The 72,089-nt window shown below is 37.8% G+C and overlaps 3 protein-coding genes across 10 annotated transcripts; 1 reads left to right on the plus strand and 2 right to left on the minus strand.

Moving 5' to 3' along the window:
* Positions 1-6,431: 6,431 nt before the first annotated feature.
* Positions 6,432-16,411, minus strand: LOC107761502 (E3 ubiquitin ligase PARAQUAT TOLERANCE 3). 8 transcript variants are annotated; one of them, XM_075247112.1, is made up of 17 exons: positions 15,958-16,411; positions 14,508-14,619; positions 13,898-13,979; positions 13,631-13,797; positions 13,327-13,415; positions 12,772-12,837; positions 12,503-12,659; positions 12,277-12,425; positions 11,929-12,093; positions 11,517-11,825; positions 11,339-11,380; positions 10,942-11,209; positions 10,594-10,716; positions 10,087-10,162; positions 8,376-9,079; positions 6,977-7,042; positions 6,432-6,737 (listed from the first exon to the last, which is right to left on the minus strand). In XM_075247112.1, the coding sequence occupies exons 2-16, from the start codon at positions 14,543-14,545 to the stop codon at positions 7,033-7,035; spliced, it is 2,445 nt and encodes an 814-aa protein (XP_075103213.1). In that variant the 5' UTR covers positions 14,546-14,619; positions 15,958-16,411; the 3' UTR covers positions 6,432-6,737; positions 6,977-7,032. The 8 variants fall into 8 exon arrangements, with proteins under 8 accessions (XP_075103213.1, XP_075103211.1, XP_075103212.1 ...); XM_075247110.1 differs by having other exon boundaries at positions 8,280-9,079; XM_075247111.1 differs by having other exon boundaries at positions 10,087-10,165.
* Positions 16,412-41,403: 24,992 nt separating this feature from the next.
* LOC107761504 (uncharacterized) lies at positions 41,404-52,224 on the plus strand. Its single transcript, XM_016579727.2, has 8 exons — positions 41,404-41,611; positions 41,704-41,806; positions 41,894-41,998; positions 44,382-44,467; positions 47,346-47,587; positions 49,161-49,341; positions 50,369-50,552; positions 51,642-52,224. The coding sequence occupies exons 1-8, from the start codon at positions 41,559-41,561 to the stop codon at positions 51,945-51,947; spliced, it is 1,260 nt and encodes a 419-aa protein (XP_016435213.2). The 5' UTR covers positions 41,404-41,558; the 3' UTR covers positions 51,948-52,224.
* A 929-nt stretch (positions 52,225-53,153) lies between these two features.
* On the minus strand, positions 53,154-53,594 carry LOC107761505 (small ribosomal subunit protein eS17-like). The gene has a single exon (XM_016579728.2). The coding sequence runs from the start codon at positions 53,592-53,594 to the stop codon at positions 53,154-53,156; it is 441 nt and encodes a 146-aa protein (XP_016435214.2).
* Positions 53,595-72,089: the final 18,495 nt, after the last annotated feature.

Consider the following 72,089-nt stretch of genomic DNA (forward strand, 5'->3'; position numbering starts at 1 on the left):
TGTGAAGTTAATAGGAATAAAGAACCTAGGGATGATGACTTAAAAGAGATCAAGGATATGTTAAAGTGCCTTGTGGGACAAAATAGTAAAAGACAGTTGCAGATAGAAAGGCAAGAGGCAACTATTCGCAACTTAGAGGCTCAAGTGAGTCAAGTGGTTGAAGTTTTTAATGCTCAGCAAGCAAATTTTGGGGATAGTAGCCAAGAAGAGTATGAATTAGATGCTGAAATTGAGGTGTAAATGGAGGAGGTCAGAGTAGAAAACCAACAATCTAACCAAATAGAATTTGAAGATGTCGATGTTGAAAAAGTAATACTAGAGTCAACCAGGAGCGTGGAGGGTACATATTTAGTTGACTTTAGTGTCATTGGTGTCGAGGATGTTGACAGTCCCAAAGTTTATGTAGTTGAGCGCATTGGTCCATACTCCAAGTATTTTTCCACATTGTGTTTGGATGATGATATAGAGATAGAGTCATCCGAGCCACTTGAGGAGTCAAGGAATGAGGAACAAGGTGCCTACATTCTGGAATTCTTCTTGCCAGAAAGTCGGGATTACACACCTCATCTAAAGGCCAAGAAGTGCAGAATACTACATTGTTTAATTGGGCCAGTCAGATTCGTTTCATCACCCCAGGAGCATGATCATAGAGCAGAATCAAAACTTGGGGTCCAATTCATAAGTTCAAAGTGGAGGCAGAAAGTGATTCGCGTCGTGCCGCGACGTTAAATCAAGCGCTTGTTGGGAGGCAACCCAACTTTACTGCTTTCTTTTATTTTTTTTTATTTTTTTAATTGTATTATGTTTGTAGTGTCGTTTTTTGATTTTCTAGGAGCATGGAAAGTAAAGCTATTGGAAGGATGCAACAGCAAACCAGATGGTTGGAACTAAGTGTAAGGTACCCGCACGAAAGACCAGGCTTGGGAGAAGTCTGAGTACCCCATGAGCTGCTAGTGTTTCGGCCTTTGGCCTACCAGGGAGTTTCTTTTAACCTCTTATTAATATGGTGTGCATTGCGGACAAGGCACAATTTTAAGTGTGGGGTGAGGAGATTGTCTAGGTGACTTTCTACGCTATTTTAGCGGTGTTAGTTTAATTGGATAATATTTTTTTTTTAGAAAAATGAAAAAAAAAAAGTGGACTTTTTCCGACGATGGATATCCTAGACAATTTTCTTGAGGGATTAAAGTCTAAACAAAAATCCAAAAATATGTCTTTTAGTTTTCTTTAGGTAGTAATAACCCCCCGTGGTTTTTCTTTGTGCCTCAATTCTTTGCCATGGGATGTAGTTTGAATCGGGTCATAGTTTTTTTATTTTTAGAGTAGAATAGGATTGAGAGAATAAAAGAAGGAAGATGAAATTTCTAGTCGCTTTTTGACTTGTTTGATAGTAGCATATTTAGACTCTAGCATATGTATTATCTTCCCTATAGTTTGAAATTGCTTATGATGCCTTATTGAGTCAGATAGCATGTCTATTGACGCCTATGTCTCATTTTCTTGGCTCGTGTTCACTTTGTGCTTAATGCTTAATATTTTGTGGCTCCGTGAATACTTGAAACTATTTGAGAATCGGAATGGAACCGTCCTTAGTGAGTCATGTGCCATGTGTGGTGAGAAATTATGTAGTCCGTGTTTTTGTGATTGAGTCTAGAACTTGTCCCGGTATGTGAGTTGAAGCGAAATTTTAGGTGATGCTCGATTTGAAAAATAATTTTAGGCTTTCTTTGATCTTGTTGAACTTATTATTTACCATAAATAAAATTTATCCCTAGTTAACCCTTTTGAACCTATAGACTTTTATTTGGCACCCACATTACAAGCCTATACCCTTTTTGTTCTTAATTGATATTGTTTTGATCCTTTTATCTCGTAAAGCACTTTAATTATGAAATAAGAGCTAGAAGAAGTAAGGATTAAGTGTGGGGTGGCTTTTGAGTGGAACCAATGAAAGGAAGAAAGGTGCACTTATTTTATAAAGTAATACACCACTAGCGGAAACTGCAAAGGGAAAATCCATAGTAGAAAAAACAAATAAGAAAAAATAGAGATGAATAAATTATTATATTGTCCTTGCTAGTAGGTATGAATTAAAGTAGTGCTTAAAGAAGAAGGGAATATTTTTTTGGGTGCTATTGTTTGTAAAATTAAAGTGGTATTGAAGAAAATACGCTTAAAGTAATTGTGTGATGTGTTAAAGTGCTTAGGAGGGTGAGTCACTATTCCTAAAATATATCCTACCCGTCCCTTAGCCCACATTACAACCATGAAAAAGTCCTAATTGATTTTAGATCGAGCGAGCTTACAGTAGTAGATATTTACATTAAGGGCAAGCCTATGGTGCCAATTGCATGCATGTGACTTCTGTTGTGAGAGTGGGATATTTTCTTTGATATATATATGAGTCCTTAAAGTATATTTGAGCATTTGATTTAAGTGTGTGGATTCAACTTACTCTTTTGTTCTTGTTGTGAGGGCACATGATTTCATGAGGGATAGGTAACGTTATTAGACTTCTCTAGGATGTTGGTGTTCAATCCATGAGTGCATTGTAAATTTTTGAGTCGGTTTTTGAGGCTACGATTGTTACGAGCATGTTGTAGTTGTTGTGAATGTTTTGAAGCATAGCATCAGAAAAGGGAAGTGTATGAGATTTCATATGCTAAAGTTCAATTGCTGCTATCAACCATAGTAATTGGTGTAGTGTGCTTCAAAAGTGTTAAATATGTTAAATGCTCAAAGATAGTGTAAAGTGTTGGTTGACTCGAGGACAAGCAACGTTTAAATGTGGGGTATTGATGTGTGGCTATAATTCCATAGTTTCGTATATTATTTGCCTTGCATTTTATATATTTTAATGATAAATTACACTTTATTTGCGCGTAATGGAGTCTATTTTATGTGTAGGTGAATTGGAGATGAAAGTAGAGCAAAATGGATAATTAAACATTGAAAGCGTGCTCGAGAACAGTGAAAAGGAGAAAGTTGGCAAAGCCAGGCCTATAGCAGGATTTATACCTGGCGAAGCCAGGCTTTATACTTGGCGATGCCAGGCCTTTAGCTCGCGTAGGAGCTGGCGAGGCGAGGCAGAGGCAAGCTCAAGCATGTTGTATACTTGGCGACGCCAGGCCTGGGGCGAGGTCCACCAAGCGTTATGCCTCGTGAGGCCAGGTCTGGGCGTGCACATTCCGAGTTTTGAAGACTTATTCCATCTCCTGGTTTGACTAGGACTTGGCATACACGTTTAGGTATTTTCCTACACATATAAATAGACCTAAAAATGCCACTTTTGAGGGGGGTTGGACAGAGGAGACCGGGGATTCGACCTAAGGATCCAAGAACACACTAGGAGCAATGCGGAGAATTCTTCTACGAGTTTTTCACTTTCTTCTTCCTATTTCTATTATTGGTTATGAATTCTAGTATTGTAGTTATGCATACTATTATGAATAGCTAATTTGTTATCTAGGGTTTTGATGGAACCTATTGGAGGATGATTTTCCTGTTACGTTAATATAGATTTGCCGTAGTATTTTCTCTACTTGTTCAACTACGTTATTATTGTGGTTGGTTGAAAAGCTCTCAATCGACTGTGCTTATTTAGTGTATATTACTCGGGAGATAGTGCATATTTAGGTAATTGTTGAACAACATCACTCCTAACGTATATGAGGGATCAATACGGAGGGTTTAAAGGTGGGATTAGGGATAACGAAACCTTGGTGCGATCCGAGTGAGCCGTACTTAATGCCAACTAGCGTAATTCAGGAAAATATGTCTAGTAAATTGTGGTAGTTATTCGGGAAAGAATTACGCCACTCAGAGCGCTCATGATCGGTAGAGAATACTTAGGCGAAATTATAGAAGGCGTAGCGGGAAGGATTCCGACAATTGGAGAAATCATAACTCTAGACCTCCTTAATCTTGTCTCCAATCTTTATCCTTGTTAATTGATAGTTTTACTGCTTTCTAGTATTTGTTAGTTAATTAGATAAAAATAAATATTATAATCTTTACAATTAGGAAATTGTTTGGACTTGTGTTTCTTAGCGATATTGAACAACTGTAGTTAAGCCTTAGTTCTCTGTGGGATTCGACTCCAGACTTGTAAACCGGATTATATTTGCAACGACCGCTTAGTCCTTTTTATGAGGCATAGTTGGGCGTGATCAATTGACTTCGTTTAGTCATTAGCACCGAAATTTAATTCAGTAGCAATATATATGCATGTGATACATTGAATTATAAATATATGCAATTATCCATCAAGGTGCTGTTTAATTTCCCATATTCAGAATTATTAGAGCAAAGTACTAATGTATTTCTTGTTGTATTTCACTTTTTGAATGTACAATTCGTTGAAGTTTGATGAATTATATACATTTAGTACATCTAAAAATAAATTAATCGTTAGATACAATTAGAATTCTGAATTTCCTTAGAGAATTTAAGCAGGTAACAGTGCCATGAATGAGTTATCTGACACTAGAAAGTAGTATTTTAAACTCTGAATCTGGGAGTGACTTGTTTTCATAGTTTCAGATACCATTGATTATCCATTAATTTCACCTTCGTATTTTAGTTTTTTTATATATATAAATATAATTTCCTATAAGAAACTATAACGTAATTATGACTCTGCCTCTATGATTTATTATTTCTTGATTTGGCTTCTGCACCCACTTTTAATTACAAAGTTAATGTTCTGCGATTAGTAATTAAATGTTGAGGTGTCAATGTACAACAACAGGTCTTTAATTAACAATAAATAAATATCGGTCACTGGACCTCCCCCTCCTTTTAATAGCGAACAGATATGTCTTGTAATTGATAAGTTGCGTACTTTCATGAATAAACTTTGACTTTTATTTACAATAAATGAAATATGATGCTGAATTTCTGCGAAAGATACACGAAAGGTTTACGTGTTCTCTCTTTGATCAAGACCAGAAAAATCAATTGTTTACGTTCATATTAATTTAAAAATGGATAATAAGTTTATACATAATGCTTCCTTTCATTTCTTTTTATTTTTCATTTAAAATTGGCACCTTCATTAAAATGATACTAATTTAATAGCACTATGAAAGGGGTTTGACCAAAATGACTCTTTTATCTTTTCCTAAAAGAGCGTTAGTAAAGGGGTGTAAATGAATATTTGAAAACTGACTAAATTGATCGAACCGTATCGCACCGAACTGATTTTTAGATTTCTTTTAAAGAAACCGTAGGTTTTTTTATAAATCTATAACTGCACCGATAATTAGGGTAGGTTTTTTATTTTATGAAAATAAACCGAAAAAATACTGAACCGTACCGAATAAATTTTACATGTGAAAAATATATTTATATAGTAAGTTTAAAAATAATAATGCATTGAATTTTTCTTTCGGCCTTAGAATTATGAAAACTGTTACAAGCGAACAAGTAATTAAACTCAAAATACTAATTCCTAAAACTTATTATGCTACTTGTACTTAAACTAAGTTATTTCAAGTATCTTCATTAGTAAGACACAAAGTATTCTAGCAATTATGAGTAGGAAACTACTACTACTACAACAACAACAACAACAACAACCCAGTATAATTTCACTAGTGGGGTCTGGGGAGGGTAGTGTGTACACAGACCTTACCCCTACCATGAGGTAGAGAGGTTGTTTCCAATAGACCCTCGGCATCCTTCCCTCCAAGAACTCCCCACCTTGATCTTCAGGTGACTCGAACTCACAACATCTTGGTTGAAAGTGGAGGTTGTTTACCATCAGAGCAACGCCTCTTGTAGCAAACTACAATGTATTGAATATGTTTCCTTTCATATAATTTAGATTTATCTTTTTGAATATTTAATCTTCTATAGACTTTATTCTTGAGTCTCAGTTTGGTTAATATCTTTCCACTCGTGTGATTTATATTTTTTTTTTTTGCCTTTGCTTGATTTCTTTTATGGTGTTGTAAAATAGTTGATAGATCTATACTCTATCCATCTTTCATTTTTTTTTTATTCATCACCCTTTAAACAATAAAAATGTATAGAGTTTTGCTAAGTAATATAAAAGAACATATGTTATTACATTCTACATCTACTGGTGAATTTTACATGATATTTAAGAAAATACCGAAAATTAACCGAACCGTACCGATACCGAAGAGAAACCGACATAATTGGGACGGTTTCGAAAAGTCTAATTTTGGTAATACATAATAGAATAACCGAAAAATTAATATGATACAAATTTAATAAAATAACCGGCCGAACCGAACCATTGACACCCCTGATTAACCTATCGGAAATAAACATGTATTTTATCCAACCAACCAACTTTGAATTAGTGAAGGAAACATAAGATTGTAATGCAAATATTGTCCAAACAAATAAAAGAAGCCAGAACCAGCAATATTAAAATATATCAAAATTGCAATGCCACATAATGCTCAAACAATCTATAAAAATTGCAAAATAAGGGAGCCCGCGATCTTATTTTGAAATGTTTGCGTTTGCAGTTCACAATTATATGGAATCATTATATGATACAAATTTTGGATAAGAATCTACAAATGCTCTAGAACATTCATGTTCATCCTTTGAGCGGGCGAATTCAGTAATCATTGCACCGTGCCATCCCATTGAGCATCGAACAAAAAGTTGTATCAGTTTTGCACTGAGAAGTTTGTGAAGCAGATGGTATCACTCAGAAGAGGAGATCCAGATTTAGATGTTCCCTGCACCTTCTGAATCTGCACCAATAAAATAAAATGCACCTCAGATGAAAGATTGTGAATACAAACATCCTGATGACCAGATACAATGAGTTTCACAAATTCTCTTCAAACACAAGAAAATGATTCTGTTTTCATTGCACTGTCGAGAATTTATGATGAGAAACAGAAACACACAAGACAATGCGTGTGAAGTCAAATTACTTGCATTTCCTAACAGAGCAATCCGAGCAGCAAACATATAAATAATTCTCTACCTGTATTTGTATTCCATGCAAGAGTCATTCCAATTCAAGCTCTTCCTTGTCATATACTATCTCAATCTGCATTAAGAACCAATGAATTAAGACATTTGTCGAGAAAGGATCCATGAGATTATTGTGATGGTACAGCGAGAATGGCAAAAGGATATATATACTCAATGAAGATGCTACATTGGAACACCAAAAGGAAAGTCCGCAGGCAGTTCAAATGAAAATGCCATAGAAAGATTTGAAAAAACAGAACAAAAGAATAAAAGTCGAGCATCAAAATTGATTTCTAAATGCAGCATACAAAATGAGAACGTTTGCATCAATTTTCTAAGTGATATTCTCATGATACTTCTGTAAGAGTTTTGGGACTGGCCTACAGCTGAAACTGAAAGGATGCAAGTGAATTCTCTTATAGGTCACCATTGCTGCCAAGCTAAAACAACCAATTTTCTAATTAACACCATAAGGGGGAGGGTGTGGTGCCAACGACAGAGGTTAGGTTTCCAGTGCTCACAACTAAAAAAATTGTTTCTGTATCCATATGACAAACAAGATTCTTAGTAACTATCCCTAAAACATCACCAACACACCCACCAGAAGAAGCTAAAAGGGCACATACTCCACTTTACTCATGCCCCACCAGTCAGACAAGTGATGTGTATCGCTGCTCACAGATACGCCATGAAAGAGAGATCTATCTTGTGTACATGAACATTGAAAAATCAATTTGTCTTTCCTGAATGTCTCACTAAGTGACAATATCTAATCATGAGCTAGCGAGCAAACACTAATATGGAATTATGGCTGTTTTATAGTGCCACACCAAGTAAAACGAAAGAAGGATTCTCTACATGTGTGTGATATATAGCACTGAATTCCAAATGAAATTAGTAAGGAAAAACATGCCATCATCATGCACGCTATTTATCTCCACTTTCTGCACAACTAAATGATTTTGCTTTTTATTCTCTTTGAGTTATCTAAATAGTTAAACCATCTGTTCTAGATAAACGAATCTAGAAAAGTAAAGCCGCAGACAGTAAATAACACATCTTTGAGTCAAGTAAGACAGTAACACATAATGCACAAATGAACAATCAACTCCACTACAGGACATGGCAAAAAAATGAGAAACAAAAAAAGCAATCAATGTAATGTTGCCACCTAGATTAAATTCTAAATATTGCATATCAGATACTGGAAAGAACTCAAGAAACTGGCTAATTGAAATATAAGATATGTGAAAAATGCAAAGAATTGACATATCAGAGAAGTGCAAAATGCAATAAACTACTATCCAGTTTACCCTCTTTCCCTTGACCCCTTGCTATGCCTAGGAGGAGGCCCCTCCTGCTTCTCTTCCTCCCACTGTACAGAAGCCGGTGGTGGAGATGGCTCGTACCTTGAAGGCCTTCTTTTGAAGTGCCGATCATCGTCACTACTCTCATAATCCATACTTGCAGCAGCACTCTTCCTTGATCCAGTAGCTGCTTTGTACTCTTCGTGATACCCATTTGATGTAGTACCCCGGTGGCTCGCCGAGGAACTCACTGGCACTTCACTGGAGGATGACACCTTTCGCTTCTTTGAAGCTGCTGGTGCATCTTCAGCTGGGAAACTGATGCGAGAAAAAACACTGGCCTTCTTCTTATCCATGGATTTGAGTGGCGCCACCACTGGTGGCTCGGATGGGCCAGTGGAGGATGGTTTGACGCTAGCTGAAGATTCTGAACGGTGGTGGCTACTGCTACTGCGATGGGCATACTCACGGTGGTGGCGGTCCTCATGGTGGTCGCGGCGATGGCGGTCCTCATGATGGTGATCATCATAATCTTCATACTTTCTCTTGGACAAAGGGCGAGGAAGTTCAGGATCTCGCGATCGACGGTCTGGAGATGGCCTCTCAGGCCGACGGTGATAGTCAAGGTCAGGTGAGGGCCTCTCAGGTCGGCGGCGGTGGTCAAGCTCCGGCGAAGGCCTCTCAGGTCGGCGGTGGTGGTCAAGGTCTGGCGATGGCCTCTCAGGTCGGCGGTGGTGGTCAAGGTCCGGTGATGGCCTCTCAGGTCGGCGGGGACGGCCGGAGCTCGATTGAGGAGGAATAGCTTTCTGTGCAATCATCAATGAATATATTAATATCAAAAAATTGCAAAGAAGAAAAAATGTTCTAAAATATCAAAATGCAGATCTAAAGCCGTAAAAAACATCATGCACTACAAAAGGAGAGGATTTTACACCTCTTTAAAATAGACTCTTTTTTCCTACTGGCCTAGCAAATACTCAAAATAAATACACCATAGTACATTCCAGGAAAAATGATTTAACCTCACCCAATCCCCCACTACACTTCAATGATTCTACAACAGAAGATTAGTCTAGAACACTTTTGGAGTCCTATCCACTTCCATCATTTTTCCATGTTCTTAATAGCTTACTGTAAAAATTTTCGTCAAAATAGGCAAACAGTTTCGTCACAAAAGGAGTAGAACTCCAGGCTTGTTTCCATTAGGAAAAGGTTTAAAAAATTGGGGAAAAAAACAGAAAAGAAAATGAGGGAACAAAATCACTTAATGGCCATTGTCCAACACATCCAACATACAGGAACCGGAACAGACTAATAACTAGCAAAAGAAATGTAAATCAACATCTTAATGCGCACTGTCCTGATTGAGCTCCAGTCAACTGCCCATTTTACTGAGGGCAACCAAAAACTGTGACGATATTTTTCGCCATCAGGCAACATCATCATTCAAAAGGAGCACCAACTAGGGTTAGGAAGTCGTATATACCCTTCCAGCAGAATGGGCAAACTTTAATCTTAATTCTCCAGAACCCCATATTAAGGTAGTCCAGACTCCAGTGTGTCCTGTACTTAATATTAGAAAAAAATGCTAGAAATTCAGTCTCTGAGACTCTTTTTTTTTTTTTTGGTGGTGGTTTGGGGGGGGGGGGAGGGACTGCAGAAGCGGGCTGTTTCTGAAGTATGAAAGATGAAACTGGAAATAAACTGCTTCTTGGCTAAACAGGTTGTTAGCCAAATTTTCTCGTAACGCATACCCATCTACTAAAATATAGGGATAAAATAGACTGGAATATTTGGCAAGCAAGATACATACAGATTTGGATTTCACTGGAGGACCATCAGCACCGCTCCCAACTTCCCTTGCATGTTCCCTGTCTTTAGGAAACTCCCTGCTGGATATAACACGAGACATTGCCAATATCAAAAATCCATTGAAAGTGCGTTAAAAAGCAGAAGCATAATAGAAAATGACTCTTGACAATAAAAACAAACCAAAGAGGACAAAATATGAGGATATAATTAATCGTGCTTGAATTCAGCATGCCTTCAAGTAGAGAAAACTAAGTTGTACGGAGGCACTTATAGCACACGCATACTGCAAAAACCTCAAGATTCAATACTCAAGCATTTAAGAAATTCTTGATATCACACCAAAATAGCACCATAATGTGATGCCGTGAAATTACGGAATGAGCATTCTTTGGAAAACCTCAACACGCAGTGCTCAGATCATTTAATGTGATTTTAACATCACCAACGGAAATAGCACCATATTGTGCAATGAATTAACAGGAACAGAAAACCAGGTAGGTTAAATTACCTCTCTCCCCGTATCTCGATCTCACGCTTCCTTTTCAGATCAGCCTTTCTAGCCTCGAACTCTTCTCTGCTCATGATTGGTGGGCCAGCATTAAATCCCATCCCAAACTCTGCTGCAAGATCCCTAAAATTTGGTGGTCATTTTTAAACCAGTCAGGTGATCCAAATCTCGCAGGAGCTGACACATATAGATACATGAACATGAAAGTAATTAAACTACAACATCAGAACCAGACTGAATATCCATTTCCAAAAACTGCGAGAAGGGGTTAGGACCCCCAAAACATGTGTAAACGCTTGATCAGAGATTAAGAGAGAAATTCAGGATAAAAGGCAACACAAATTATACCTCTGCATTGGAGGACCAAAAGGCAACATAAAACCTTGTCCGCCAAATGGATCTTGTGGTAATACAGGAGGGACAAATGGAACATCTAGAGGACCAAACCCATAAGGATTGTACGGCATGGCACCATGATAAGGGGCTGCAAACCCATCTAGTCCAGGTTGCATGCCTGTCCAATAAGGATTATACGCAGAAGGACCCATGGACATCATATAATTCTCAGCAGCAAGATGATCTTGAGCAGCTCTCCACTGCATCTCCGCAGCAGCAGCTGCAAGGGCATCAAGTAAATCAGGAAACAGATCCATCAAGATTGCAGACATAATAATCGAAGCTCTATTCCAAAAAATAACTAACAGATTTATCAACTCGTGCACAAGAGGAAGGGAAATGTGCATACGGTTCAATGGCAGGCGTGCTTTCTTCTTCTTCTTTTTCTTTGCTGAAAAAATAAAAAATAGAAATAGATGAGAACTAATCCAAGGGATATAAGAAACCAAGAATCTCCTCTAAGCTGCTCGGTAAGATACAACCAAAGACTTACGAAGCCAAAAATGTGAACAACAGAGCATCATTACCTGCCTCCGCAGCTACATGCTTTTGTTGAACTTCTTCATCAGCCAATGGAGCACTTCCCTGGGATGCAGGTTCTTTAACACTAACTGACTCATGTGTGGCTTCAGAAACATCTGCAACCTTAGAAATCCTGCCTCTCTCCACCATTTGCTGTGGTGCACTGCCATTTTTACCCTCCTCAGCAATCTCCTGGACTTTAGAAGAAGTTTCCTCCTTATGAGGAGGAGGTGGTGGTAACAGCTCTCCCCTTGAAGCTGCAGATTGTGAAGGAGATGGAATCTTAGGTGGGAGATTGCGTGCTGACTCCATATCTGGAACATGTGATAACAAAGACAAGACGTAAGCCATTTAAAAATCAAAATGATAATGGACTTGAGCGAGAGAACAGTTCAGAGAGTTAAAACCAGTACCAACCTTGAACTTGAAGAGCACTACCCCCATGCTCTGCACTGCTATTATTTGATTCCAGTATTCTATTTATTGTATCCCGCAAAGTCTTGTTAGGCAACAGGTCATCAGCAAGTATACTTGTGGCCCCACAGATGCACATTGACTTTGAGATGATATAATCCCTTATGCCTGAGGATAACCCTTGAGATCAATTCAAAATTCAAGAATATAGGGCACACTAAATTGAACAGAGAACTCCTTTAATTCATCGTAGAAGCAACAACACTAGCTTCATATTAAACAGCAAGCTGACATTTATAGCAAAAACTCTTTAAACAACACTATGCTCAAATTAAACAGCAAGCTCCTTACATTTATCGCAGAAACTCGTAAAACAACACTTGCTTGTTAGCACCGCATCTTTCATTACTTCTTTACACAAGGGACAATGAAGTTCTGGTGGAAGATCACCGACGGAACGTATAGAAGGCATCCCTTCAACTTCTCTATCAAAAGCAGCCCTACAACAAGTGGCCAGTCATACGCATTCTTGTTACAAGCAAGCATTCAACAATACCAACATGACAGGAAATCTTACTCATTGGGCTTTAAAACTGCAACAGCACCACTTGGTAAAGCATATGAACCATCTGGGGTTGCCATTAACATGGACTTTGGAATGCCAGTTGGAGGTTTCACTTTCTTGATGTCATAATTTGGGTCACCATTTGTTGGGCAGTGCTGGATGAAATGCCCTGAAACAATTTGTCATAATCGGTTCACACCGAGTCAACTAACACATTGACTATGCTAATCACAGACTTCTAAGACAACGACCAGAAGATGGATGAAACATAAGAAACATACCCGGCACCTTACAACGATGGCATACATAGCCCGGTGGTGGTGTTTTCCGTTCCAATCCACCCCAACCTGAAAAATTGGAAGAGTAGCATCCAGTTTGAGAGCTCAAACATGAAAATATGACAGCCAACAAATTCAATCACAATCAGTAATTCATCTTAGCAGTAGCAACATGAAAATTCAATACTCCTACATACTTATGACAATTATTCAACCAGGATGGCAAGTCATAAGAACTTAACCACAAGGTTTTTAAAAAATTTCAACCTACAATTTCACAATTGACTTGATGAGTTTTTTTGTCATTAAATTTCAGAAAAGAACGAAATGAAGGCAGGTGTACTGAGATGGACTTAAATGGACCAACTTGGATGGTGAGGATTCATATAGCCGCCCCCAATTAGCTTGAGATTGAGATCGTAGTAGTTCTTATAAAATAACAGCATGAAAAGACCGATATTTCAAGTGAGCATACGCAAAAATAGACAAAGCTCTTCAACCCGATAAAGATGGGAAGATTCATAGTAGATCAACAGGACAAGAAAAAAGGCGTATTACCAAAGCCTCGTCCACCACGTCCACCCATCATTCTTCCACCTGGACCTCGTCCATAACCTCTACCAGCACCAAAGCCATCAGAGGGTTGACTGCATCAACTTAAAGATCATCAGAACCTTTTTATTTTATTTTTTTGGATAATGGTAACAATTTTATATATAAGGGGAGAACTACACAAGTTGTGAAGTCTCCATTTCAAACCAGTGTCATTCCAAATTAGAGAAAAAGGAACAGGTAATGCAATAATCACACTCTCCAGAGTGCATTTACATTTTTTTTTTTTTTTAAAAGGAGGCTTTCCCACCTCTGCCAATCCAAAGCTGGAGTGTCAATTAAAGCTTTGATCTTACTCTCCTCATCAGCTTTGCTTGGAGGAGGAGCATCCTGCACTTGGTTGCTTGACTGAACTGGCATTGCTTCAGGAATAGCATACAAATCATTCCCAAATTCATCCCAATCTAGATCTTCAGGCTACACAATGAACATGAATATATCAATATGCTTAAGACTACAAGTTGTCATTACTAAAAACACCAAGATTCTCCTACAGCATAGTGCTATGGACGCTTACATATTTGGTGGCAGATGACACCCCTCCCAGATAACTACTTTTTACTGTTTGAGCCTCCTCAGATTGGTATTCTACTTGGGGCCTGCAGAAAGGACATTTCGGTCATATTAAAATAGCTATTATGGCAATGCCCAAAAGACTGAAAGCAGTATAAGGACCTATGATTAACACCACTTCCACCTTGTGCAGAAGAGGGGAGGGACAAACTATGAACACCATATTCGACACAATGCAAATGACAGCATCAGCATTCTCATCGATTCTCCCCTATACCCCATCCCCTTTCAACCACCTTCCACACATTGCAAAGGTCTATACCCACCACCTTTCAACAACCTTCCAAGGGAAGGAAAACAACAACAACAACAACTATGCCTCAGTCCCAAAGAAGTTGGGGTCGGTCTTCCCTGGGAAAGGAAAAAACCATGAAAAAGGATCTTGAGATTTAGTAAACTACCCATAACACCCCATCACCAGCTCCAACAAAAGAGATACCTGCGCAATTCTTAGGTACCAACCCAGGTCAACTGTCTTTCTTCCACAGATTTTGAAGTTTTAAAGATAAAGCAATCTAAATAACAGATGAGAATCAAAAGGATCAAGACAATACTCGTCTGGTTCTGCTACAGGTGCAGTTACTATGGGCATGCGAGGTCGTCCAGGAACACGACGAATCAAAACACTAGTATTTTTGGGGATCAAGGTGTCCTCATCAAGATATTCTGAAATTGCAAAAAGAAAAACACAAAGCACATAAAGCCCTGTAGAGTCCACAATACATATGAATGGAAATACAAGTTATGCATTCAATTCCAAATGGCATGATCCGCCATTAAAGCCCCTTAGTCTAAACAAACTATTTGTCAAGCACTGCAGTTCCTCACGGAGGATCAACTTGACCCTGAGTTTTGCAATGTGACATAAACCTTGAGTGAAATAGGCTCCTTACATAATTTCTTTTGTCTCAGGTAGCACAATACATAGTTGTATCGTTTAAAGCTACTCAAAGACTATTATGGAAAAACCAAATCTCAAGGTAAATGCTATACTGGACAGTGTGCCACCAGCTTATTGTTATGAGCCCTAACATTAGAACAAGTTATTTATTATAGAAATTAATGTTATTGATAAATAGCAGTACAAAGGGAGAACTGAAAAAGTACAAAAAAGAAGCTGGACTTGTACAAAAATTATACAAAGGAAAACTCAAACAAGTCCAGAAACTCAGCAGTGCTGAATACAGGATTTCCTCTATGCAAACTTTAAAAAGACCACTCTCCCTTTAAATCAAAATAGAGATTGCCCTATAATTATGTAAAACAAATCCACTAAGATAAGATGACTGAAATTGTATATCCCCCCTAGAGAATGAAAAATTGAAATCAGACATTTTTACAATGTATATGTTCTTGAAAGAGTTTATGCTGTCATCTTTCCGAAAATTAAATTAAAATCACTGTAATCATTTTTTACTTAATAAAAGCCACTTTTTTCTTTTGAAAAAATGTTTGAATATAAGCAGCACATTCCAAATGCTAGAGAAACTAAATATATTGATAGACCCCAAATCAATGTCACACAATAGCTTGGGCAATATGACTAGGAATGCAACTAGGGAATGCACGAAAATGACGACTCAATTGGAAGCTAACGAACCTTCGTTAGTCTGGGCGTTGGTGACAACGAGGTCAAAATCTGTACCCCTGCCTAGATGCTTGGATTCAAATATTTTTTCTTTCAAGTTCCCAACAGTAATAAAGTGACCGTCAATTGCTATTGAATCGTAATCTTTTGCACTTTTAAACTTAAAATAAACTGCCATGACTCTCTTTTTTCCTTAAAATTCCTTTTTTTCCTCAAACAAATCAATAACAACAACAACAAAAAGGCCAAAATCAAAAAAATTATAATAGGCCTGATATTGAACTCAAATAAAACTGATATATAAAGTACAAAAAAACTAAAACAGCTCTTTTTTTTCTCTCACAACTTCTCTTCAATAACTCAAGATAAAATCAGTCAAACCAAATTCCTTCAACAGATCAGTTGAACATCCTGACCGTGACGAAATTAATCCTCAAAGCTTCACTCAGCAGCAATAGTTTAGGGCTTGTTAACAAAAATTTAATAAAACGCTGCTACGCTACTCCTTCGACTGCGACGATCTCGATCGGATCTATCAATTAGCACAAAAATCGGCTTCTCTTGCACCCTGGACGTCTCTCTTAGCTGATGCTGAGCTGTAAACCGCCGGCTTATTTCGGATCGACTGAATTTTATCCAATCGGCGAAAAGCGACCGCAAATTCTTCGACGGAAGAAAACTGGAGTGAGATTTTCTCTATTTCTCTACCGGAAAACATCAATTCATCTTCGCGCACGATGCGAATCGAATAGTCCGTTAGATTTCGAAGCGAATCGAATGGAAATCTGAAGAGAATGGCCAAGGGAATAAGCTATATGGCGTCGGAACTAGGGTTTCCAAGGATGAGAATTTGGTTGATTGATTTGCGAGGGTGAATTGGGGAAGAATTCTGGATTTTATACAATTTCGTAAAGACCTATCTACAGATTGGTCCTTTTAGTTTTAGTATTTTACATGCAGCCCCCTAGTTTTGTTTCTAATGTTTGGAAAGCAGCCTAAAAATTAAGGTGTGTTTGGTAGAAGCTTTCTAATTTTCTTGGTTGGTTTAAATATTTTTGGTTGGTTCAAAAGAAGAGAAAATATTTTTCAAAATACTTTTTCAACTATCTCCACCGTATTCTCCATCCCACCAACTCTTACCACCCAATCCTACCCACCCCAACCCACCTTAACACCACTACCCTACCCCTGACCCCCACCCCGATTCTAAATACAAATGTTATTTAGAATATTTTCTTTTCATATTATAGATAAAGTACTTTATTTTTCATCTCAACAAAATTGGTACTTTCTTTTCATGATGTAGAAAAAATATTTTCTTTCGTTCCACCAAAATGAGTACTTTCTTTTCATGATATAGAAAAAATATTTTCTTTCATTTCAACAAGATGAGTATTTTCTTTTCATATTGTAGAAAGAATACTTTTGTTTTGGTTCAACAAGAAAAATAGTATTTTCTTTTTAGTTATGGTGCTCAAATTTGAACGTTGTTCTTGTGTGAAAAAGTAAAGCAACACATTAGTTCCTTTGAGTTTGTGTGAATTTTTAAAAAAATAATTAAATATTGGGTATTTGGGAGGGGAGAGGATAGAGGATAAAAAGCACACGGATTTTGGGGAAGGGGGTGAGGAGAGTAGCATAGAAAATTATTTTTCTAAAAAATATTTTCTTCTCTCTAACCAAATACTAAAAAAAAAATTCGCTCACCAACCAAACATAGGAAAATAAGTGATAAAACAACTCATTTTCCAGGAAAATATTTTTTTTCGGACCAAACACACCCCTATATGTGGGTGTAATTGCGAAATTGAATGTAATCGAGGGGAATTATTTTTATTGCAAACTAATATAACTTTTCTAATTCTCCTTTATTTTTTCAAATATATTAAGTACTATTTTTTCACATTACTTCTCTTTGATTTCCCCAAATTTCATTTTATAACCTTCTAAGATGTTGTTGTATACAACAACAATAACAACAAACTCAGTGAATTCCACGAGGGATGTTTGGGAAGGGTACGATTTATGCAGCCTTACCCTACCTTGGAAAGGTAGAGAGGTTGTTTCCGATAGACCCTCGGCTAAAATAGATGAAAGAAAGTAAAGGCAATAAGTAGTAATAACAACAAGATAAAAGGAGAAGACCGAAGCCAAGGTAACAATTATACGCTAGATAGTAATAACAATATAAGAATAAAAGATAATATATTAATATTATTGCTATAGAACTAAGAATACAAGGCGAAACGCTCGACTACCTACTAGCCCACTACCCTAATTCTCGACCTCCACACACTCCTATCAAGATTTATGTCCTCAGTCACCTATAGATACATCATGTCCCACCTAATCATCTCTCATCAAGACTTCTTTGGCCTACATGTACCCCTCCTCATACCCCCAATGCTAACCTTTTACACCGCCTATGTTTCTCCTATTAACATGCATTAATTATCTCAACCTCGCTTCTCGCACTTTATCCTCCACCGGGGCCACATCCATCTTATCCCGAATGACTTCATTACTAATCTTATCTAACCTAATTTGCCCATACATCCATCTCAACATCTGCATCTCAGCCACTTTCATCTTCTGACATGAGATTTCTTTACCGCCCAACACTTTGTCCCATACAACATGGTTAGTTTAACCACTACTTTGTAGAACTTACCTTTATGTTTCAGTGGTACGTTCTTATCACACAACACACCGGAAAACGAGCCTCTACTTTATACACCCTGCTTCTATATGATGTGTAACAACCTCACCAATCTCTCTATCACCTTGTATTATTGGTGCAAGGTACTTGAAACTCCCTCTCCTCGGAATGACTTATGTATAAGCCTCACATGCATGCGTGCTTCCTGTACAACGCCGTTTAATGTGCACTCCAAGTACTTTGTCTTAGTCTTGCTCAGCTTGAAACCTTTAGACTCAAGAGTATGTCTTCAAACCTCCAGTATCTCGTTAACACCACCTCGTGTCTCGTCAATGAGAACTGCATTATCTGCAAATAACATACACCATGGCACCTCCCATGTCGTGCCAATACATCCATCTCCAAGGAAAATAAAAATGGGCTAAGGGTTGATCTCTGATGCAACCCCATATCAACCGGGAAGTGTTATGAGTCACCTCTAGTTGTCCTTACCCGTGTCTTAGCTCCATCATATATGTCCTTAACCACCATAATGTACGTTACAAGCACACTTTTAGCCTCCAAATACCTCCATATTACCTATATCGGGACTTTGTCGTATGTTTTTTTTAGGTCATGAATGAACACCATATGCAAGTCCTTATTTATTGTCTTATACTGCTCTACCAATCTTCTCACCGTATGAGTGAATTTTGTAGTCGAACGACCCGGCATAAAACCGAACTGGTTCTCGAAAATATACACACTTCTCCTCGCCCTCCCTTCTACCACATTCTCATAAACTTTCATCGTATGGCTTAGAAACTTCATACCCCTATAGTTAGGGGTGCTTATCGGGCGGATAATTATGCTTAACGGTTTAACTTAATGGTTATCGGATTATAAATGTAGTAATCTGCTAGCCATCCAATAAGACACCAGGCGGATTGATATCGGATTAACAATTATCGGGCGGCTTATCAGCTAAACCAAATAGAATTTTTTTGAACAATCATTCAATCAACACCAAACAGCTTCAAATCAATACCAATTTTTTAATACCATCTAAGACCTAACCAAACGATACTTTTTAATTGAAGAGTCTTCAAGACTACTTATACTATCATACATGTATTAACCAGATTTTTAACACCATCAAGACTACTCATAAAGACATGCACGTATTAATCATTGAGATTTCGATTTTTTGACTTCTCAATTCTTATTTCAAGAGAGAGACGAGACTGAGTACTTCTCTGCCTCTGGTGGTGCAGACAATTGAGAATTAGAAAATAGAAATTAGGGATTTAGCCATTTAGGGTTTCAATAGTACTTTATATACATAGAGGTAAAAGAGTAAATATAAAAAATTATAAAGGGTTAACGGTTTACCCGATAAGAAAATTGAGTAATATGCCCCCAAACCGTTAAGCCGTTAATTATAAAATCTCAATCCGTTCACCATCCATTACACCGATAATCCGATACCAATAAGCCAATAAGCCATCGGTTCGGTTTGGATAACTGTTTTGGTTCGATCTTGAACAACCTTACCTATAGTTGTAATTTTGGATATCACCCTTATTCTTATACAACAAAATCACCGTACTTCACATCAAATCTTCAGGCATCTTCTTCGTCCTAAAAATAAAGTAAAACAGCCCAGAGTGTAATTCCAAGCCTACCTTACTTACACTTTTCTAAAACTCTACAGGAATTTTGTCTGGCCCGATTGCTCTATCCTGGCTCATCCTACACATTACCCCCTCGATCTCCCATACTCTTATGCGCCTACAGTATCTAAAATCTTGATGACTCTCGGAGTGCTCCAAATCACCCATCAGAATGTTGCTATCTTCCCCTTCATTCAAGAGTTTATGAAAGTATGACAGCCATCTTCGCCTAATCTTTGCCTCATCCATTAAAACTTTGCCCTCATCATATCTTATACACATCACCTAATCCAGGTCACGGGCCTTTCTTTCTCATTTTGGCCCTGCCTGTACAACTTCGTATCCCCGCATTTATCCCCAATCTCTTCATACAAACATTCGAACGTCGCGATTTTAGCCGTGGTAACTGCTCACTTTGCCTCCTTGTACGGTCTCTTCTCCACCTCATCTATGCTTTCTACTAGCTTCATATATGCCATTTTCTTAGATTTTACTTTTTCTTGGACATCTTCATTCCACCACCAGTCTCCTTTGCATCCACCAGAGAAAACCTTCTAGGCCCTTAACACCTCTCTCATAGCTTCTGTAATATAGTTTGTTGTCCTGGTCCACATGCAACCTACGTCCCTACTACTTCTCCAGGCCCCCATTAGCCAATAGCTTTTCCCCCAACTCCTCAGCTTAGTCCTTAGTCAAGGCATCCCACTTGATCCTAGTTAGACCAGACATAACCCTTTTTTTCCTTGTCCGCATGATCGCCAAATCCATAACCAATAACATATGTTGCATCGTTAGATTTTCAATTGGGATGACTTTGCAATCCATGCACACACCTCTATCACACCTCCTAAGTAGGATGGTAAGCAATTGGATTTTGGCCATTGTACTTTGGAAGGTGACCAAGTGCTCCTATTTATATGGAAAACACAAGTTAGCAATCACCAAATCAAAGGTTTTATCACACTTCAATAACGAAGTTCTTTCTCCGTTTTTGTTTCCAAAACCAAAGCCATCATGCACACCATCTGTAATGACCCGACCAATCATTTTAAGTATTACAACCCAGTTTCCACATTTACTGCTCAATGTATGCTTTACAGTTGTTTTATGACTTATTGGGTTAATTGGTTCGGGTTCGATGAGGTTTTGGAATGAATTGGAATACTTAGTTCTAAGGCTTAAAACTTAAGTTGGAAAAGTCGATCGGATGTTGACTTATGTGTAAACGACCTCGAATTTGAATTATGATGATTCTAATAGCTTTGTATGGTAGTTTTGGACTTAAGAGCGTGTCCAAAAAATTATTTGAAGGTCCGTAGTGGAATTAGGCTTGAAATGATGAAAGTTGAATTTTTGGGAAGTTTGACCGGGGGTTGACTTTTTGATATCGGGGTCGAAATCCAGTCTTGAAAATTTTCATAGCTCCGTTATATCATTTATGGCTTGTGTACAAAATTTGAGGTCAATCGGACGTGATTTGATAGGTTCCGGCGTCGTTTGTAGAAATTAGAAGTTTCAAAGTTCACTAGGCTTGAATCTATGTGTGATTTATGTTTTTAGTGTTGTTGGATGTGATTTGAAGACTCGACTAAGTTCGTATAATATTTTAGGAATTGTTGGTATATTTGGTTGAGGTCCCGAGGGCCTTGGTGAGTTTTGGATGGTTAACGGATCAAATTCGGACTTAAAACCACTGCTGGAATTTTTTATTCTGGTATTTTTCGCACATGCGGAGGTTTGATCGCAGGTGCCAGCATGTGCACACCAGCCATCGCAAAAGCGAGCTTTTCGCAGAATCGGCTCCTAACTCGTAGAAGCGGCTCCAGTTGAGGCTTGGCGAAACCGCAAAAGTGGTTGAATTCTCGCATCTGCGAGACCGCAGAAGCGGCTAAGTAAGTCGCACGTGCGGAACCCCTGAACAGTATACATTTCGAAGGGGTTCTGAGTTTTGCCATTTTTGGACCTTCAAGCACGGTTTTTGGGGCGATTTTGAGAGAGAATTCAAGGGAAGGTTGAGGTAAGTCACTTGTGATTATTTCTACTCCATAATATTGAATTATTATCGAATAATCCGACTAGATTACATGTTTTTGAGGTGTAAATCAAAGATTTGAACTTAGGAATTCAGAAATAAGATTTGATGATTTGGAGGTCGAGTTGAGGTTGGATTTTGGTAAAATTAGTATGGTTAGACTCGTAGTTGAATGGGCTTTCAGATTTTATAATTTTGGTCGGGTTCCGAGACGTGGGCCCCACGGGCGATTTTTGAGCTAAATTTCGAATTTTGTTGAAAAATTAGTATTTTCTTAAGGGATTAATTCCAATAAATTTTATTGACCAAATCGAATTAATTGTGGCTAGATTCGAGGTATTTGGAGGCCAATTCACAAGGCAAAGGCATAGCGGAGTAAAAAGTTACACGATTTGAGGTAAGTAACACTTCTAAACTTAGTTGTGAGGGTATGAATCCCCGAATTTGGTATGATATAAATTGTTTAGAGGTGAAACACCCGATAGGTGACGAGCATGTGGACGTGCACCATAGAAATTATGTTTTGAATAAATCCCATGCAGTTGTAAAATTAACGAATCATGTTATTATCTAAACATGTTCCACGTGTTAGAGAAATTGAGCTGAGACTCTTATTAAATGTCATGTTTAAGCTACATGCCAATATTTTGGGACCCATGGGGTCGTGTTGCTGTTGAATTAATTATTTCAAAAATATATATTTCACACTCAGTCATATTCGTCCATTGTGAGGATATTTAGGGGATCGAGCTGCGCACCGCAGCATGCCATATTGGCTTTATATATTCTATCATTAAAGGGAGCGGGGTTGCCCGCCTGCAACAGACCAGAATGACTTTATACATTATTATTATATGGATCGGGGATGCCCACCTGTAGCAAGCTTTATAGGCTTTACTATTTTATGGATCGGAGCTGCCCGCCTGCAGCATGCCTTATAGGATTTATATCACGCTTGGGCTGAATGAGCCCCTCCGGAGTCTGTACACACCCTCTAGTGAGCGTAGATTATCATATATATTCGTGATGGATTTCCCAGGGCATGGACCTGTCTTACTGATTTTTATTGTACTGAATTTACATAGATATGGATCTTGTCTGTATCATTTACATTTGGGGACAAATTACCTAGGACTAGATTGGCCTTATCGGTACTGATTGACTGATTGTCAGTCAATGTATATTTATATACGGATTGGAACACCCCTGGGCTGGATTGGCCAAAAACTATACCGAGTGACCGAATAATTTGTGACCAGTATTTACATGAGGTCTTTCTACTGGGATGTCACATTCCTCATATCATTCAATATTGATCTATTTCAATTGTACTAAGTTTAACTGTTGAACTTGAAAGCATGCCTACATTTTGTACCATTATTTATACTGGATTGTACCTGCGGAGCTCGTCACTACTTTTAACCAGAGGTTAGTATTGTTACTTATTGAGTTGGTTGTACTCATACTATACTATGTACCTCGTGTGCAGATACAGATACTTTCGGACACGGCGACTGTTAGAACTCAGTGTGTTACCAGTTGGAGACTATCAGGGTAACTGCCTAGCGTCCGCTAACCTTGTCTCTCTTTCCTTCAATTATTGTACTGTTCTATACTTTCAGACAGTATTTTTTATCAGTCAGACATTGTATTCATATTAGATGCTCACGTACTTAGTGATACCGGGTTTTGGGAGTGTTATATTTGTATTTGTGAGATTTTTTCCGCTAAATTTAATATATTTTTTTCAAATTTAAAAGATATGGTGATTTATTGGGATTTTCGGCTTGCCTAGTATTGAGATAGGCGCCATCACGACAGGTGAGATTTTGGATCGTGACACCATCATAACCCCCATGCGATGTCTCAATGTGGCCATTAACATCACCTCCTATGATAAGCTTCTCGATTTCGGAATTCCCCGCAGCAACCCATTTAAGTCCTCCCAAAAACGCCTTTTAACCTTCTCGTCTAAACCCCATATTAGGTGCATAAACACTAATATTGTTCAAAGTAAGCACTCCCACAACTATTTTAATAGTTATTGGCCTATCGTTCATCCTCATAACCTCTACCACTAGCTCTCTACGTTCCTTATCAACTAGGACGCCAACCCCATTCTTCGCCCTCACCCCTCACCCCTCCCCGAGCACTACAACTTAAACTCGTCTGCCTACTGAGCTTTAATCCCCACCCTTCAAGTTTCCTGGACATAAACTATGTTGACCTTCATCTTTTGGGGTGACTCTATAGACTTTCCCGTCAAAGTCCCTATGTTCCACAATCTAATTCTCAACCTAGATATTCCCTTACCCCTGTTACTACCCTTGCCCCCACCCCCCGCTCCACCCGAAGATACTACATTACTCTATCATTACTCAATACAACCACTATAGCCCAAATATCAAGTCCATAATTAATGCAATACTCCTAATTTCAATAAAAGATGAGATATAGAAGTACCAAAATAAAAGGGCATAACAAGAAATGGGGAATAAAGTCAATGCAATGTAATTCATAATACTCAGTAGAAATGATTAATAACATGGAAAGAATTCTACTAAGCCTCAAAAACAGAAAAATACGAATAGTAAAGTAACTAAGTAAGAATATAACCACATAAAAGCTTCCTAAAAATAATAAACAGCAGAAGGATTAACGCAACCTATGATTAACAATGTTGATCAATATCCAAAACTAGAAACAAATTGGAAAAAGAGACTATAGAAACTGGTTGGCCGGGGGCACTATAATACGTCGATCCCGCCTTGACAGATTACGCACGGTCTGATTTATGTCTAGGTTGCCAAAAATCTGCTGCCTTTTCCACACCCACACACCAGAAAGAGAGAGCGAGAGAAGGGGAGGAGACAAAGAGAGAAGTAGACGGGAAAGGGGAAGAGGGAAAACAGAGGCGGACCGCAGCGGCGCAGACAAAAAAATTTTGTCGCCGGACTTCCACCAGCAAGGGGAAAACAGAGGCGGGAGAGAAATATAAGGAGATAAGAGAGGGCGGAAAAAATAGAGAAAGGAAAAAGGGGAGAGAAAGAGATAGAAAACAACCGAGATAGGGGGAACAAAGGAGAAGAGAGAAACTCTACCTGTGGTCGTCGGCGTGATAGAGAGATGCGTCGGGTCGGGCTCTTCGCTAACGGTAAGTTCAAAGAGAGAGAGAAAGTAAGTTCTCTAGAATCACGTTATGTAAATCATGTTGCTTATGGTATGCTTTTATATAATTTTGCGAGTTCTCATGTTTTGTTTCTTACATTTTTATTTTTATTTGTTATTCTTAGTTGTTAAATACAATTTTATATTTCATTAGAAGCTTTATTTTATTTTCATTAGTATGCATATTTATTAAAAAGAAATACCTCATAAACTCATATATATCTTTTTGTTATTGAAAAAGCGTAAAAAATTATAAATTTCATCTTACATACATATGAGTTGGAAAAAAAATTAAATTCATAATTAAAAGTTTTATTAATTATTTTAAGTTAATATATTATTTAGTTAAAAGATAGTTAAGATATCGATTATTCTTTATGATATTAGTTATTTATTTATAATTATCATTTTAGTAACATGATTTTTTTACATACACAATTATAAATAATATATAATATTTTTAATGTATACAAAAATATTGTTATAGCTTATTTAGTTACTTTGTATTTTACTAGCTTTATTTTCTAATAAATATTTAATATAAAATTATTTTTTAAGCTCATATCTAACTTTCTTTTATTCACATGAGGTGGTAAGCAACTAATTTTGCTATTAAAATTTTTATTAATTAATTTAAATTATAATATTTGCTTGGAAGATAGAGTGTTATTTTTGATATTATTTACTAATTTATAATTATTAAATATATTTTTACAAAAAAAAATATTTACTTTAAATACCTCATAATAAATTAATATTTTACATTTATAACGTACATATATGTTCGTTACACAGTAAATTTATCTACATGTTAATCTAAAAATATTTATCTAACTTTGTAATTATACTTGTCCAACTAAATATAATTGTAGTAATTATATTATAATTACGTTATGACAAATAAATATATTATTTTAATTATTATAATATGTAATTACTAGACTATGTAATTACTGTCCTTATAATTACACTGTTAAATAATTACACATGACTTTTCAAACATACCCTAAAGATTTTACGAGTCATGTAAGCAAGCGAGTTGTCGGCTTTAGCCTTTTGTGAAGGTTAGGCAAATTTACCACTTCCTTTACGGCTTGTTTGGAAGGTTGCCATATATCGTTTCATAATGTATCGTATAATATTATATTGTATTATACTTTATTATTTTGATATATACAATGTTTGGATAGATTGTATTATTTGTCGTCATTTCATGATGTCATGCATCAATCATACGAAAAATAAACTTGTAATACTATAAAGAAAAAGTAAGGTACGAGGCAAAATTATTATATTAGAAGGTAGGATAGATGATAAAATATGATTATTTAATAATATTTAACAATAAGGAAGGGCAAGATAATAGAAAAAAATAAGGCAATGACGTGACACACACCAAATCGGACGTTCCATAAAGTGACACTTTTCGTCGTTACGTAACGATGTATTTAACGATACGATACAATAAAATTTAAGCAACAATCAAAATAATTATAGTATTTAAAGTAACAATACGATATAATACAATGGGTAACAACCATCCAAACAAGTTGTTATCCATCTCTCTTTGATCAGATTCTCCCTTATTTATATATTTATACTAAATCATATTAATTATTTGTCACGCCCCGAGCCTGGGGGCGAGACCGGCACCCAGTGCCTCACCTATCCTTGCGTACCACTTGCGACTAAGAGACTCTGAACATGTAATGTCATACTTTGGCCATGGGCCACATTACAAGATAATGTGCGATGCAAATTATAAAACTGAATAAAGACTAATGCTGACTAAATATCAACATAAAGCTGGTCCGGCAAGACTGTCATAATTACTATAACTGACAAGCCAACAAAATATATGTACAGGGCCTACAAGCCCAACATACTGCACTAACTGGCAGGATATGTCTACAAGCCTCTACTGATAGATGTACTGTGATCGGAATAGGGGCCTGACCTACCCATAACCTATCTACATATATATACAAGATGTACGCAAAACTTCTAGACCCAGCAACTCCGAAGGACGGGGAGCTTACCGATAAAGCTGAACTCGGGCAACACCTACTGAGGAGGTCTACCCGTCTGTCTGTCTGAACCTGCACGCATGAAATGCATCCCCTCCCCCCCTCAGAAAGGGACGTCAGTACGAAATAATGTACCGAGTATGTAAGGCAATATATAGAAAGTTAAAACTGAACTGATAATCTGAATATATGTTTACTTGCTGATACTGACTCAACTCTCTCAATATAGTGAGTAAAATAGATGTCCGGCCCTATAAGGCTCGGTAGGCTCTGTATCTCGACCAACTGGGCTTGCTCATAGGCGCTCGGCCACCGTAGGCTCGGTATATAACTTACCATCTGATCAGAGGTTGCCCAATAGGGGCATGTCCATCGATTATAGCTCGATGGTAATGAAATTATTATAATGTATATATAGACTCTCTGCTCTCTTGACTAGAAAAAGGAAATACTCAAATGAATATGAAGTCCCGATAAAGAAAATATTGTAACTTACAAAACTAGAAAAATATACGTAAATTCCGGGATATGATTTTTTCTTTATGCTTCGTTATCAAACTCATGTAATTACGAGATCATGCCAAAATGAAAGAAGGGCTTAACCTTAACATACCTGGAGTAGGGGAAAACCCCGTATGATATTCTTGGAAAAGGTTGCACCGTACTCCCTTAAAATCGCAAAATCTCACGTTGCTAATGCTAATAATTCTTGTTGGAATTTCTAACGTTCTGATATGAAGTGTTGTATTCGGGTATTATAGCTCGGACCGTATTTTATCCCAAATCGACAACCTTCAACGAAACTCATTTTCGTTAATTCGTGTACCCTTTCCTTTATGGCACTTACTTATTACTTGTTATAAATAGCATAAATATGCTAACCTCAAGATAATCTCATCCCCGACTCTATGTCAATTAACTGAAGACAAAACTTTAACGTACGAGAAACGCGAGATGTAACATTCTTCCCCCCATAGAAACATTCGTCCTCGAATGTTTACTCTTAGATACCTTTAGTAAAGAGTATACATGCGAATATATGCGTCATGTATTCATTGGATAGTATAGACATGAGTAGGAATAAATTTCTACCCAAGAATCTACTTCAACCGATATGTCCTTAGGCACGACCATACATAACATATAAATCACACTTGGAAATGGTGGACAATTAGCTAGAGCAGCGGGTGCTACAACGAAACTGATTGCAAAAGAGGAAAAATCGATCACATTAAAGTTACCTTCTAGGGAGGTTCATTTGATATCCAAAAACTGCTCAACAACAGTCGGACACATGGAGAATGTTGAGGTGAACCATAAAAGTTTGGCTAGAGCCGGATCTAAGCGTTGAGTAGGCAACGTCCTGTAGTAAAAGGAGTCATATCCTTAGTTTTTCTTTAATTTTGTTAGTACCAAGTTGCTTTTTTTATTTTATGTTATTTCATTAGCTTATAGTTAGGTAACACCAACGTGAGACCTTGAGAGAAAAGAGAGATAAGGAGCTCACAAATAAAAGTTTGATTTTCAATTTAGGAAAATTAAACTTGCGTATGAAAAAATATTATGACTAGTATTTTACCTAAAAAACTATCAAAAAATTTCGAAAACATTAAAGAAGAACAAATCTGACCCTTTTTAACATTTCAAAAATTTGAGACCAAGGGTTTTGCACACAATTATATTCTTCGAGTTACATGTAATACTATAGGTGTCAAGGGGCTGGGCCAGGCCAGTTAGGGGTTGGAAAATGTCATGACTCATAATCCGTTTAAGGTCTTGATGGTGCCGGACACCACTATCAGCAAGCCAACACTAAATGGTTAATTAAATTCTCGTTTTAATATTTTTGAAATCGTAAATTTATTTCAATTTATCTAGTAAAAGATGAATTTACAGAATAAATAACAATGTTTTCAATTCCAATATTGAACATCCCATAATCATCCCAGAACCCGGTGTCACAAGTGTATGAGCCTTTTCTAGAAATTTAAAATAAAATACAATAACTGTCCGGAATACAAATTTGGACAAGAAAGAAAAAAAATACTCTGAAGGAGACTCTGTTGGCTGCGATGCATCGTATAGAATGCAGCTCACCTAAGTCCCCACCATAATCGCGCCTCTGCGCCCACAAGGCTGCTAAACATATGTGCGCTTGCACAAAAATATGCAGCAAGTGTAATATGAGTACGTAAATCAATGCGTACCCAGTAAGTATCCCGCCTAACCCCGAAGAAGTAGCGATGAGGGGTCGACTTCGACACTTACTATGGGCTATAAATAGGATAATAAAGATATAATTAAGTATGGATTTTATGAACGGTTGCAAGCTCAATATTTTGAAGTAAGTAAGCAGTTCTTTCATAATTAAGAAATCTCCAAATTCATCTCCCATTATTTAACAATCTAACTGAGGCCGAGGAGGCAATATCATTATTTATAAATTTCAAGGCAAGCAATACAAGCATGCACAAATCATACCTAGGTCGTACGACCCGATCCAATAAATATTTAAATTGTGCACTGCTAGAGGATCGAATGGCGCGAACCATAGATGCATCTATTTACTACCGAGGCGCTCGGCCCGATCCACAAATAACAGTTATTTTTAAGAAAACACAAGTTTCTCATTTACAATCAATTATCTCGTACAAACCTTCAAGTAGGTGAATTTAACCTTATATAATTCTTTTATCAATTTTTATCATGACTAAGTGATTATATTAGCAAGTAATGGCACGGACATTCCAAGTATTTTATCCCAAACCATCAAGCTTAATCTTTTAACTCCCTCTCTTTTCTTTAATTATCAAAGAAATGGCGAAGACTTCAATATCTGTTCCCAAAAAGAAACTCCCTCTACCTCGCGAACGGCTGTAGAGGAAAACATTTCGAGTGCTGCTACCGAGAAACCGAAAACGCCTCTGGAAATATTCATCCCCGGGGGGTGCCTAACCGGTGCTAATTTCAAGACCGAGAAGCTCTCCTCGGTATCGGGTCGGTGTGAGCCAGTCTCGAGATATATTTGTTCGATCATCAAGGACGTCCTTTCCGAGGTTAATAAATATTGCAACTAGGCTAGTAAGATATTCTGCCTAGCCTGGGTCCGCCCTTCTTCGCGATCGCGGGAGTGCCTTCGCGATCGCAAAGGCAAAGCACAATGCCTCCGCATTTTCCTCTACGCGACCGCACACAAGCCCATGCGAACGCGACGTTCTGTAACCCAACACTTCGCGATCGCACTCCTCCTCACGCAATCCCGATGAGAAAACACGTAGCATTAGGCCATCCCTCATTCCTTCTTCGCGAATGCATTACCACAACCGCGTTCGCGTAGCACAACTACCCACCGCACCGCGATCGCATATCCATCATCGCGACCGCATAGCACATTTCACAGTCGCCCCTAAACAACTCTACGCGATCGCGGACTTCCACTCGCGATCGCATATAAGGAAACCAGCAACAGTCACGACAACAACTTTAGCAGATCCCTCAAGTCGAATTTCAATCCGTTAATCATCCAAATTCTACCTAAGGACCTCGGGACCTCCACCAATCATACCAACACATCCCAAAGCACATTACGAACTTACCCGAGCCTTCAAATCACATCAAACAACGCTAAAACCATGAATCGCACTCCAATTCAAGCTTAATGAACTTTAGAACTTCAAACTTTTATATTCGATGCCGAAACCTACCAAATCACGTCCGATTGACCTTAAATTTTGCACACAAACCACGTTCGATATTACGGACCTACTCCAACTTTCGGAATCGAAATCCAACCCTGATTTCAAAAGTCCACTTTCGAGTCAAACTTCTCAAAATCATCCAAATTTCCAACTTTCATCAATTGACGCTGAAATGACATACGAATCTCTAAATCCATATCCAGATGCGCTGCTAATACCAGAATCACCATACGGAGCTATTCCCAAACTCGGAATCCCAAATGAACGTCGATATCATTGAAATGCACTTCAACCCAAATTTATGAAATTCTTCCAAAATGCCAACTTCCACAATAGGCGCCGAAACGCTCCTGGGTCATCCAAAACCCGATCCGGACATACGCCCAAGTCCGAATTCATTATACAAACTTGTTGGAACCTTCAAATCCTGATTCCGAGATCGTTTACTCAAAAATCCAACCTTAGTCAATTCTTCCAACTTAAAGCTTTCGAAATGAGAATTTTCTTTCCAATTCAACTCCAAACTTCCCGAAATTCAATCTCGACCACGCGTACAAGTCATAATACCTGAAGTGAAGCTGCTCATAGCCTCAAACTGCCGAACGACGCGCTAGAGCTCAAAACGACCGCTCAGCTCGTTACATTCTCTCCTACTTAAATATACGTCCGTCCTCGAACGTGCTAAGAATTGCTCTGGGGTTGTCCGAAATCACTGTTTAATACCTCGTGCACTTACCCGCGCTGCCACAACTCAGTTGAGCACACTAGCTCGAGCCAATCTGAAGATTCTCCATTTTTACTTAGCCAAATGAGCCTTAGAGTCCAATTCCAACATCTGGAATTCTCTGCCAGGCATGTTCCCATCATACGAACACCGTGTCAATCACTACACGATGCACTGATACATGATTGCATACCTTTGCTGAATTCACACTATGCACTGCATAACTCACATGACCATAATAACATCCTCTGATAATAATAGCCGAAATTCCACAAATTTGATGCTCACAATGCACCTCATGACATATATAAGTCTTGTTCCAACTCTTGCAATACCGCCACGATGGAAGAGATGTATAGAAATTCATAACCAACTACAGAGTCAACAAATCATTGAACCTCTCCCTTTGACTATAATCATCACCCTATTATGAACCAAATAATGATATTTTCTCTTTAATATACTTCATATAATTTGATCACACTGATCCCAGATCCAAAAATCTCATCTCACCCAGTATAAGCTGCTCAGGCAACAAGCTACCCCAGACATGACCAAAAGTCTCATATGATGCCGCAATGTGCCAATAAGCTACAAACTCAAACGTGATACATAAGAAAAATGAACTCTAGAAAGGATTACTCAACCCGCGTAACTAATTAAACAACCAAAGGCTTTATGAACCTTCCTCAGGAAATGAGAAACAAAACACACAATAATAGATATAGGGAACTATACTCGACATCACACTGTTGTGGTACGTAACCCGATCCAAACAGCATGTATGTGGCGGTGTGCCACCCGATCCACACATAAAATCTATATAAGGAGATACTTACCGAGCTAGAATGTTCATTATTACAAAAATACCTGAATATCGGCCACGAGAACGCTAAGTGCATAATACCATCCCTGGGGAGACAGATAGTACTATACGCTGCAAAAGTCAAGCACAACTAAGGTGCGTTATATGATCTGAATCTCGAGAGCCATCCTGCTCACATAACATCATCGCTACGCGGAACCTCAACACATAGGAAATTTATCAAGTCGTTTCACAACTCTCACGGCACAATATTGTATTACATGAAATAGCCGACGATGAAATAATATCCAACGTCCGAATACTCCTCCATAAGGAGCGCTAAGCTGAAATGAACACGCCCGATATAAATCCAACATTCATATCTAGATCCATCCACGGACCTCATGCCGATTCGGATCGCACCGTACTAGTCTAATAATCTTTCAAGGGTTCATAATAACCCCTTTTCCTTATAACACACAAGAACAACCATCATATTCGGAACAAACCTCCACAATCCACAATTAAATGAACGAGCGCCCTCCAAGCTTAAATTCTCACATGAATAATAGTACAGTAATCTCCATACCTGGTTCCAATATTCGATCAATCAAGTTACTACATGTCACGCTTATATAATCTTCCCGTGGAACGTGCTCCCACGACCTTCCGCACCAGATAACAAGTCTGCACATTCATACCATTGGCCGCACAAACGATGTAAAGCAAATCAAAAATCCGAAATCACTACTCAAAGCCTCTTGTACAGGACACCGATCTCAGGTGACGCTAAAGACAATACCAGCTTACTCTAACCATCTGAATTCTTTCCCGCTCATCCGAGCTCTTGACATTCTTGTCGACACCAAACTGCAACCTTGATCCTCAACTTCCGAATCCCATGTCGATCATTGCACTTAATCATGCCAGTGCACAAGAGTGCAAGAATTTCATCTTAACTTCTGAACTATTAATAGGGTAAACACTTCACCACGTAGAAACCTTTTACTTAACTCATTCCAAGAGAACCATCGCAACACGCGACTGAATCCTTATATTAACAGAAAATACCAACCTCAAATAGTGGTCTAAACCACCATAACCCCTCCGGGATCCATCTGCATATAACATGCCATAATACTCGAAAGCCTCCAAATAAGATCGGTTACGGCGACTGTCAAACCTCGCACGTACCGTCACAAATCACATGAATAACCCAACACACTGAAGGAGCTGATCATTGCCATCATTATGCCAATTCAACCATTGCTAACCAAACCGACTTCTCCTAATTTACTCTGGATCTTCCTTAGAAATAACAACAACTCCTTTTATCAATATAACGAACTCAATCTGTACTCATCCCGAGTGACCCCATTTCACGATACCACATTGTCCCCAAAACCCACGAACCATTTCATACCCTCATTATGCGCATAATCGCGTCTTCAACTGATACACCAATTCTGATGATTCTTCTATAAATCCAAAGTTACATGCTCCCCTTCCTCTCATGATACCTCGTAGACCAAAGATAACATAGAACACTCCAAGCTCCTTTATTATAATCCGCTGTAGAAGCTCGTTATTCAACCATACTATGGACTCGAAATCCTTAGGCACCACGCCTTAACTTTTGAATCCACTAGGACCGTTATTGAGAGTCACCCGCTCTAACTTGGTCCCGAATATAATCAACTCCAAGGCGCTGCTAGCACAAAAGCACCCTCTCAAGGAAGCACCTGGCCGAATCATCTTCCTTGTAACTCGCCTATACACGAAGCATAAATCCTGAATCTTCCCAAAGCCTGAGCATGAATCGATAAGGCCAACTATAGCACACATTCCTCAAATCACTTACTCAGATTACCACTGATGTTCTCTTTCCTTAGTCGTAATAACCCATCAATATGCCGATAACCTGAAATCTCACAATTAGACGACCATGCAATCCAACAGTAGGCGGTGGAACTTTCCCACTTAGCTTGAAGCTACCATTGCATAACTCTAAAACCCGTCAAGATTCTTTCTTCTTCGTTGAACTGATCTTGCACAACCAACTCGCCAAATTTCTCGAAATCCTTCCATTTGACCTTTCATGAACACTCTGAATCACTAACCACATTCACATATTCGACCTCTTGTCGGATAACCAGTAGAATTCTTTCGTGACAGCCCCATCAACACCACGCAACCGCTAACCTGCTCACAGGAGATAACCCACCTGTGGAAATTTCATGCCAACATCATCCAATGCCGCTGCACTAGGTACAATAACTACGAAATCAGTAACCCATATTGAGCCCGTGCTCATTCACCAGTTGTACATGTCCGTTCACTCCTCATGGGTATCAACTAAAGGTGCGACAATACATTCCAATCCAAAGTTATGCTATATCCTTCTTCATATCAAGCAACTCCCTCCTGTCACACCCAATCTTCCTCAATATAGCAGGCAATATTCCAAATTAAGCTTGTAGACCCAATCACCATCCACAATCATTCCCTAATCACTCTAAACTTTCCTCAAGGCGTGTATCTATCCTATCACAGAACCCACATGCTACTCTGCACTCTCCCACTTCGGTCAAACTCACTCCTTTAAGTAATTACCCGACTCATATTTCTGACGCTTGGCCTTCTATAAATTTATCCACCACAATGCACCTCCCACACGCCCTTCCTTATTCTTCGCTGCCCAGATATTGCCTTAAATCAAAATCTACCTCTGTAGCACTTTGAACCGATAGATTGCTACCAACTTTAAACCTTTTCCGAAAATCATCTTTCTCGAGCCATCAATACTAGGAATGCCGATTTGACCTTGAACCCCTGCACACTGCAACCTCTGACAACCACTTTCTCGGTAGCATTTATAATACTCTGCCCCGAGGCGAATTGAAGGAAACCATAACCCCGGCGAACTTAACACATTATAGCCAATCAAGGACGATGACGCCACATCACATGCGAAGATTCCACCACGCTCGAAAATATCGAGTCCTGATACCTCCATCAACCCAAGTCTAAACATTCTTGGTTCGATTGCCTTTCCTCCATCGGAAATAAAATACTGAATCTCTGAATCATACATTGAGTAAACCTTATTTCAAGCCATTCACTGCCCCGATACATAGGCAAACATCCTACCATCACATCAATATTGTGCGATAACAACTCATGAGCATCATATCAACCTGTGCATAGCCTCAAAGCTCTCAGAAGTATAACTTCTGAGCTGAAATGACAGAACATCCTTCCACAAGGCGACGATAATAGCCCAATCAACTACACAGGGAGAAACATCCCGCACCACATCTGTAGTATTTCTTAATTTCCGATTTATAACCAGCGCTTCACGTCGCATAAGATTGAATGGGAAAGAAATGAAGGCATAAGCCCCAAAGGAATCAAATCGCACGGTGAGGAATCAAGAAGGGAAGTGCTCCTAACAGTCTTGTGGCCTCTCGAAGATAAGTACATGCATCTTCGTGCTCGTGAGACCTACATGAACCTAGCGCTCTGATACCATGCTGTCACGACCCAAAATCCGTTAAAGGTCGTGATGCCGCCGGACACCAGTGTCAGGCAAGCCAACACTAAATAGTTAATTAAATTCTCGTTTTAATATTTTTGAAATCATAAATTTACTTCAATTTATCTAGTAAAAGATGAATTTATAGAATAAATAACAATGTTTCCAATTCCAATATTGAACATCCCATAATCATCCAAGAACCCAGTGTCACAAGTGCATGAGCCTTTTCTAAAAATCTAAAATAAAATATAATAACTGTCCGGAATACAAATTTGGACATGAAAGAAAAAAATACAATACTCTGAAGGAGACTCTGTTGGCTGCGGTGCGTCGTATAGAATGCAACTCACCTAAGTCCCTGCCATAATCACATCTCTGCGCCCATAAGGCTGCTAAACATATGTGTGCCTGCACAAAAATATGCAATAAGTGTAGTGTGAGTACGTAAATCAACGCGTACCCAGTAAGTATCCCGCCTAACCCCGAAGAAGTAGTGACGAGGGGTCGATTTCGACACTTACTATGGGCTATAAATAGGATATCAATGATATAATTAAGTATTGATTATATGAATGATTGCAAGCTCAATATTTTGAAGTAAGTAAGCAGTTCTTTCATAATTAAGAAATCTCCAAATTCATCTCCCATTATTTAACAATCTAACTCGGGCCGAGGAGGAAATATCATTATTTATAAATTTCAAGGCAAGCAATACAAGCATGCGCAAATCATGCCGAGGTCGTACGACCCAATCCAACAAATATTTAAACTGTGCACTGCTAGAGGGTCGAATGATGCGAACTATAGATGCATTTATTTACTACCGAGGCGCTCGGCCCGATCCACAAATAAGCAAGAAAACACAAGTTTCTCATTTATACTAAAGTATCTCGTACAAACCTTCAAGTAAGTGAATTTAACCTTATACAATTCTTTTATCAATTTCTATCATGACTAAGTGATTATATTAGCAAGTAAGGGCACGAACATTCCAAGTATAGCATGATACGGGTCCTAAACTACCCGGACAATAGCATAATAGTAGTTACGTACGGACTCTCGTCACCTCGTACGTACGTAGTCCCCACAATTAGGTACAAACATTTATTTAATTTACCTATGGGGTTAATTCCCTCTTACAAGGTTAGAAAGGAGACTTACCTCGCTCCGAAGTTCCATAACCGACTCCCAAGCCATTCAATCAACTCAAATCGATGCCCAACGCTCCAAAACTAGTCAATAAATGAGGAAATCCATAAATATATACTCTAATACTCATTATAATCCAATTTACAACAATTCCCAACTCCGTTCGAAAAGTCGATAAAAACCACCCTCTGGCCCACGTGCCCGAATTCCGAATATTTTCGAAGATAAACTTTACCCATAAACCCACGAACTCAAATATATAATTTATTCTCAATTCTATACCCAATTTCGTGGTCAAAATCTAAAATATTAAATTTTAGGTCTTCTACCAAAACCCCCACAATTCATACTAATTTTCATGTTCTAATCCATGTATAATTCATGTATTTAACTCACAAATGAGAAGAGACCACTTACCTAGAATTGCTTGATGAAAATTCCCTCTTCAAAAGTTCCAAAAATCGCCCAAGCCGTGTGAAAATGGGTGAAATGAACTCAAACCCTGCTTTTAAAATATTTTGCCTAGCCCGGATCCGCCCTTCTTCGCGATCGCGGGAGTGCCTTCGGGATCGCGAAGGCTAAGCACACTGCCTCCGCATTTTCCTCTACGCGACCACACACAAGCCCACGCGAACGCGATGTTCTATAACCCAACACTTCGCGATCGCACTCCTCCTCATGCGATCGCGATGAGCAAACGTGTAGCATCATGCCATCCCTCATTCCTTCTTCGCGAATGCATTACCACATCCGCGTTCGCGTAGCACAACTACCCACCGCACCGCAATCGCAGGTCCATCATCGCGACCGCATAGCATATTTCACAGTCTCCCCCAAACAACTCTATATGATCGCGGACTTCCACTCGCGATCGCGTATAAGGAAACCAGCAACAGTCATGACAACAACTTCAGCAGATCCCTCAAGTCGAATTTCAATCCGTTAACCATGGCCCTCGGGACCTCCACCAATCATACCAACATGTCCCAAAACACATTACGAACTTAGTCGAGCCTTCAAATCACATCAAACAACGCTAAAACTATGAATCGCACTCCAATTCAAGCTTAATGAGCTTTAGAACTTCAGACTTCTATATTCGATGCCGAAACCTATCAAATCACGTCCGATTGACCTCAAATTTTGCACACAAGTCACGTTCGACATTACGGACCTACTCCAACTTCTGTAATCGGAATCCAAACCCGATATCAAAAAGTTCACTTTCGGGTCAAACTTCTCAAAATCGTCCAAATTTCCAATTTTTGCCAATTGACGCCGAAATGACCTACGGACCTCCAAATCCACATCCGGATGCGCTCCCAATACCAGAATCACCATACGGAGCTATTCCCAAACTCAAAATCCCAAACGGACGTCGATAACATTGAAATGCACTTCGACCCAAATTTATAAAATTCTTCCAAAATGCCAACTTCCACAATAGGCGCCGAAATGCTCCCGGATCATCCAAAACCCGATCCGGATACACGCCCAAGTCCGAATTCATCATATGAACCTGTTGGATCCTTCAAATCCCGATTTCGAGATAGTTTACTCAAAAATTCAACCTTAGTCAATTCTTCCAACTTAAAGCTTTCGAAATGAGAATTTTCTTTCCAATTCAACTCTGAACTCCCCAAAATTCAATCGCGATCACGTGTACAAGTCATAATACCTGAAGTGAAGCTGTTCATGGCCTCAAACTGCCGAACGACGCGCTAGAGCTCAATACAACCGGTCGGGGCATTACAAGGAATAGTGAACCATCCAGTTTCATTACCGGGCCGATTCCGATTATTCTTTACTGGGTTAATCGGTTCCGGGCTTCCCCAATGCAAAATTTAACCGGAATAGTTCTGGGTCTAATGTGCTGGGCCGGGCCGAAATTATTTAATATTTTTTTATAACAATCGTCAACTTTATAAAATTAAAAAATTAAAAAAATAGCCATTGAACCGGTCCGGGCCGGTCCGGTTAATCAGTTCCCATGTGACTTGACCATAACGGGTCGTTTCGGTCCACTTAACCGGTACCAAAAAACTATCCGGCACAGTTCGGTCCCCGTCCCAACCCAACCCTACCCGGCCCCTTACTACCGGTCCGATCCGGGCTAAAATAGGTCTGGGCCGGACCGAGCCCATTTGACAGCTTTATGTAATACTAGTTTTAGTGGTTAATTTATTTTTACTTTATTTTTTAAAAATGTGATTAGTGCCAAACTATAATAGGTCACATGGCACAATAGCAAAAACACTGCATTATTATTATTACACATACCGCCAAAATAAAGCAAAAGCAAAGAAAAAGAAGAGAAAATGACCCTCTATAGCCCCTCAAAATTTTAATAGTCCATATTTTTCTTCATTGACATGAAATGTCCCTCCGCCCCAAACATATTACATCTAATAGCCCGAAATGTCTATTTTGTATATTTTTTGTATAGTGACAGTTTATTTTGTATATTTTTTGTATAGTGACAGCCTATTTTGTAAATATTTTGTATAGTAACAGTCTATTGTATATAAATTGTATAGTGACAATCTATTTTGTATACTTTTTGTATAGTGACAGTGTATTTTGTATATATTTTGTACAGTGACAGCCTATTGTATATAAATTGTATAGTGACAGTCTATTTAGTATATTTTTTGTATAGTGACAGTCTATTGCGTATATATTTTATATAGTGACAGTTTATTTTATATAAATTGCATAGTGACAGTCTATTTTGTATATTTTTTGCATAGTGACAATCTATTTTTGTATATATTTTGTACAGTGACCGTCTATTGTATATAAATTGTATAATGACAGTCTATTTAGTATATTTTTATATAGTAATAGTCTATTTTGTATATATTTTATATAGTGACAATCTATTTTATATAAATTATATAGTGACAGCCTATTTTGTATATTTTTTGCATAGTGATAATTTATTTTTGTATATATTTTATATATTTTGTATAGAAGAATTTGGCAAGGTAAGATGATTTTTTTTTATAAAATAAGAATGGAAGTGGCAGAATAAAAAAAAGTTTTGGCCTGAAAAGAAGTGTTGAGAGTTTGTATTGTTGATTTTTACTACAATTTCTTTTTCTCTTTGGTGAATGATTTATTTTCCAGAAGAAGATACGAGAACGAAGATTGGTAGAGATGTAGTAAACGAGATAAATTGGAAGAAGAGGAAAGAATGCAAGAAAATTTTGGACTTTGGTGACTAGGGAGGACAAGATGGCACGAGAAATTTTATCATGTGTGAGATATGATACGTAATACTTGTGTGAGAATAAATTTTTTGTGTGAGAAAAAAAAAGTTTGCTGACGAAGTTGACGGAGTAGTGATAATTTTTTGTAGTGGAAGATGAAATGGTTTGAACTTTGAAGTACAAGGAAGAAAGAAGGTGTTTAAATTTTTTTCAAAGAAGAAAGAATGTTTATTTTTTTAAGAACGAAGTTAGGAAAGAGATTGCAAAAAGTTAATAAAGTGACACCATAGGACCCATTTTTCCATTTGTCAAAATTTAAGAGGAGCCTCACATATAGAACCAACGTAAAATTTTTCGGGAAGCACAAATATGTTGGTTAACATATTTTAATTTTTGGGTATAAGTTTTAATATGGAATTATAGGCTAGGCGGCTGTTTATAGTTTCTGCCGAGTGGCTAACTTTGTCAAAAGCTCGAAAAAGAAACTTCAATTATGGCTCATAGAGTGTATGTGTGTGGTGAAATTAAACAAGCATCCTTTTAGATTTCATATTTCTTTTTTGTTGTTATTTTGGTAACTGTTTTTATTAAAATTTGCATAAAATTATTGGAACTATTAATAAATCTTTAATTATTCTTTAAAAATTTATATTTTACAAGAAATTAGTATTTTTTCCAGATAAATAGCCTGTTTGGCCGAGCTTTTCCTAGTTGAAAAAAGTGTTTTTCTTTTAAAGTTAAAGTATTTGGCCAAGCTTTTAGGAGAAAAAATGCTTTTGAGTAGAAACAGAAATAATTTTGGAGAAGCAGAAAAAAATAGCACTTTTGAAAACTTTTTTTGAAAAGCATTTTTGAGAAAAATAAAGTTAGAAATACTTTTTAAAAGTTTGGCCAAAAACTAATTAATATTTAGAAGTTAGCCAAATGTAAATTCATTACTTTTGTAAAAAGCCCTTTCGAGTTTGGAGCTTGTCTAAAACGGAATCTTTACACAAATAGCTGGCCATATTAATTTTTTTTTAGTTATATACATAAATTATACATTGATTATATATAATTATGCATATGTAATATATAAATTATGTATATATTATACATTCGTTGGCTATTTTTAGCTTAAGTGATGGAGTGAGCGACTATTTGAGTTAATTCTTCTAAAGCATTTCCATTTGTAGCGCACACACTTTTGTCCTGAGCCGATCTGATTTGGGCCGCTAACTTTTGCTAGTTCCCCTTGAAATATCTGCAAACGGTTACTTGCTGCCACGTTTATTACAGGAAACAGCTTGAAGTGAAGAGGAGAGTATCAATAGAGTAGTAAAACGCTAAGAGTTGAGGAGAGCAGAGCAGAAAATGGGCAACTCTCAATCTTCTTCCAGGAATCCGCGATTTGCTTTAGCAAAGAGGTGGCAATTTCTGTTTAACACTACAACTGGTTACCCACTTTGAATATGTTTGATCAGTTTAAACTCAAAACGGATTTGATAATCTTTTGTAGAGCATTCACCGAGAAGAAACTAGAAGACCTGAAATCGATGTTCGATTCTCTAGCTGCACAATCTCAAAGCAATGGAAATTACATTTCTCCTCCTGTTTTCAAGGTGCTTCCTCTCAATTTTATGTCTCGTCTGTTAAATTTTCAGATTTTTTACAATTAAATCATGAATTGGGTATTTATGCATGTATAGGGTTATATTGGAGTTGAAGGGCCGTTGGGTGATAGAATGTTCGATTTGGTCACTCAGAAACGTAAGGATCAGAAACTTACATTTGAAGACCTTGTGATTGCTAAAGTGAGTATTTTTCATCTTATTCCTTTATTGTTATTGCTTTTATGTGACACAAGTTCTTTTTTAGGTTGTCCCGATTTTACCCTTAATGACATGACTTATTTGTACCTACTTGGTATAAAAGTTCATTCTTTACTAAAGGCACCATCACTCATTTAAGAGACAATTGCTTGGACATGTGACCTAAAATATATAATGAAAAGAACACATTTTCCTTCACATATCCATGACTTTGCTCGAGCTTAAGTGTATGATATGATCCATTTCATTATTGTAACATGTCATAGTTGTTATAATAATAGGACGAACAACTTTCATAATTTGCCCCTCACTCTGAAAGAATTATAACATGTTGAACATTATTAACTAATAATAACCTCAATATTGTTACATCGTAATGGAAAAGGTACATCTACAATATGAAAACTACATACGAATTTTTTCACATATGCTCCCAGAGTATATCTAGTTCCAAGCCTGGATGAAAAAGAGGGTTGTGTTAGGTTGATGATCAGTGTAAAAAATTATCAATTGCGTTGAATCCTTTATCCTCATGGTAATGTTCTCTCCTTAGCACGCACTACATTGGCATTAAGGAGTACAAGCAAGGATTCTCATATCATGCACGGGTGTGAGTAAAGAAATTAGTTCCATCAGAGTGTGTGGATATGATGCTAGATAAGAAGGATTCCCCATCATACTGGATGAATAGATTAAATATGTTATTCCAAGATAGTGAATTTCAAATCGGTAGTGGTATATAGGTTGATTGACATGGATGTCAAAGATTCTTTTTAGTTAGGTACGGAGAAGTTAATGAAATTAATGTCTACCTTAAAGAGGAGAAGAACCAATATTGCGTGTCTATAAGAGACTTGGCCCGCATGAAGGAAGGTTAGAGAGATTGACCAACAAGCTAAATAAGCTGTGGTATTATGGCTTGTGGGATCGATAAAAGTAAGCGCAGGATGGAAATAATGTTGAGCTGGGACCTATAGATAAAGTTTTAGAAGTAAAGAGAATTGGTGATTGGTTTATCTTGTTATGATTAGTGAGGGAAAGAAAACAAAAGATATCATTAGTGCATAGGCTTCACAAATAGAATTGTGTGAGAAAAATAAAACTAAATTTTGAGAAGATATGGATCCGTTGGTATGAGGAATTCTAGGTGACTGACAAATGTTTATAGGAGTAGACGAGAATGGATATGTGGATAGATATGTGATAGCGCTTGCCGAGTACATAACAAGTATTATCATACAAGAAATGGAGAAGGGAAGGTTTTAGAGTTTTGCGTTAGCTTATTATCTAGTTTTAGGCTTTTAGCTGAAACCTAATATAAGGAAAGAGAAGAACAATTGGTATTTAAGAGAGGAGGCAACCATAGCCAAATAAACTTCATTCTTACTAAAAGAAGCGACAATTCCATGTTTAAGCATGGCAAGGTTATCCTATAAATAAATAGAAAAGGACAGCAAGGTTATGCAAGGAGAACACCTAACCATCCAAAATAGTCCGGTGGTCTTGCATGTAAAACAAAAGAATGGAGCAAAAAAGGAGAAGAGTAATATGGAACCAGATTTTAATGATGAGCACTAGAAGACTCAACTCACAAAATATTCATGAACAAGCTATTGGAGGATGGAGAATGGGACTTAAAAGTTGAAGCAATATCTACAGAAGGAAATGCAAGTTACATGTTTACTGCATTTGAGCGCAAATTCCACTTTTATAAGATTGCATTCCGCGCTAGCTCGGATAGAAGCCCCAAAAGAATGCAATGATAAATAGGGAAGAGATGTAGAGACTGTCTCCATGAATTATGAGCCATAGGCAGCTCCAACGCAGTCCCTATACTCAGGGTAGTAATTACTGAAGCATGATCCACCTACGTTGGTAGGATTCACTGGATAAGCTTAATGGCTGAGCTAATTTAGGGCTGAGCTAAAAGGGATGAAGAGATGTTTTAGCACAAGACTTGAGACTTAATCAACTGCTAGTGTTTCTACTTTCTTGTGTCCGTCATACCCCTAAAACGACCAGAATAAACCTCTACAGTGTTATCTTTTACTTCTGAAATTTGAGGTCTCTCTGGAAATTCTTGCCTTCTCCTTGTGTGCCATTTCAAGTTTCTATCAGCATATTGATGTTCTCCTCGTGGACATCCAGAGTGAAAAACATAGTTGTAGAGAACGGTGTTATATTTGCAAACTGTAATTCATTCAGATAACCATTACCCTTTAATCCTTTACTGCATAAATATGGACATGTATCTGTCTATCGGTGAAGTGAGGATCATTCTGTCTCTACCTGTGAAGCTTCTATTGCAAGCAACAAATGAAAAAATATGAACTCATGATGTATGCATCCACTTTTCATATTGCAGGGAACCTATGAAAAAGGGACAAACAATGATATTGAAGAGTTTATCTATCAGTTGTTAGATGTCTTTGATGATGGAATTGCTGGAAGGTAGAGCAATAAGCGTTGATATATTTAAGGGCTATATATAGTTTGGTCCCTCCAGATAGTTTTTTACATGTAACTATGCTCCACTTTCTAAATGTATTAATTACCTCTCAATTCATGGGTTAAAATAAAAGTCCAAACTAACTTTATAATGGAACAGACAACTCTACCAGCTCAAACTTCATATTTACGAAAACCAAGGGCAAAGGTTCTCACTGTAGGTTGGTTGACGGCATAGAGTGCTGTCAAGTGTGGTGTGGGGATCAGGTTTTGGGTAAAAGGGCGGGCTAGAGATCTTTGAAGATTTATGTGCTAAACTACAGTTATTTTTAGTGTGAATGCTCTCCTAAAAGTACTAGGACTAAGGTGGTACACTTACCATTAATTTGGATTAAAAATCAACTTTTGCTTTGCCCCATAGGACTAAGGTGGTACTCTATTTTAAATGCAATTTTTTTTGTTTTCCAATTTAAGTTTAACCACCCTTTTCTACAGAAAAATAACTGCTTCGTGCAGTTGAGATAATTTGTGCGTTTTGGCTCATTTGAGGCAGTTCTTTTTCCTTCCACCACTCGGAGGTTCTGGGATTATACATTCATTTTAATTTGGCCTTCTTTATGTTGAATTGAGATTTGGTATTCTCTCTATTAATATTATGCTTTGTTTTATCTTATATTAATATTTTTTTTTCAATTAAGGTGTTTTAGTTTTAACATTGATTCGAAAGCTGCAATTTGACATCTCACTATCTCTTGGACTACTTTTGAAATGATAATTATGAGAAGATGATCATTATCAAGATGCTAAAGTTAAAGAGAGGAGAGGTCTTAGTAAAGAATGATTGATCAGAATTTCTAAATATGCTGTCAATGAAGACCGGGCAAATGTTAAATAGAACTGGCAAGCAAAATGAAAATCTCGAAAAAGATTGTGATGTAAGCCTCTTGAGGAAATAGGGATTTCAGGCTTGTATTTCATTATTAAAAACTAATGGGGAAGTTGGTATTGTCACAATCATTTGTATGTATGTACATATTTTACTTGACCCAACATATCTTTGTCTCACTCATCTTATTCTATACACGACTTCTTTTTTTACCATTATCTTGATTTATGCAAAATTCTCCATAATCAACAGATTATCAGACTTTGTAAAAATGTTTCTTCTAGTCATCCTCGGCCATCCTGTTTCTTTCCTGCAGTAATCATAGTATTATCACTCTTTTTCTAAGTTGCTCGGACTCTTCACTTTCGGTGCCACACCCGGTCGACATAACACGATGTGGGTGTGGGCCTGGGATACGTACTTGATTTAATCAACCGATTTTGGGTACTTTTAACCAAAATCGGCGGAGAAATTTTGGAAAAGATACAATGATTTCTAAAATCAAAACAAAAGCTAAGTGAAATTGAAGAAAATGGAGTACCTTTTATATAGAAATTTCTATGTCAGCCCTTTTCCTTTTATCTCCTTCTTGGATTCTCCTCTTTATCAATAGGTTTTCCTTGCTGAAATATCTTGTAACTTGTAAGTTTTCTAATGTCTCATAATTTAGACATATTTTTTTAACTCTATTTTCAGATATTTGAATTAATTTTAGCTGAACCCTGCACCCGTATCCATACCTGGATCCGTATTCCCGAATTTTAAAATTTAGATTGTGAAGGATCCGACCTCTAGATCCGCACCCGTATTGGACACCCGCACCGAGCAACTTAGCTCTTTTTAATACGTGCGTATCTCCTGTGCATCCCCCTGGGTATTCCTCTTCTGTAAGCTTCACATTGATTGATCCTCCCAACCCCTTTCTTGGGTTGTCTTTCGCAGGTAGTTCTCCCTAAAATGATGCCAGCAAAGAATTACAACTAAATTTGTTTTGCAAACTTTAACTATTTTACCTTGAAATCCTTGTGAAGCACTTGATACAAGCTTAACCATCAGGTTAGTTGCGGAGTCAAGTGATGCTGGTTGTCCTTGATATTGCTACCTTTCCTCTGTAATAGTCAAGTAAAATAATTACAAGAAGAGAGGACGGGCAGAGCATTACACTCCATGAGATGCTAATATTTAAGTTCAGAATGAGGCAACCATGCTGCACCTGCTTTTGGCTGGATAGGGTCGTGATGTTTGTTCACCAGACTTGAAATATCTGGGATTGGACCCTTTTCGTTAAAAATTATACCTACTTTTTGAGGTGGAAGTGACATAAATTTTATTTCTGAAGAATGGATCTCCATTGAGGAGAAGGAGGAGGTTCCAGCATTATTCTTCAAGATAGATAACATAAACTTGCGGTGCTTATTGATAAACTTTAAGTAGCATGTACATACAGTTGTTGAATCAAAGGGGTTGACCATAACTTTGGCCCTTTGGGGAATTTCCAATAGCCTCTTTCTGCAAAATAATATTCTATGATGGAAGAGAAATGGTTTCTTCTTCGATTGCTTTCTATGGCCTAGAAGCCCTCCTTGTAATTGGAAAGAGCATACCATCTGGCATTAGATGATGTATTTGTTTCCTTTATTTCAATAGTTGTTGTCAGATGAAAGGTTCATTTTTTTTCCAGAATCTCTTTTATCCTTATATGGAACAGATATATGTCGAATGAGAAGTTTTTTCTTCAGTTTGTGAGCTTGACTACTTAAACTTGGATGTCAAATAGATTCATTGAGGCTCTCCTAAAATAACCCCTGCCTAGTCCGGTTTTAAACATTTAACTTTTAATTATCATTAAAAATAATTCTAGATCCTCTTCTTTTTCTTTTTTTCTTTATATAGATATCCGTACTATTGAACACCGAAAAGAGAATGATAAAAGAAAACCCAGCAGTATTGTTTCTCCTTTATGGTGGTAAATACATCTCTGGGATCAATTTGCAGATCTGATCTTGAAGCTGTCTTGACTGCAGTACTCAGAAATATATCTTCTCATGAGAGCCATCAATCTGAACCTAGTTCAGAGAGGGAAGTTCTTGACATTTTCCTGAATGCTGCAAATTTAACAACGGATGATAAACAATGTGCTGAAAGTTATATTTCTTTCGAGGAATTTAGAAGTTGGTGTGCCCGTCTTCCATCAGTAAGGAAGTTTCTCGGAAGTCTGTTGTCTCCACGTGATTCAGGTTTCTGCTTTACAGTCATCTTGTGTTTTTCTAATTTGTATTTCCACATTTTTTCTTGTTATTTGTAGTTTCTCTAAGAGGAATATGTTTCTACATATTGGGCATTGCTTACTGGGTGAATTTCTGTGGGCTTGAATGTTGGCTTTTCTATTTGGTTCCACTTCTACATTCTCTGAAACTTCTATGACAACTATGCATGATACTGGCCTTTGCATGTAATAGACATTACTTGTGTTTTATCTGAAATTTATATGTTATTATGCATAATTCTAGAGTTCTGTTAAATATGCTGAGTCCTGCAACTGGTGTAGTTGCTGTTATGGGGATTCTTATAACAGTTTAGCTTTTTAGTCTGCCACATTTATATGAAAGCAATAGAATTTGATCTTGGGGAGTGAGGGAAATACACGAGGGTGGTAGGATGCTTTGTGGCTATCATGGTCAATGAAATAAGGAATTGGGTAATGCTTGTTTCGATGCAATTTTCTTACTCTCAGAAAGATCATTTCTGTATAGGAAGTGGTGTTAAGATTATTCCTAGAGCAGAGTCAAGGACAAGTTCATCGCCATGCTTCCCTAAGCTTGTGAAGGACTCCTTAAATATGTCCTATTCCTTTGTATCCATATACCAGGGGCGAAAACTTTATGATCACCTGATTCACAAAGGGTTTGATCTAACAGGGCCCTTACCTTTTCACGAACTCTATAGTATTTTTGATGGTTGTGCGCATTGCAAAGTTAAGGGAGGAGGACGTATCCAGTCAGAACCATTTTCTTGCGCGTTGTCATGTTATCTTTTTCCTCCTTATAAAGTACTTTGTCGTGTTTTCTTTTACTTTGTGTATGTGAGTTTCACAAAGCATAGCCGCTCTTAAATCCGGATGAAGAAGGAGGTTGCAGTAGGCTGGCTGCCAACATAAAAATAGTCTGTAACTATGTTGAATCCTCTGAAAACTTGGATATAGAGGAAGCAAGGATGCTAGTATGGAGTCAGCTGATTAAAAAAATTATCAGTTTTTCTCAAGCTGAAATTGAAAAATCTTCAATCATGTAAATGAAAGATTAAGTTCAGTTTGAACATATTTTTTCATCATGTATCTCTCTGATAGTTTAATGATACTCTGCTTATTTTGAGTATTGCTTCCTTACACATACAGGATGCTAATGTGGCACGGATACACAACCCTCCACCCTCCCCCACACAGCATATGTGAAATCACATTATTTTCTCAAATTTAACTTGAAAAATCTTCATTCATGAAATGAAAGAGCAATTTTAGTTTGAGGATTTTCTTTGTCATAATAACTCTTCTTGCTAGTTTTATGCAGCTTTCCAGTAGAATAGGTATAAACCTAATTCTTTACTTATAACCACTCTAGAATATTGTCAGTTACACATATCAGTTTGTATATGGAAATCTGGTTTGTTTGTATTCATAATTTTCATTCCACTTCCCCATCCCCAGGCACGCAAAAGGGAAAAAAACACGGTAAAATATTTTCACAGTTGCAAAAACGTAGTCAAGCTAGGTGGTATGCAGTGATTACTAATCTATTAGTATTTCTTTTGCAGGCTCTGAGGTTCCTGTGCTAATACACCCGGAAAATATTGATCCTGCTGTACTATTGTTAAGAAAGGAATATGCTTGGCATATAGGGGGGGCCCTCCCACAAGACGAGCTGCATGAATGGAGACTTTTATATCACAGTACAGTACATGGTCTAAGTTTCAATACATTCCTGGGGAACATTTCGTGAGTGGCTTCATGTTAGCTTAGAAATGATTTTCTTATTTGAGGATTAACTATCAGTATCTTTGATCTAATTAAGATCTTTAAATTAGCTATAGTTAGGCTAAAAGATTTTTTGGTAGCCATCTTGTTTCCATCATTATTTTGGGCTTGACAGAAAAAATTTCTCAGCTTATCAGATCACTGAATATGCTTATAGTATCATCTTTCAGTTTATCCTAACTTCCACTTGCACAACTTGCTAAATAGATGCCATTTTATTTTTTTCATATCAGTTGCGAAGTTAACCTACGTATTGTTAGTACAATGGACTTTGAAATATCAAGTAGTATAACATGCATTTCTCCAATGGATTCCAGGCAAAACTAACTGCATTTCGTAACTATAGAAGCTTCCCTAAGCTATCTGCCATGCATTGATAATGAGTGGAGTAAGTGTTATACTATTCATGATCCAGCCTCTAAGAAGCTAGGACATTTATTTAAGATGGTGATAGGGCATTGCATATTTCTCATTGTCCACACCACTCTCCCTTTGAGATCCATCACCCTCGTCCACCCCTACTCTTTTGTGGGTGGAGTTTTCCCTACTCAGACCTAGCTTGCTGGCATTTCATTTCTGCATCCTCTCCATGGGCATTTAGCCTCGATAAGTTTCAAGAATCACTGAATATCTTCATAAACTTGCCTAAACAGAGTCTCAAACCCATTCAAGAAACTAATAAGGTGTCTATAACCCAACTAGAGGAATCCAAGGATGATTCGAGAATTGGTTGTTGAATACGTGGAATGGCTATTGACAACCACAAAGAGATGTTATGTGCATGAATCCCATCACAGGATTCACAACATACCATCTTGCATGCAGCATTGATTCTTCTAGCAGCTAAATGATAAATTTTGGGCGCATACTGATGCATAAATGCCATCACTCTTTCCTCTCATTTTTATGTCTGGTTGCTGTAGTATCATTCTTTGAGCCAAGTGTTAAACTCTTTTATCCAAGTATTAACTCCCAACTTGGACTGCAGAAATGACAAAGGACCAACTTTATTGATAATAAAAGATAAGGAAGGTTATATTTATGGAGGTTATGCTTCTCAACCATGGGAGAAGCATGCTGATTTTTATGGGGACATGAAGTCTTTCCTCTTCCAGCTATACCCGAAGGCATCAGTTTACCGTCCTACTGGAGCGAACACTAATTTACAGTGGGTAAGCTTCTGAACCTTTTGAAAAAATTGATATTATTCAACTTTATCCATATTAGCTGTCAAAAGAAATAATGGATTCACTTGGTATCATTGGAGAAGGCCTCCTCTTGTTCAAAACTTCAAAGTTCCTCCAACTCTTAAAATTTTTTCCTATTTTCCCGTGGGCTCTTCATTTCTCAAGTTGCAACTCGTTGCTACTGGTTATTACCTATTGCCCCCATTTGATCATAAGTGATCCTTGACGGATTTTGGATTTCGAAACTGGGGGTTTATCATTCTTCTTTTGCCTTCTGAGACTTGGGAAGAGACGAAAATGTATCAATATTTTTGCAAGTTATCTCAGTGCAGTAGTATACATATTGCAAGTTCTCTCAATGCAGTAGTATACATACTTTTTTCTTATGAAGGTAGTGTCCAAGTCAACTTGTGTGCACCTCGACTATTTCAGGTATATGTTACCTCCCACCAGCATAGGTACCGGGTAACTCCGCCTACCAAAACATAGGCAGATGGGAAGAAATCACCTAGTGTTTCTTGCCTCCGCTGGGATTTGGACCTGAGACTTCATGGTTCAACTCCCACTTCATAGACTACTAGCCCACACCCTTGGGTGCTGAGAATAGATACCATTTAATCATAGTTAAGTGAGAATACTGTGTATGAAAGACGTATGTCTTGCATCCATTAGTTTTGTGTAACCACCAGGCGGTGTAGATTTTTATCAAGTAGTTTATGTGCTCTCCTGAAACACCTACATGTCCTACTTTTATCCGGAATTGTTCACGCAGAAGAACAGCTTTTAATATATCTCCTGCCTCACAACATTGTACAGTAATCTGGGAAATGTACACTTGACAAAAAATTTGCTCCGTCAGTGTTACTTGCTTTCATTGCATGAGTGGTTTGGATTTCCATTTTGATTATTGTTCACATAGTTGGGAAATTAGAATTTTCAGAATTTAATTTTCCTGGTTCATGTAAATCCCTTGAGCCTGGATGTTTATATGCTGAAACAATAACTACTTGCAAACTTGAATTTATTTATCAACTATTGAATTACTAAGATGTTTAAGCTCTTATCTTTTGGCAGTGTGCTATAAATTTTAGTTCTGAGAGCATTCCCAATGGCATTGGTTTTGGAGGACGAGTGCACCACTTCGGCTTGTTCATCTCAGCTAACTTTGACCAGGGGCATACTTTCACCTGCACTACCTTTGGCAGTCCTAGCTTATCAAAGACCCAGCAGATCTTCCCGGAAGTGATAGAATGCTGGGGAGTTGCAACAAAAAGAGTTCAAGACGATAATCATGATCGACTTAAAGGTACTGTGTTAGACAGATTTAAAGAGGACCGCCATATGCTTAACATGGTTGGACTTGCCAATTCAAGTCAGTGATGTGCCTGCGTCCCCTCATACTTATTTGAAGTTGAGGCACTTGTTGCTTCTGCTCAAGTCAAGCATGGTTTGGCTTGCGTATTCTGAGAGTTTATCATCTTGCATGTAGTTTAATTATGTATTGTGTTATTACTATGAAGTGAGTAGAAAATTGATAGATGTGTTATCTTGTGAAATAAAACATCATGTGTTATTTAATAGCATCTTCAATGTAACACTCTTCTTCAGGTGCTTTTGGCAGTTAAATGCCTTATACAGTTATATTATTGGCCAAGTAGTTGGTTGAGCCTCGAGGGATAGACAAGTGTAACAAAGGAACAGATTCATTTGATTGTGATATCATACATGTATATTTCAACATCCAAATATGTGAAGTAAAGAATGATATTTTCTGGGGAACTTTTGGAAACATCAAAGATCTTCATCCGATTCAGCCGCGTATAATAGTTAGAGATTAAACGTACATGCAGAAAGGGTTTCTCTGGGCAAGAAATCTTTACCCTTGCCCAAATTTTTCTTCTGTGAATTTGCAGTATCTATAAAGTTTAGGACTATTTTGGCTTAAAGAAAGGCCAAACTAAACCATAAACTTAAAAAAAAAAATAGAATGGGAAATAGCTTCTTGGGAGAAATGCCACATGAAGTTAAATAGAAATCATGGACAGCTCACACTTTGGTACAAGAGGAACGAATTCATTCCATACTTTGGAGATTATCCAACTTTAAGAAAAGTGTGCGTCCTATAAAATATAGGGTAATAAAAGCAATTCTTATCACCAATAGCCTATACATCTATGATCTGGCAACACATAAGAAGGTGCAGGACATCTAGTTTATGTTGAAGAATATGCACAAAGCTTCCACATCCATATCCAAATGTGCTTACCATTGCTCAAAGAAAGAAAGCATGTAACATGGATAAATCCTGTACAAGTAAATTCTATAATGCTTCAATAAGAAATCTGTGATAGGAACTTAGCAAAACAATTAAAGTTCTATTTTACATGAAATTGGACAGAAATGCACAACATCTCAATTAAAGTATATGTTGCATTACCCACGAAGTTCAATACACTAAAATTGGTTAAAAAAAACACTCAAATTTCAAACCACAATCAGATCAAATTTAACAAACGCACTTCTTCTCATAACACCAAAAAGAAACAACACAAAGGCATTTAAACAAAAAAAGCTACAGACCGGTTATCAATACCCACCACGTCTACCACCAAATCCACCACGTCCACCGAATCCTACAGGCGCAGCCATAGCCACGGGCTGTTCTTCCTTAAGCACAACACCAGGTAGTTCACTCATACCCATTGAAGCAAGTAAGTCAATAGTTTCCTTATCAACTTCAATCCTATCAGTTTGAATAGCAGATTCATCAGGTACAAAGTCCATACGACGCTCTCTTTCTTCTTCTTGTAACTTAAGAGAAATTCCTCTTACTGGACCCTTTTGGATCCGCTTCATTAAATGAGTGGAGAATCCAGCAATTTTGTTGCGGAGACGCTTCGATGGGATGATGGCTACTTCTTCGAGAATCTTCTTATTTGTGTGGAAATCTAAGGTCATTTTTGAGTAGTAACGTTCTATGACTTGACGTGAGGATTTCTTCACTGTTTTCGTACGAACACGACCCATCGCTGCTTTCTGGTGTGGTGAAGTTTGGGGGGGGGGGGGGGTTAAAGGGGGGCTAGAGGAATATGCAGGAAGAGGAGAAACTAGGGTTAAAGATTGCAGTAGGGTTTAATATATACAGTAGATCAGTTTTGGGGAGTGGGGAAATTACAAAGATGGTGTTGGTCTCGTTTTGTGAAGTTTTTGTATTTTGAGGGAGCATTTGCACAAATGACATCTTTTTGGAGGTCACTATTTAAATTCTGTCCTATGAACTAAATTTGTCTGCACAAAAAGATATATTATTAAATTACTTTTAAAAGTGAAATTTATTTAAAGGTGTGATCTCAAAGAATATCATACCGTACAAATAATCCATTTTTCAACATAGTTCTGACTTCACTTGATTCTACCATTTTGTATGCTATTTGTGAAGTTTTCGCTGGTTCTCCGTTTTTATATCAGGTATTTAGTAATAACCTATTTGGTCAATCTTTCTATAGCCAAAAGTATTTTTTTTCTTCTTCTAAAGTTCATGTGTTTGGCCAACCTTTTATAAGGAGAAATTTTTGTTTGAGTAGAAGCATAAGCTATTTTTGAGAAGCTAAAAAGGGAGTTTCTCTCCAAAAGTATTTTTTTGAAAAACAGTTTTAAGAAGATACACTTAGAAGTATTTTTTAAAAGCTTTAAATTCTAATTGCTGCTCAAAGTGCTTTTCGGATTTATTAGTCAAATATAAACTGCTTCTCACCATAAATACTTTTTTGAAAAATATTTTTGAGAAAAATACCTTTCGAAATAAGCGAATTTTAAAAGCTTGACCCAACATGCTATAAATAATCTTTTTTCTTCTTCTTGCAATTAATGAACCTTTTAAACCACGGTCTAAAGATTCTTTTTTAGCAAACTGAAAATCTTATTAGAAAATATTAGATCACGATCTAATGTTTTATGAGCAACATGAAAATTATATGAGCAAATATTAAATTTGAGTTTAAACATAACGTGCAAGAAATAATTTCTCAAGAGCTATATTTGCACAACTTTTTAAATATGAACAAAATCTAAAAAGTGGTCTAAAAAGGAATATTTGCAGAAATCAGTCGCTAATTTTGGCTTAGCTTCTGTAAGTCCGTTAGCCACAAGCTGGGCTGAGGATGGTCCAACACAACTCCCACGATGCACTTAAAAAAGCCCAACTTCTGTGATGGGACCAATATATCTCAAAGGAAAGAAATCTTCATCACATGTATATCTTTCCACAAATAGCCGGTCGAATTCACTGATTAGTTTTTTATTACATTATATTGTACACTATTTACATACATGATTACATATATATTATATATTTGTTAGCTATATTTAGTTCAAACGGATAGATGGAAGACTATTTAAGTTAATTCTTATAACTTTTTTTTTTATACCAAGACGATTTAGGCAAAGATAAAGATTGTCACTTAACGAATTTGTTTTTGTCCCTACTGAGACGACAACAACAACAACAACCCAGTAAAATTTTACTAATAGGGTTTGGGGAGGGTAGTGTGTACGCATACCTTACCCCTACCCAAAAGGAGTAGAGAGGCTGTTTCCGAAAGACTCTCGGCTCAAGAAAACAAAAAGACAAAAGGAGACAATATTAGTATCACCACAACAATCATAGGAAAAATAGGAACACCATGAAATACAGATAAAAGATGCAAAGCAAAAGCGATAGCTAGTAAATAGGACATGCACAGAAAAACGAAGAAGTAAAACACAACATTGTCACTAGCTATCTTAGACAAAAACCCTACCTGGCTAGTCCCACAATGGTACGAAGTAAGTCAAGACTCAACTACATCCTAACCTACAACTCTAATACTCGACCTTCACATCTTCCTATCAAGTGTCATGTCCTCGAAAATCTAGAGCCTCGCCATATCCTGTCTGATCACCTCTCCCCAATACTTCTTAGGCCGCCCTCTACCTCTTCTCGTGCCCCCCACAACCAGCCACTCACACCTCCGTACTAGAGCATCCGGGCTTCTCCTTTGAACATGTCTGAATCATCTAAGCCTCGCTTTCCGCATCTTGTCATCAATGGGAGCCATGTGCACCTTCTCCCGAATAACATCATTCCTAATCTTATATATCCTAGTGTGCCCGCACATCCACCTCAATATCCTCATTTCTGCTACTTTCATCTTCTGGATATGTGAGTTCTTAACGGGCCAACACTCAACCCCATACAACATGGCCGGTCTAACTACCGCTTTATAGAACTTACCTTTGAGTATTGGTGGCACTCTCTTGTCACACATGACTCTAGATGCTAATCTCCACTTCATCCATCCTACCCCAATACGGTGTGTGACATCCTCGTCGATCTCCCCTCCCCCCTGGATAACCGAACCAAGGTATTTGAAGCTGCCTCTACTTGGGATGACCTGTGATTCAAGCCTCACATCCACGCCCACTTCCCCTGGCTCAGCGCTGAATTTACACTCCAAGTATTCCGTCTTCGTCCTGCTCAGCTTGAAACCCTTAGACTGAAGAGCATGTCTCCAAACCTCTAGCCTCTCGTTAACACCGGCTCACGACTCATCAATTAAAACTATGTCATCGGCGAATAGCATGCACCATGGCACCTCCCCTTGAATATGGTGTGTTAACGCGTCGATCACCAGGGCGAATAAGAACGGACTGAGCGCAGAACCCCATTACAACCGAAAAATGCTCAGAGTCGCCTCCTACTGTCCTAACCCGAGTCTTAGCTTCATCATACATGTCCTTAATCGCCATAATGTAGGGAACCGACACACCTTTTGCCTCCAGACATCTCCAGAGAACTTCTCTAGGAACCTTGTCCCTACTGAGAGATTCTGCATATTTTCAACTCTTTTCTTGTATGTGGCTTGGATTATTTTATTCTTCTTGAATTATTCCGAGGAGGAGAAAGGAATAAGTATCAAGTATCAACTACTTATTACTATTAGGTCCGAAGACCGAAATTCCTTCTACTACCAAACTGCCTCCTCTTCCAATTAGTAGAGTGGCAAAAGCAAAATCATGTTAATTTGCTGAGATAAAAATACATTTACTTAACTGTGATCATAACAAATCTCATGTAAAAGACACAAGTTATGCACTTTTTACTTTGGCACATGCTCGGAGTGCAAGTAAATATGTTACAAATTAAATAGAAGACCTACCTTAGTTTTCGTCCTAGTCCAATATGTTTTTATTTCTGATCTCATGTAAATAATTTCAACTGGCCGTCCTTATTTATCAGCATATGATAACTTGTAGTATAGAATTCGATTTGACTAGTTTTCTGGTTTATGAATCCACAAGTTCATAAGGATTTGCATTAGAAGGTTTCTCATTTCTCAAAAAAGTAAGTACTTTTACTTCCATAGAAAACATTCCACCCGCTTAGTTAGATCACTATCGAATATATATACAGATGGAGACATTAGGCTAGATCTCTACAACAATATCTACACAATATGAAAGTCAATGACTTAACTAGCTTAATTTATCATTGGCAGAGGCAGCTCTACGCCTGGCACTGAACTCACTACTTCTTTTCAGTATGATCAAGATTCAGAACTTACTATAAATAAATAAATCAAATATACATATAGTCCGAGTTAGTGAATACGCTCGCACCCGTTACCAACACGGCATCTACAACGAATCATCGTTACAGATTCTAAGGTGGGGTACTATTCTGCACGAGTTTAAGTTCCATGCATTAATAATATAAGTAATAGTTACACAATCAAGTTACATGATAATGCAAGCATTAACTAATAATCTGATAAAGGGGCAGACCGGTGCACTAAACTCCCGCTATGCGGGGGTTCGAGGAAGACCCGGACCACAGGGTCTATTTTACTAACTAATAATCTGATAAAAATAATAGTTAACCTCATGTTAAAATTCACTATAAAGATGTAACAAAGAAATCTCTATTGTCATATATAACTTAAGTCCATTCAATTCTCCACATGAGAAAGAAAATCTGAAAGAAAGATTTTATGACATTTCTAATTACTAGTGTAGTTGAAATCTCCATGTCCCTCTTGTCACACCCCTTTTACTACCCCCAAAATGATAAAGTGTGTTATGGATGGTGGGTTAAAGAGTTTCTCCAATTAAAGTGACAAACTTGAATAGAGATTATTTTATTTACAGAGTCGCCACTTGGAATTGATTTTTTGGGTGTTCCAAGTCACCTTTTGTTTGAATCCCTAGTCAAAGGAAGATTTGACTCTTTTATTATTGGTCTGCAAAACAAAGTCCGGATAAGGAATTCTGTTGACCGGGGAGAAGGTATAAGGCATTCCCCGAGTCCCGTGGTTCTAGCACGGTAGCTTTATTGACTACAACTTAGTTTGAATTAATTTAGAATAAACTGTGATTTAATAATTTTCATATTTTATCTATCCGCTTTTAATTATTAAAATATGGAATTAACTTTGAAACGAGTCACGTGTGAATCCGTTTTTTTTATTATGCCAAAATCATGTCACACGTACGTGTACACAATTAATAATATTTTATTATATTAAGATTGTTTTGGCCAAAATTGCGAACAACGTGCTTCAATTTTAATTTTGGAAATCACAATAAAAGCATGCCTAAAGTACTCTATCGTGTTCATTATTCTATCTAAACTTTGAGATTATTGTAAAGTCATAAGGTATGAGTAATATTGTGGAGGAAATAAAGTGAATTAGTTATGAAAACGTGGGCTAGCTTCATGTGTTTTAGAAAAATTGGGTCGGCATATGAATAAGTAGGGACTCTATTGTTTCTCTTTTTTGGATTATGGCAAAACATATCTTACTTGGCCCAAACTCACAAACTATATTATTGTATGTCCGATCTAGTTTCTGATTTTCACAAGACAAACAAATGGCCAAACTGGCATAACTAATGGACAATGGTTCCAAGGAAAAATAATGCATCACTGCTTCTTATTTTCAGCTATCAAACAAAACTAAAAGATTATTAGACTTGGATCTCATGCTCATGAAATAAAAGCGAAAATAAGAGATTCAAACAACAAGATACCAACTAAACAAATCGAAACAAAATCAAAGCAGTAAATCATTTTTACGAAAATGCAAAATAAATAAACAAACAACAAAGGGAGATGGATATTCGAATAACAGGAACCAGAAATACTTAACATCAACCTCGTCGGAAAGAAACTCGCACCTCGCCGAATTCGACTGGAACTTGGACGAAGCTCAAGAATGGTGTTTGGATTGATTTTTGAACCTGTTTTTCGGGAGCTTTGCAGCTGGTTCGGCCGTATTTTTGCTGCAATTTTGGGCAGATTTTCGGCTGCCTTTAAGAGCCATTTTGGAACTGTTTTACACTGGTTTTGAAAGTGTTTTTGCTGGTTAAAGGTGCTGCATTTTTGGGGGGGGGGGGGGGGGGGTTCCGGCCTGTTTTCGTGTGTTTTTTGCCCTTTTTCAGGAGAAGCTACGACTTTGTTTTTCTTTTAGAGCTAGAAGCTCTGCCCTTTTTGTTTTTTGGAAGACCTCCCCCTCCTCTGTGTAGGTCTTTACTTGAAGGAAAAATAGGGATATGTGGGTTGTGAGTGAGGGGACAAGCATGGGGGATAAGGTAAAGTGGGGTGGGGACAAGCATGGGGGACAAGGTAAAGTGGAGTGGGGACAAAGCGTGGTACTGGTGAGATGAGTGGACGAAAATTCAAGCACGGTAAAAAATTAGGTGCTCACAGCATGCCCCTCTTTGCTTGGAAACATGAAAAGTTTTCAGGCAAAGAAAAGATGAGCGATATGACTAATTTTTGGTCATACCATTATTCAAAAGGGAAGAGACAAGAGAAAAGAGTGCGACCGAGTCTTCGTTATGGACAACCTATATATCCCGGGTTATGAGGAAATTTCGCCACGTGTAGTTCAAAGAAAAAGGATGGAATGTTGAGTTGGAGAGTCGAGTGAGTTTTCGTCGAGGCTCTGTTCTGCAGTCTAGTTATTACATCAAAAGAAACTAAATAAATCTATCAACTATGAGTTACAAGATTCCTATCTATAAGTCTTCTAAAACTTGATCTTGAGTCTTGATTGGTTCTTCACGCAGACTCTGATCTGAACCTTGATGCTTGCTAGCTGTAGGTGCTAGTTCATTCTTCTACGGCTTCTTCTGAGCAAAACGGGAAATGTGAAGCTCGTAACTTCAGTCATGTTTTGAGCAGTCCATATCATTTCCATCTGCTTCTGCATTTGGATTCACTTTTTTTTCTTTTCTTTTCTTTATTTTGGATTTAAACTTCTTCTTTTGTTCATCTCGAACCTTGTGCCTCGAGGTAAAACCTGCTCAGACATCACACCAAACAAACGAACGAAATTTTTCTGCCCCAGTTTTCACTAGAAAAATTTCGTGAGTTATTGTAACAAATTTCTAAACTACTTCTTTATTAAAAGCAAATAAATAAAAAAAAAGTAACGGTGTACCCTGAAAAGGTCATGATGATTTTGTTTTTTTATTGTCCCAAAAGAATGTCTCAACTAAGAATTTGTGTACCTTATGTTGGGAAACTGTGGTTAGAGAATGAGATGCCCTATATTGGCAATGATACCAAGGAGTGGTGTATCCTGCATTTAAAATCAAATCAACTAGGGAGTGGTGTACCCTATGTTGGAGAACACAACAAGGGATTGGTGTACCCTATACTGGTAAGGAGATCAGGGATTAGTGTACCCTATTCTGGTAAGGAAATGTAATCAGGGGATGACGCCCTGTATTAATGAAAAGGAAATATAACCAGGGGTTGGCGCCCTGTATTACTGAAAAGGAAAGGTAATCAAGGGTTGGTGCCATGTATTAATGAAAAGGAAATGTAACCAGGGGTCGCTGCCCTGTATTATTGAAAAGGATAATTTAACCAGGGGTTGGCGCCCTGTATTACTGAAAAGGATAATGTAACCAGGGGTTGGCGCCCTGTATTACTGAAAAAGGATAATGTAACCAGGGGTTGGCGCCCTGTATTACTGAAAAACTGCTGAATCCCCGAGGAGAAAAGGGTCTACCTGGGTTAAACTACGAAAAACAAACCTGGGCGAAGAGTACTTCTACTCGGAATATGAGTTGTATTCCCCTAGGAGAAAAGTTTCTACCCGGGTTAAACTACGTAAGACAACCTGAGCAAAGAGTACTTCTACCCGGAACTATGAGCTAGATCCCCCTAGGCGAAAATGTTCTACCTAGGTTAAGCTACGAAAAATAACCTGGGCGAAGAGTACTTCTACCCGGAACTATGAGCTGGATCCCCCTAGGCGAAAAGGTTTTACATGGGTTAAGCTACAAAAACCAATTCTGGGCGAATAGTATTTCTACCCGGAAACTATGAGCTGGATCCCCCTAGGCGAAAAGGTTCTACCTGGGTTAAGCTACGAAAAACAATCTTGGGCGAATAGTACTTCTACCCAGAAACTATGAGCTGGATCCCCCTAGGCGAAAATGTTCTACCTAGGTTAAGCTACGAAAAATAATCTGGGCGAAGAGTACTTCTATTCGGAACCGTGAGCTGGATCCCCCTAGGCGAAATGGTTCTACATGGGTTAAGCTATGATTAAAAACTTGAGCGAAAAGTACTTCTACCCGCAAATATGAGCTGGATCCCCCTAGGCGAAATGGTTCTACCTGGGTTAAGCTACGTAAAACAACCTGGGCGAAGAGTACTTCTACCCGAAACTATGAGTTGTATCCCCCTAGGTGATAAGGTTCTACCTGGGTTAAACTACGAAAGACAGCCTGGGCAAAAAGTACTTCTACCCGGAACTATGAACTGGATCCCCCTAGGCGAAAAAGTTCTATCTGGGTTAAGCTACAAAAACCAATCCTGGGCGAATAATATTTCTACCCAGAAACTATGAGCTGGATCCCCCTAGGCGAAAAGGTTCTACCTGGGTTAAGCTACGAAAAACAATCCTGGGCGAATAGTACTTCTACCCGGAAACTATGAGCTGGATCCCCCTAGGTGAAAATATTCTACCTAGATTAAGCTACGAAAAATAACCTGGGCGAAGAGTACTTCTACCCGGAACCGTGAGCTGGATCCCCCTAGGCGAAAAGGTTCTACCTGGGTTAAGCTACCTAAAACAGCCTGGGCGAAAAGTACTTCTACCCGGAACTATGAGCTGGATCCCCCTAGGCGAAAAGGTTCTACCTGGGTTAAGCTACAAAAACCAATCCTGGGCGAATAGTATTTCTACCCGGAAACTATGAGCTGGATCCCCATAGGCGAAAAGGTTCTACCTAGGTTAAGCTACAAAAACCAATCCTAGGCGAATAGTACTTCTACCCGGAAATATGAGCTGGATCCCCCTAGGCGAAAATATTCTACCTGGGTTAAGCTACCTAAAACAGCCTGGGCGAAAAGTACTTCTACCTGGAACTATGAGCTGGATCCCCCTAGGCGAAAATGTTCTACCTGGGTTAAGCTACAAAAACCAATCCCGGGCGAATAGTACTTCTACCAGGAAATATAAGCTGGATCCTCCTAGGCGAAAGTATTCTACCTGGGTTAAGATACCTAAAACAGCCTGGGCGAAAAGTACTTCTACCCGGAAATATGAGCTGGATCCCCCTAGGCGAAAAGGTTCTACCTGGGTTAAGCTATGATTAAAAACTTGAGTGAAAAGTACTTCTACCCGCAAATATGAGCTGGATCCCCCTAGGCGAAATGGTTCTACCTGGGTTAAGCTACGTAAAACAACCTGGGCGAAAAGTACTTCTACGCGAACTATGAGCTGGATCCCCCTAGGCGAAAATGTTCTACCTGGGTTAAGCTACGAAAACCAATCCTGGGCGAATAGTACTTCTACCCGAAAATATGAGCTGGATCCCCTTAGGCGAAAATGTTCTACCTGGGTTAAGCTACGTAAATCATCCTGAACGAAGAGTACTTCTACCCGGAACTATGAACTAGATCCCCCTAAGCGAAAAGGTTCTACCTGGGTTAAGCTACGAAAAGTAACCTGAGCGAAGAGTACTTCTACCCGGAACTATGAGCTGGATCCCCCTAGGCGAAATGGTTCTACTGAGTTAAGCTACGTAAAACATCCTGAGCGAAGAGTACTTCTACCCGGAACTATGAACTGGATCCCCCTAGGCGAAAAGGTTCTACCTGGGTTAAGCCACGAAAAGTAACCTGAGCGAAGAGTACTTCTACCCGGAACTATGAGCTGGATCCCCCTAGGCGAAATGGTTCTACCTGAGTTAAGCTACGTAAAACAACCTGGGCGAAGAGTACTTCTACCCGAACTATGAGCTAGATCCCCCTTGGCGAAAAGGTTCTACCTGGGTTAAGCTATGATTAAACCTGAGCGAAAAGTACTTCTACCCACAAATATGAGCTGGATCCCCCTAGGAAAAATGGTTCTTCCCGGGTTAAGCTATGTAAAACAACCTGGGCGAAGATTACTTCTATCCGAACTATGAGCTGAATCCCCCTAGGCGAAAAGGTTCTACCTGGGTTAAGCTACAAAAATGAGAGGTATGAACAATAGTTATGCATGCTAAAAATAAAGAAAAGTGGAGATTTTGAGGAAACTTACCTTTGGTGACATTCGTCCTTTAGAAATCACCATTCTTCACTATTTTGTTCATGCTGCAAACAAAGAAAAATTGTGAGTTTTGAAAATAGTGGCTAGTTTGTGGCCCTGATGTCTTTGGAAACTTGGCTTTGTGCCCATCTTCTTTTGATGATGAGCAACCTGCCACTTGATGTTTCCTGAATACCACTTGCATGTCTGGCCCCAGAGAGCCTTTGACTTTTCAAACTTTTATACGATGGTTGGTCGCGTGGGACTTAATCTTTTCAACTTTGTTTTGCCTTTGTGGAATTTCACTTTTGACTTCTTTCCTCCGAAACTTTCAATTTCTGAGAATTAGGGAACCTTTAGCTTTTCAAACTTTGCCAAAACGGTTAGCCACTTGGGACTTAAACTATTCAACTTCATTTTGCCTTGTAGGCACTTTCAATTTGATTTCCTCTTTACAAGAGTTTTTGATTTCTAAGCATCAACCGCCATGGCCAGTCGGGGTCGACTTGATGTCGCTGCCGAGTCTGGGTGCCTTTTTTTGCATATTAGCTTATATCAAACGAAAGCCCGTAAATCAGTCTTGCTATCCCTTCGTTGCCTTAGTTTTGGAACAGAGTTAGACCAAAATGGATTCGAAGAAAAACAAACAATGGAATGGATAATGAATTTAGACATGAGGTATCCCTTTCGGGGAAGAAAAGAATGATTTATCTGGAGTATATGCGGACTTCAATGAACATGACATGCCTTTTGGACTTGATGTCTGATCTGTGTAAACAGTCCGACTCTTAGAAATTCATCACAACTTTTTTCTCGAAACCTAGAAACCTTAGATTATCAATACCAATGGTTGTGAAGATCCTCTTTTCGATTAGTAGTGCCTTTTGTGGGTTTTCACCAGCTAAACTCTCTCAATTCTCTTCTCACCATCGCCTTATAGTGCCCTTTGCGGGTTTTCACTAACAAGACTCTCTCATTTTCATTTTCTTTGCTCGTCATCGCCCTATGGTGCCCGTGAGGGTTTTCACCAATAAGACTCTCTCATTTTATTTCTCTCATTTTGGTGGCATCAGATCCAAGTGATTGTATCCTCCAATTCTTGAACATTCTTGTTGATTGATCGGAAGGACTTGAAAAGGATTTGGGTAAAAAGGATTTGGACTGAATTACAACTTTGGAACCTCTCAGGCGAAACCATCACCGAACCATTATAACACTTGCCCCTAGTTTCAACTTTTGGGGGAATGTAGATTTTTATTTTGGTGTGACTGAACCCCAGAGAGAGGCTGCCTACGTATCCTTTCGGAATCAAGTCAGACGTAGTTCGATTAACATGAACTTGTTTGATTTTTTTTTTTTTTCATTTTTTTCATTTTTTTTCATTTTTTTTTCTTTTTTTATTTGTTTTTCTTCTTTTTTCTTTTTTAAAATAACATCTTCAGGTTCCAAAGATGGTAATCAAAGAAAGGTAACCGGCTCAAAAGGGTTAGCAAAGGGTTGATGGCGTTTGGATAGCGAGAATGAAAGCCTTCATCATCCCAATCAGAGAACATTAATGCTATATAGAGGGTCAAACATAGTACCTTTTGACTGCATCCGCGTTGACGGTTGTTTCAGGGACACTTTCTTCGTTGCTTCCCAGGTACAACGCTCTCTTTTGCAGTACTCTCATTACAATGTATGTACCTTTCCAATATGTACCTTTCCAATTTGGAGCCAATTTTTCTTTAGCTTCTTCATGAGTTGAGAGGATACGTCTCAGAATGAGTTGTCCTATTTTAAATTATGGGCCGCACTTTCTTGTTGTAGACACGGACCATTCTTTGTTGGCACAACTGCCCGTGGCAAAATGCGGCCAATCATTTTTCATCCATCAGTGTCAATTATTTCAATCGGTTCTTGACCCACTCTTTATCCTCAATCCCGACTTCAACAATGATCCGAAGAGAGGGAATCTCAACTTCGTTCCAATTTTCTATTTATTTTCTTACAAGCCTTGTCTTCAAAATATTTTGTTTCTTGATCTATTATTTCAGGGTCTGACAACGTTTTAGGATCTGGGCGTGAAGTCCGCAAGCATGTCATGTCATTAAAATCTGCATTAACAAAACTAAAAAGAGAATAAGAAAAGTGACAAGATTAAGAAAAGAAACATTCCCCGACAATGAAATATTAATTTCATTTGAATTTTTTTTTTAAATTTTTTTTTGAGATAGAAGGGTTTACATCAGAAAGCAAAGCAGTGAAGTAAAAATATTCGGATTAGATCCTGAAATAATTCGGACGCAGAAAAGATAGCAAGACCGGCTACCGAGACTCCCATATGAAAGAGAACTTTTCAGGTTTGGCGCTCGGTTTTAGGTTTCTCTTCTGTCTTGGCAATGGCTGCAATGGCCTTCAGTGCCAGATCAAATTCCTCATCTTCACAGATCATTCCGATTACTAGCCCATTGGTGTGAGTAGGCAGAGAATTGTTCATCATATTAGGGGCCTCTTCATCCCTAAGCACTATTTCCTTGACATTGATGAGGTCTTCCACTGCTCTCTTAAGAGTCTAACAGTCTTTTGTATCATGTCTGACTGCTCCAGAGTGGTATTCACATCTAGCATTAGCCTGGTGCGAATGAGACTTGGGGTTTGGCCGGTTCGGGGCTACTGGCCAAAGTAGACCTAGCCTGACTAGCTATTGGAACAAGATCGAGTATGATTCACCAACAAGGGTAATCCATCTCTAGAGGCTCTCTCTTTTTTTTTTTTTCATATCTTGATTTTTTTCTCTTTTTGTTGTTTTTCGCTCTTTGTTTTTCTCTGTTATTTTTTGTCACTCTTTCTTTTTTTTCTTTTTTTTTTCACTCAATTTTTTTCGATTTTTTTTACTCAATTTGTTTATGGCTATGATCGAATCCGATGGGGATTGCCTACGTATCATGACACCGCATGAATCAGATCATTACGTAGTTCAGGAAGATTGGGAATAAACTGGCCTATTTTTCATTTTTTTTATTTATAAAGACTTTTAAATATATTTTTTGAGTTTTTTTTCTTTTTATGGAATTTTGAATTATTTTTTTTATTTTTTTATTTTAAAAAAAAAGGAATTCTAAAGAAGGAAGAAAATATTTTGGATTTTGATTTGAAGATTCTTTTTGTTCTTTTTTTTTTCAAGTGAAAGGCTTCGGAAAAGAAGGAAAATATTTTTGGATTAAATTCTTTTTTTTTTGGATTTTCTAAGGAAAGAATTCTAAAGAGGAAATCAAGGAAAGGGAAACTATTTTTGAATTTTATTTTAAATTGGGGCCGTAACCGATGAGGTTTGCCTACGTATCTCATATTCGGTGAGAATCAGACCCGCATAGTTCGGTAAATGAGGAATAAAGTAAAATAAACTAACTCTTTTTTTTACTCATATATAAATAATCTCATAAAAGCTGCTAACAAGTACAATATTTCAAATTTTTTTTTTGAAATTTTATTTTTTTGTTGAAAGAAAACTTCTAAAGAAAATAGTTTTTGGAATTTTGGATTTGACGTCTCAAAGAAAGACTTTTAAAGAAGGAATTAAAGAAAAAATAATTTTTTTTGGATTTTTGATAATTTGGGGCCGGAACCGATGAGATTTGCCTACGTATCTCACATCCGGTGAGAATCAGACCCGCGTAGTTCGGTAAAAATCGACTATGTTCTTTTTTTTGTTTTTTTGAAAAATTAACCTTTAAAAAACCGTATGCACTAGACCACATCATTTTTTCTATGTTTGTTCAACTGATTTATGCTAAAGTCGGTCGACATGCCAGCCTCCCAAATAATGCAACAAGTAGCACATAACATGACATAATGGTCTCAACAAGGTACCTGTCCTAAAACAGAGCTCGACCCTTGTGTCGAACGCTGCTAAGTCAAATGCACATGATGCAAAATAAAGCGTAGCCTACTAGGGATATTCATTGCTTGTGACTTGTTCTTCTAAGTTTGTAAATCCTAAAGGAGATGGTATCTAGACCTGGCTTACCCGGGCGGACAACCCGAGCCGAGGAGCGTCAAGCATTACCAGTAGTAGAACAGCACTGGCTAGCTAACGGCTCTCCCGCCTAAACATGTGTGACTAAATCCTTCACCAGAAGCTGGTAGGCTAACTGGCTTTATCTCAAGACAGAAATTTTGTGATGCTGGTAGGCAAACACAATATAACTAATTATCAGAAGACTCAGAGGGATGCGAGAGAAGATACAATTTATATGTGCAGTTCAACAATATCAAGACAGTAAAAAGTGGACAAGTAGCACATTAGTCCCAAATAACTCACAATATATACAAAAATTAATAAAGCCAAACAAAGTCAATATACAAGCTCGAATTCTTGAGAATCCCCAGCAGAGTCGCCATAGCTGTCACACCCCTTTTACTACCCCCAAAATGATAAAGTGTGTTATGGATGGTGGGTTAAAGAGTTTCTCCAATTAAAGTGACAAACTTGAATAGGGACTATTTTATTTACAGAGTCGCCACTTGGAATTGATTTTTTGGGTGTTCCAAGTCACCTTTTGTTTGAATCCCTAGTCAAAGGAAGATTTGACTCTTTTATTATTGGTTGTAAAACAAAGTCCGGGTAAGGAATTCTGTTGACCGGGGAGAAGGTGTAAGGCATTCCCCGAGTCCCGTGGTTCTAGCACGGTAGCTTTATTGACTACAACTTGGTTTGAATTAATTTAGAATAAACTGTAATTTAATGATTTTCATATTTTATCTATCCGCTTTTAATTATTAAAATATGGAATTAACTTTGAAACGAGTCACGTGTGAATCCGTTTTTTTTATTATGCCAAAATCATGTCACACGTACGTGTACACAATTAATAATATTTTATTGTATTAAGATTATTTTGGCCAAAATTGCGAACAACGTGCTTCAATTTTAATTTTGGAAATCACAATAAAAGCATGCCTAAAATACTCTATCGTGTTCATTATTCTATCTAAACTTTGAGATTATTGTAAAGTCATAAGGTATGAGTAATATTGTGGAGGAAATAAAGTGAATTAATTATGAAAAAGTGGGCTAGCTTCATGTGTTTTAGAAAAATTGGGTCGGCATATGAATAAGTAGGGACTCTCTTGTTTCTCTTTTTTGAATTATGGCAAAACATATCTTACTTGGCCCAAACTCACAAACTATATTATTATATGTCCGATCTAGTTTCTGATTTTCACAAGACAAACAAATGGCCAAACTGGCATAACTAATGGACAATGGTTCCAAGGAAAAATAATGCATCACTGCTTCTTATTTTCAGCTATCAAACAAAACTAAAAGATTATTAGACTTGGATCTCATGCTCATGAAATAAAAGCGAAAATAAGAGATTCAAACAACAAGATACCAACTAAACAAATCGAAACAAAATCAAAGCAGTAAATCATTTTTACGAAAATGCAAAATAAATAAACAAACAACAAAGGGAGATGGATATTCGAATAACAGGAACCAGAAATACTTAACATCAACCTCGTCGGAAAGAAACTCGCACCTCGCCGAATTCGACTGGAACTTGGACGAAGCTCAAGAATGGTGTTTGGATTGATTTTTGAAGCTGTTTTTTGGGAGCTTTGCAGCTGGTTCGGCCGTATTTTTGCTGCAATTTTGGGCAGATTTTCGGCTGCCTTTAAGAGCCATTTTGGAAATGTTTTTACACTAGTTTTGAAAGTGTTTTTGCTGGTTAAAGGTGCAGCATTTATTTTGGGGGGGGGGGGGGTTTCCGGCCTGTTTTCGTGTGTTTTTTGCCCTTTTTCAGGAGAAGCTACGACTTTGTTTTTCTTTTAGAGCTAGAAGCTCTGCCCCTTTTTTTTGTTTTTTGGAAGACCTCCCCTCCTCTGTGTAGGTCTTTACTTGAAGGAAAAATAGGGATATGTGGGTTGTGAGTGAGGGGGCAAGCATGGGGGACAAGCATGAGGGCAAGCATGGGGGACAAGGTAAAGTGGGGTGGGGACAAGCATGGAGGACAAGGTAAAGTGGAGTAGGGACAAAGCGTGGTATTGGTGAGATGAGTGGGCGAAAATTCAAGCACGGTAAACAATTAGGTGCTCACACCTCTAATGACTTTTCTGTTCATTTATTTTTTGCCCAAATCGTATTATTATTATTATTATTATTATTATTATTATTATTATTATTATTATTATTATTATTATTATTATTATTATTATTATTATTATAGGTTCTATTGAATCTACTGTTGCCTACGGCCTAGTATATTTTAATACTCAACCCAATCTGCAATTATCTCTATCTGATGTTAATATACTTGATGCTTTAACATTAAATGTGAAAACGCATGGTTATAATTATGCACTTGGTTCTGAACTTATATGTTTATCGTATAGAATTTATTTTAAATTGCTATCTACGTTAAATCCTAGATGTAAATTATATGATACATCTGATCAGACTATTTTAGTGGAAACGAATTTTGCAAAGTCTAAGATCACCACGAGTAGACCTATTAAGTGGGAAGAAATTAATTTTTCAACTACATGAACTTTGAATTCGGTTATATCCCCAATCAGATAACTGATGCTGTTAGTAATACTGAGTATTCTCATATTACTCAAAATCCGGATGGTAGGATATGCATTCAGTTTGATGATAATATTTCCACTTATAGTAGACAGTCATTTTCTAATAATAGACTGTTGCCTACTACTAGTTCTATTTATAATAGACATTCCTTTACCAATCGTCGACTGTTGCCCGATATTCAACATATTTCTCCTGTTGAACCAGTCTATGGACCAGCTAGAAATCATGCTGCATCTTTGCATACAATTTCTACTAAAGTGGGTGATACCATTTTAACAGTATCAAGTAGCGGGCAGTAATCCGTGCGGCGTTCTCAACTAAGCTAAAACAGAAATCACCGTTTGACCGGAAACTGGAATTGTTTCGCACCTCTGCTGATATTTATATGTCCATCGAGGTTTTTACCAGTTAAAGATTTCTATTTTAACACATTTGAGAATTCTTAATCTAGCTAATTCAGTATCCTTATATTTAAAGACTAGCGGTAATCCGCACAATCAGTAAGGATATAAGAATTAAAATATACTTGAATTTTTTATATAGTTTAAAGACTGTATGAAAGGTTAAACCTTTTTACTCAAGCAAGGGGTCTGTCCTAATATAATACATACTCTCATTGAGCCCATGTGTCTAGCGGTTCTAACCGTGAAAGAAGATGCCTTTTTTCAACTCATTCATCGGGCTAAGGTTCACGGCTGGCTAGACGGAGCCACTAAGGCAAAGCCAATAAGAGTAGTGCTATATTAGACTGTACCAACCATCTCGAAACCAAGTCAAAATACTATATATAAAAATCATTTATATTTTAATAGATGTCGTCGCTTTCATGGTTTATATAGGAGAGAAGTTAGATATTCAACATAGATATATTGTCTCTTAGCCAGACATAGTCACGGCTAGAGAGGTGAGACTAGATGAAAACACTTAAGGAAGAAAATCAGTACCTTTTGGCCGGGATGCAAGACCTGAAGATGAAGAACTGAAAACTTTATTTACTTTGTTCTTCGGTTATAAACTTCAAACTCTAATTACAATTGAAGAGAGAGAGAGAGATAATTCTAGAGAGAGAGAGAGAGGGGTTCTGTCTTCCTACCTCCTGAAAGAATGAATGAATGAACGTATAAATAGAAAAGAAAAAGAATCTATGAACAGTAAAATAGGGTCCCACATGGGTCCCTGTACAGTATTTTTACTGTGCAAACAGTGTTTCTACTGTTGATGAACAGTGTATCTACTATTGAGTAGGGTCCACCTGTCCGGCTGCTTTACTGTGCAGTGGGGTCCGGCGGCTTCACTGTGCTGGTCTCTTTTCTGCTTCTTTCATTTTGCGGAGGAATTCATCCGCATCTTGTAGGGCTTCATCAGATAAAATCTTCTCTAATTCTATTGGTTGGGAATCATCAGCGATATCATCGTTGCTGGTTTTACTTTGCATCGAAGTGTCTGATTTCTCATACTTAATTGAGCGAAGTAAATTTCTTTTAACTTCTTCCAAGTAATCGTTGATCATTTCTTCTTTATCCCCTTCTTGAAAGGAGATCTTTCTGGTAATATGCCTGACTGAACTATTGTCAACCTTCTATTTTTGAGAGATGCTGGAATATTCTTGGATTTTTGTCTTGATGGAATCCAAGAATTCTTGACCGTATAACGTCTTTGTTTTGGGATCTTTCTTCATTAATTTATCTCAAAAATTATTATAAAAGGTCCTGTATAAACACGGAACTTGTTCCTCGGTGAATCCAACTTTTGGAGTCCATTTATGTATCCAAGGAATAGAGAATTCGAGAAAGAAATATATCTGGTCAATCTTCTCTAAGTAATAGATATGATCTGCGTGATAAAGTTCATTTATAACTGGAGAATTTTTTGTCCATTCTTTGTATAACATGAGAAATAGATCTGGTAAAATCTTTATAGTCGAACCGTGGTATGACCACCAATTTAAGAACCAATTTGGAATGGGCTCTGCAAATATCTTTGCACATACTTTGACGAACCAAGTATGCTTGTGTCTATCATTATTGTAGTAAAGGGCTTTATCAAAGGCCTGGATATAATCCCAATAAGTAAAATTCATGCGGGACTTGTTAAGGCTTATCTGCCTTTCCTTCATCGTGGATATTCCCAGTCTTCAACAGATATAATCTGTTTGATTATGATCTTTGAGAAGTTATAAACGTTCTCGTCTGTACTATAACCAGAAAAGTGCTGAAATTCTGCACTGCCAGTACTAGTGAGTATAGTTTCATAATAAGAATGGGTTTTATATGATTCACCCGGATAATATAAACCATTTATCAAATACCTTTGGAATATATTCCATGGTTCTTCTTTTCTCTGAATATCATAATTTTCTAAAAGAAATATAAT

This window comes from Nicotiana tabacum, chromosome 24 (assembly GCF_000715075.1).
Source record: "Nicotiana tabacum cultivar K326 chromosome 24, ASM71507v2, whole genome shotgun sequence".
Lineage (NCBI taxonomy): Eukaryota > Viridiplantae > Streptophyta > Magnoliopsida > Solanales > Solanaceae > Nicotiana > Nicotiana tabacum.

Coding starts and splice junctions, on each gene's coding strand:
- LOC107761502 (XM_016579723.2), bottom strand. CDS start 15,719: ATGGCAGTTTATTTTAAGTTTAAAAGTGCAAAAGATTACGATTCAATA. Junction 13,980..14,507: donor CCTGTAGCAGAACCAGACGA/GTATTGTCTTGA, acceptor TCCTTTCTGCAG/GCCCCAAGTAGAATACCAAT. Junction 12,426..12,502: donor GCAGTTTTAAAGCCCAATGA/GTAAGATTTCCT, acceptor CACTTGTTGTAG/GGCTGCTTTTGATAGAGAAG.
- LOC107761504 (XM_016579727.2), top strand. CDS start 41,559: ATGGGCAACTCTCAATCTTCTTCCAGGAATCCGCGATTTGCTTTAGCA. Junction 41,612..41,703: donor CGATTTGCTTTAGCAAAGAG/GTGGCAATTTCT, acceptor AATCTTTTGTAG/AGCATTCACCGAGAAGAAAC. Junction 44,468..47,345: donor GATGATGGAATTGCTGGAAG/GTAGAGCAATAA, acceptor ATCAATTTGCAG/ATCTGATCTTGAAGCTGTCT.
- LOC107761505 (XM_016579728.2), bottom strand. CDS start 53,594: ATGGGTCGTGTTCGTACGAAAACAGTGAAGAAATCCTCACGTCAAGTC.